At 42.1% G+C, this 72089-nt stretch overlaps 2 protein-coding genes and 1 pseudogene across 4 annotated transcripts; 1 reads left to right on the top strand and 2 right to left on the bottom strand.

Moving 5' to 3' along the window:
- Positions 1 to 5614: 5614 nt before the first annotated feature.
- LOC129852883 (selenoprotein M-like) lies at positions 5615 to 7765 on the bottom strand (annotated as a pseudogene).
- Positions 7766 to 23767: 16002 nt separating this feature from the next.
- Positions 23768 to 49365, bottom strand: scarf2 (scavenger receptor class F, member 2). Of its 3 annotated transcripts, none has more exons than XM_055920341.1 (11): positions 48523 to 49365; positions 45724 to 45782; positions 43863 to 43964; positions 43181 to 43700; positions 41787 to 42005; positions 41203 to 41331; positions 39022 to 39125; positions 37262 to 37376; positions 36638 to 36762; positions 31140 to 31298; positions 23768 to 27447 (listed from the first exon to the last, which is right to left on the bottom strand). In XM_055920341.1, the coding sequence occupies exons 1-11, from the start codon at positions 48630 to 48632 to the stop codon at positions 26165 to 26167; spliced, it is 2925 nt and encodes a 974-aa protein (XP_055776316.1). In that variant the 5' UTR covers positions 48633 to 49365; the 3' UTR covers positions 23768 to 26164. The 3 variants fall into 3 exon arrangements, with proteins under 3 accessions (XP_055776316.1, XP_055776314.1, XP_055776317.1); XM_055920339.1 differs by having other exon boundaries at positions 31140 to 31301; positions 48523 to 49364; XM_055920342.1 differs by having other exon boundaries at positions 31140 to 31301; positions 36638 to 36735; positions 48523 to 49364.
- Positions 49366 to 50316: 951 nt separating this feature from the next.
- prodhb (proline dehydrogenase (oxidase) 1b) lies at positions 50317 to 63571 on the top strand. The gene is made up of 14 exons (XM_055920338.1): positions 50317 to 50751; positions 51600 to 51808; positions 53426 to 53460; positions 53565 to 53714; positions 54033 to 54097; positions 54212 to 54328; positions 56968 to 57038; positions 57204 to 57285; positions 57772 to 57864; positions 58068 to 58214; positions 58483 to 58658; positions 59091 to 59189; positions 62300 to 62388; positions 62984 to 63571. The coding sequence occupies exons 1-14, from the start codon at positions 50443 to 50445 to the stop codon at positions 63184 to 63186; spliced, it is 1845 nt and encodes a 614-aa protein (XP_055776313.1). The 5' UTR covers positions 50317 to 50442; the 3' UTR covers positions 63187 to 63571.
- Positions 63572 to 72089: the final 8518 nt, after the last annotated feature.

The raw sequence follows: 72089 nt of genomic DNA, 5'->3' as shown, positions 1-72089 counted from the left end.
GAAAAGATCTCTCACCAGGATCTGAGCACCATGATCATTTACTATTGGGACTTTGCCCGCACTCTTCAAAGTATACTATCCCTCTTATGGTAATTTAGTGCACTTGTGGTTATAACTACCACTACCACTATCAATCATCATGTGGTTATAACTACCACTACCACTATCAATCATCATGTGGTTATAACTACCACTACCACGATCAATCATCATGTGGTTATAACTACCACTACCACCTATCAATCATCATGTGGTTATAACTACCACTACCAATCATCATGTGGTTATAACTACCACTATCAATCATCATGTGGTTATAACTACCACTACCAATCATCATGTGGTTATAACTACCACTATCAATCATCATGTGGTTATAACTACCACTACTATTATCAATCATCATGTGGTTATAACTACCACTACCACCTATCAATCATCATGTGGTTATAACTACCACTACCAACTATCAATCATCATGTGGTTATAACTACCACTACCACCTATCAATCATCATGTGGTTATAACTACCACTACCACTATCAATCATCATGTGGTTATAACTACCACTACCATTATCAATCATCATGTGGTTATAACTACCACTACCACTATCAATCATCATGTGGTTATAACTACCACTACCATTATCAATCATCATGTGGTTATAACTACCACTACCACTATCAATCATCATGTGGTTATAACTACCACTACCACTATCAATCATCATGTGGTTATAACTACCACTACCATTATCAATCATCATGTGGTTATAGCTACCACTACCACTATCAATCATCATGTGGTTATAACTACCACTACCATTATCAATCATCATGTGGTTATAACTACCACTACCACTATCAATCATCATGTGGTTATAACTACCACTACTACTATCAATCATCATGTGGTTATAACTACCACTACCATTATCAATCATCATGTGGTTATAACTACCACTACCACTATCAATCATCATGTGGTTATAACTACCACTACCATTATCAATCATCATGTGGTTACAACTACCACTACCACTATCAATCATCATGTGGTTATAACTATCACTACCACTATCAATCATCATGTGGTTATAACTACCACTACCATTATCAATCATCATGTGGTTATAGCTACCACTACCACTATCAATCATCATGTGGTTATAACTACCACTACCATTATCAATCATCATGTGGTTATAACTACCACTACCACTATCAATCATCATGTGGTTATAACTACCACTACCACTACCACTATCAATCATCATGTGGTTATAACTACCACTACCACTATCAATCCTCATGTGGTTATAACTACCACTACCACTATCAATCATCATGTGGTTATAACTACCACTACCATTCTCAATCATCAAAGTAACCGAACTGAAAGGCCGTTTTGAAACGCACATGATTTATGTAAATAAACAGCGCAATTATTAAACAGTGCATCAACTCATAATTTCATAACAAAATTACAATTTTATAACAGATCACAATATCCAGCAATTGTCAAAGACTCCAGCCAACCTAGTCATAGACTGTTCTCTCTGCTACTGCAAGTCTAGGTCCAAAAGGCTCCTTAACAGCTTCTAACCCCAAGCCATAAGACTGCTGAACAGTTAATCAAATGGCTACCTGGACTATTTCAGGCCTTTCTTGGAAAATGAGAATAAATAAAGGTTACATCAAATTATTATATATTTTTTTGCGTTGACCCCCCTTTTTTTAAGCTGCTGCTACTCACTGCTTATTATCAATGCATAGTCACTTTACTCCTACCATATGCATATTACCTCAATTACCCCGACTAAACTGTACCCCCGCACATTGACTCGGTACCGGTACCCCCTGTATATAGCCTCATTATTATTGTTATTACTTTTTTAAACTTTTGTTTATTTAGTAAATATTTTCTTAAGTGTTATTTTTCTTAAAACTGCATTGTTGGTTAAGGGCTTGTAAGTAAGCATTTTCAGGGTAAGGTTGTATTTGGCGCATGTGACAAATGCAATTTGGTTTGATTTGATTACATTTTGGGCACAATTTAACACTTTAGTAGCTTCCTCCTTTGGAAAAGTATTTCAAAGTTGTTTATTAATCACGTCTCTTTCACATGTGGTTGGATCAGAATCACCATTATAATCACTGGCCAGTACAGAGAATTAAGTAAAACCAAATCTCTGTCTCCGTCAATGGCTAATTTAGGAAAAGGCCAACTTTATCTAGCTCACGATAGATAACCTACACATATAGAGGGGCACTGTTTCGCTCGCTCGGATGCTTTCTCCGGGGGAGATACTTTTTAAAATATGGTGTATGTATATCAAATTAGTGGATTTGGCTATTTCAGCCACACCCGTTGCTGACAGGTTTATAAAATCGAGCACACAGCCATGCAATCTCCGTAGACAAACATTGGCAGTAGAATGGCCCTACTGAAAAGCTTAGTAACTTTCAACGTGGCACCATCATAGGATGCCACCTTTCCAACAAGTCACTTCATCAAATATCTGCCCTGCTAGAACTGCCAAGTCCAAACGTAAGTGCTGTTATTGAGAAGTGGAAACGTCTAGGTGCAACAATGGCCCCGAATTAATAGGCCCCACAAGCTCACAGAACGGGATCGCCGAGTGCTGAAAAAAAATTGTCTGTCCCCGGTTGCAACACTCACAACGGAGTTCCATACTGCCTCTGGAAGCAACATCAGCACAAGAACTGTTCGTCGGGAGCTTCATGTAATGGGTTTCCATGGCCTACAAGCCTAAGATCACCCTGTGCAATGCCAAGCGTCAGCTGGAGGGGTGTAAAGCTCACCGCCATTTGACTCTGAAGCAGTGGAAACGCATTCATCTGGCTGTCCGATGGACGAATCTGGGTTTGACAGATGCCAGAAGAACGCTACCTGCCCCCAAAGCATAGTGCCAACTGTAAAGTTTGGTGGATGAGGAATAATGATCCGGGGTTGTTTATCATGGTTCAGGCTAGGGCCCTTAGTTCCAATGAAGGGGAATCTTAATGGTACAGCATACAATGACATTCTAGATGATTCTGTGCTTCCAACTTTGAGGCAACTGTTTGGGGAAGAAATGTTTCTGTTTCAGCATGACAATGCCCCCGTGTACAAAGTGAGGTCCAAACAGAAATGGTTTGTCGAGATTGGTGTGGAAGAACTTGACTGGCCTGCACAGAGCCCTGACCTCGAACCCCATCGCACACCTTTGGGATGGGGTTTGCACAATTGCCCAACATCAGCGCCCTGACTTCACTAATGTTCTTGCGGCTGAATGGAAGCAAAGCCCCGCAGCAATGTTCCAACATCTAGTGGAAAGCCTTCCCGGAAGAGTGGAGGCTGTTATAGCAGCAAAGGGGGTATGAGATGTTCGCAAGCAGGTGTCCACATACTTTGGTCATGTAGTGTACATTCAGCCTCTTTCGAATTGAAGGACAATTATGAAATACAGAGAGACAAAAGATATATTATTTTAATGTTTTTTTTTTACTTCCTTAAAACATTCACTGAATGTTTCAATAAAACAACATCTTATTTTCAGGTTAACTCTTTTATCTCCAATCACAGATAGGACACATTGAATTTATTTTTTATTTTTATTGTGACACAGCATCAGTGAGATTTGAACCTATAATCTTCTGTTCTCTATTGATGGAATTTTTCCACTGTGCCACCTGGATGGTGCTAACATGTTTTTTTTACACATACAAAGCTGTTCATTTTAGTCTATTCAAACACACCCAATTTCAAAGAAAACAAGCACTCATTAAGATCAGATATGCCCAATTAGTGGCCGCGGCCAACACACCTGAACACACTTTACAAGATAGAGGATAGTTTTGTTGATTATGAGAACGGAATGGATTTGTTTTTAAATAAGATTCTTAGAATGTTCTTTGAACGTTATAAAAGTTTTCTTGTGTTTTTTTATGGAAAGTGTTCTTACGTTATCGGAATAATTTGAGAACATGACTTTAAATAGAACAACGAGAAAACCTGTAGGGGTCTCCCGAGTGGCGCAGCGGTCTAAGGCACTGCAGTGCTTGATGTGTCATGAGAAAGCGGTATAAGCACTGCAGTGCTTGACTATCAGGAGATAGTGGTATACATTTTCTTTTAAACCTGTAGGAAAGATTTTGCTGAAATTCCCACAGAAGAACATTGTTTCTTAGCGTTCTTGGAACAATTTGAGAACACGACTTTAAAAAGAACCATGAGGAAACCTGTAGGAAACGTATTGCTCAAGTACGGTAATTCCCACAGAAGAACGTTGTTTCTTAGCGTTCTAGATCCATGAGTAAACATTCCCAATGTCAAACCAGTTGGAGAATGTTCCTAGAACATTCCCAAAATAAAAATGAAATGTACCATGTTTGAACTGTCAGGAAACGTCCTGTTAAAGTAATAAAATACCAAGAAATATTTTTTGGGGGTGAAGTTCCTTAAATGTGCTGAGAATGTTCTAAAGCCAAGCAGCTATCTTGCACCATTCCCAGAAAGTTGTGGGAAGGTTGTATGCAAAACCACCATAGGACAACCACGCACTCACCAAGCTCTAAGAAACATATGGTTCTCAGAATATTAAGTGCTAGTTGTGAATCCCCTGTAATTAATATAAGGATTAAGGCAGGTTATCTTCTAAATCAACATCACACACATTTGCTACACTAACTAATATCAATCGTTACCTGTTGAAACTCTGCTCTATTACTTTAAAGAGATGTAGATATATCATGTTTTGATGGAAGATAGACAGTGTGGTAAGCATATCATTAGGAATTAGAATATTAGATGGGCTTGAACCTTGGTATAAAGGATGGTATAAAGGTCCGCCGTTTAGGTCAGGGAGTTGGTCAACCATGGTTTGCAAGTGCTGTGATAAGATATTGTGTAAAAGAATGAATTTGAAGAATTGGTATGTTTGTTAGCTAGTTTGCCTGCCAGTTTAAGAGGAATGATTCTATTCATTTTTCAAATGAACTGCCATTATTCCAATATTCCATTAAAACAATGCAGCAATAAACTGGCAGAAATCAGTTGGACTTGCAACAATTACTGATATTGTATCATATAATAGCACTCATAGCTTTCCAAGAAAACAACAATTGAGACATTTATGGTCTGCTTACATATATTTTAGAGGCTATTTAGACAGACAATTGGTCAACAACCCATATCAACTGTATATATAATTATGTGACTATTTAGGTTGACAATAATTCTACTACACAATTTCTGATACATCACCCGCCTTACTTTTATTTACCTGCATAAGTATAATCTGGATTCTGTCAATTCTGCCATTCACGCCAATTAGACTGGTTTGGATTTCTCCCTGGCCAATCTGGCTGCCATTTTCACCCCATTCTAACGTTGAGGGTTTATTACATAGTAATTTAATAGGATCTCTATAAAATGGTAGTAAGCCACAAAAAGTCAGTAAGAGAAACATTTTACGTAACTTGTGAAAACTTTTATTGACAAATTCATGATTCAATTAATGTTTAAATTACAGTGAGACGGTGTGGTACAGAGTCTGTATTCCTCAGACTGAGGCCTGGATTATGTTGTGGCCTTGGGGCCTCAATCGTCATGTGTGACAGGCTGCAACGACAGAGTATGGCCACAAGGTGTCCCTGTACTGAAACAGCCCTGGCACCTCCTCTCTCTTCTGAGATCTATTGTAGAAACCCAGCAACTCCAGCAGACTGCTGATCTCATCCACCTTAATGTTCTTTACTGGGACAACCTGATACAACACACACACAAAATGTTTACATTCAGTACAGGGCGGGGAAACCATAATGCAAGAACAGGTTCAGAAAATACACAGCATCACTGTCATGCCTCTTTCTCTTTAACTGTTTCAAATCATACCTATATGTTCCTATGTTCTATTGTGTAATGTCTTCTTGCAATAGTTATGTATTCCTCTTTAATCTTGTCATGCTTGAGTCAAGGTCAGAAAATACATGTTATTTACCCAACCATTTAGCTGATCATCTTTGTCTGACCTTTAGACGATATTGTAGCGATCTTAAAACAACACCCATCAAGAGGTTCTGACTTCGTAAGAGTTAAGGTGTTGGCTATACAGTAGCTGGACCTGGGTTTGAGGCCTTGTCAGCCCTACCCCCACATCCACTACACTGGTGTCAGAAGTGGGATGAGGCCTTTGGAGAGGCATTTACATGTAAGGTACTTGGTATAGAGAAGTGTGGGGACAAGCTCTCCCTAAGGAAGGAGCTAATGTAACGACCTTAACCCAACACCCAGCGACTTTGTTGAATGGTTTGGAGCTCTTGGCATAATGGTTAAAGTGTTGGCTTGACAGTCACTGGACCTATGTTCAAATCCCAGTCCGAGTTACCCTCTGAATTTGCTACAATATGTAGCATCTTCAATGGGAATCACATCTTACCTGAACAACCTCATCCTTATCATTGTAGAATATCAGAAGTGGATTCTTTCCTCCCCTGTAATCATATTCCAGATTGTGACTTCAACGGAAATGATGCTCAAGGAACATATATGTAGGGCTGGTTTCCTGAGCCCAGATTATTCCTAGTCCTGGACAAAAAAAATCTATTTCAGTGAAGATTCTCCATTAAGCATGATTTTTTGTTGTTGTCCAGGACTAGGTTCACTCTCTGCCTGTAGGATACGGGAACACCAACAAATTCAAGAACAATCTACTTCTGGATATATTTCAAGTGAGATCAAACATCATTCAACATACTTGAATACTGACACATGATGGATTTGAACTTAGTTGGACCCACTTGTGGTTTGAGGCCAATTCACGATGGCATAATACTGGGTTGTCGCTAACACACATGTTCTTGTTTATCTGGAAGGTCATGAGAAACTACAAAAGGCTTTGGGTGGGTCAAGTTTTGAAAAAAATGACATGAGGTACAATGTAACCATATGAGGTAATGCTAACATACTACAATGCACAATGTACAATGCAAACGATCTCCCAAAATATCATTAGAAAGAGACATAGCAACCATAATAAAATTATAATCTAGCCTCATAAATCTATTTAAGATCTACATAGAAACCAATAGAAGGATACTACAATACCTATCGCTCCATGAGAAACGTATCGAGCTCAGGCATCTTCTTGATGGCTCATCCAACCACACTTGGGCCCAATGGGAAAAATGAACAGACAATGAGTATTTTTCATTCACAACCACCATGTCTAATCTGTTTCTCAGTTAGATCAAAGATAGTGAAGCCTTCGTGCACCAACAATAAATATGTGTCTTCCTCCTAAGTAGAAAGTTTAACAAAGGTATGTTCAGACTACAGAAGTCAATTAATTTCACTAATTTAACCACCATATCATTCACATTTAACTCACCTTAAGTATACCCTTGGCTATTACAGGTATCTCTTCAACGGCTATATCTGTGACATCTGTGACACTGAACCAGGTGGCAGGGCCAAGGGGGAAGAGGGTCCATTAGGAAAATGAGTCATCTTTTTAGTTTGGGTTTTCTTTTGGTTTATTCTCAATGACAGACATTATGGGAAATGGACACCAGATGGGCATAATACTTGTTCCACTTGAAATGGCTTGAACAGAAATATAGATGTTAATGAACACTTTCTATCAGGATTGGTACCCCCGACTCCATAAAATATCCTCTGTCTCTGTAGCAACCCTCGAGGACACCTGCATCCTTATCACTTTTTCCCAGATCATGGTGCCAGTGAAAACGTACCTCATGGCACACTGCAGTGCATTTTCTTGAACTTGTTAAGCCTGTATGTATGACGGTAAAATACCTGCTAAACTGTGTGCTGCAGAGAATAGTGAAACATAGTAAAACACTTTAGAATCTGACACCATAGAACGTTTCTCTATTTCCCCACAGATGGAGCTACAGTAGAACAACAGTATGTCAGGTTGAAATAAATGGTTACATTGAATAAGCATGCCTTTAACCCTAGAAGTCCCCTTGAAATGAATGCAGTCAAATCCCATGACGCAACAATACAGTAGATTACAAAAAAAAGTATTCTGTTGTTCCATTCCATAGTAGAACCTTTGCTTGTCCTTTGTCAATGAAACAGAGGCATGACATGTACACTAGAGGGCAACAACAACTGACTTTTATTTCCGGGCAGATTGGCGGGTAAAATGTAGCCTACTTCCAAATTCTAGCCACAGACAATTATGTTTCCAAGAAAAATAAACCCTTCTAGATTGGAATGCTAAAGCAAAACCATCCCTCTCTATATTTCCCAGTCTAGAGCTTAGAACTTGATGTTCAACCCTTAACATTCAGCAGTTCGGTGTCTGCAAGCCATGATGTGTCAAATGGTAGAGCAGTCCTCATTTGAACAGAGTTTAACAGAGTTTCCCCCCCTTGGCTGTGACTGTAAATCCACAGCCCAAATTAAAAAGAACAGTCCCCCTCCGACACGGAAAATAGTTATAGTTTTACTTTAATTTATCTTTATTTGTGTTATAAACCCAGCCATGTTTCTCACAATGTAAGTTTGCTGGCCTAGATTGAGCAGCAGAACAATCCAAATACAATTACATTTTAAACAGCAGGAGAAGGAAAGAGAGCGAAAGGAGAAGATGGGGGTTGGGTATTCTTGGCATGCCTCTGTGAGAGTACTGTATATGTGTGGATGCATACCATATGTTTTCTCCCTGTATGTGTGTGTAGGCCTCCTTCTATGTTGGAGAGTATGTCAGAACGAGAGGTTACAACCATCCATCTGCTGATAATTTGAGGGACTAATGATGGTGTAGAGCTGTAGTGAGATAGGTCACATGGTGAACTGATTCCTGTGAAAAGACAGGAAGATAAATGCAGTGAAAATAGGAAGGAACTCAGTCATACCCAACAAAAAAAGCCACATTCATGAACACAAAGGCCACACTAACCTCCATGCACCTCATATCTTGTTCCCCGTTCCACAAACTTAAACTCCAATGTCAAGCCTACACAAATTCACACCCCATGCTGCTATATATTTAAAAAAAATCACTGTCTGTATTGTCAAATCATCTGAGTCTATTCTTACATCATCCATTGTACCTATCGTACATCAGACTAGGACAGCGTTTCCCAAACTCGGTCCTCGGGACCCCAAGGGGTGCACATTTTGGTTTTTGCCCTAACACTACACAGCTGATTCAAATGATCAAAGCTTGATGATTAGTTGATTATTTGAATCAGCTGTGTAGTGTTAGGGCACAAAACTAAACGTGCACCTCTTGGGGTTCCTGAGGACCAAGTTTGAGAAACCCTGGAGTAGGAGTTTCTACAGACCATGTGACCAGGTGAGGAAAAACTCTGGGCCCTAGTGAAAACCAACTCCTTGTAGGATCTGTATGACATCTGGTCTACATACAGTATAGCAACAGGCCTATTTCCACACAGAATAATATATGTTTTTTTCACCTTTATTTAACCAGGTAAGCCAGCTGAGAACAAGTTCTCATTTACAAATGCGACCTGGCCAAGATAAAGCAAAGCAGTGTGACACAAACAACAACACAGAGTTACACATGGAATCAACAAACGTACAGTCAATAACACAATAGAAAAGTCTATATACAGTGTGTGCAAATGAAGTAAGATTAGGGAGGTAAGGCAATAAATAGGCCGTAGTGGCGAAATAATTACAATTTAGTAAATACACACTGGAGTGATAGATCTGCAGAAGATGAATGTGCAAGTAGAGATACTGGGGTGCAAAAGAGCAAAAATTATATATAAATTAAATAAATAACAATAAGGGGGTGAGGTAGTTGGATGGGCTATTTACAGATGGGCAATGATCTATAAGCTGCTCTGATAGCTGATGCTTTAAGTTAGTGAGGGAGAAATGAGTCTCCAGCTTTGGTGATTTTTGCAATTTGTTCCAGTCATTGTCAGCAGAGAACTGGAAGGAAAGGCAGCCAATAGAGTAATTTGTTTTGGGGGTGACCAGTGAAATATACCTGCTGGAGCATGTGCTGCGGGTGGGTGCTACTATGGTGACCAGTGAGCTGATATAAGGCAGGGCTTTACTTAGCAAAGACTTATAGATGGCCTGGAGCCAGTGGGTTTGACGACAAATATGAAGCTAGGGCCAGCCAACGAGAGCATTTAGGTCGCAGTGGTGGGTAGTATATGGGGCTTTGTGACAAAATGGATGGCACTGTGATAGACTGCATCCAATTTGCTGAGTAGAGTGTTGGAGGTTATTTTGTAAATGACATCGGCAAAGTCAAGGATCGGTAGGATAGTCAGTTTTACGAGGGTATGTTTGGCAGCATGAGTGAAGGATGCTTTATTGCGAAATAGGAAGCTAATTCTAGATTTCATTTTGGATTTGGATGCTTAATATGAGTCTGGAAGGAGAGTTTACAGTCTAATCAGACACATAGGTATTTGTAGTTGTCCTCATATTCTCAGTCAGAACCGTCCAGAGTAGTGATGCTAGACGGGGGGCAGGTGCGGGCAGCGATCGGTTGAAGAGCATGCATTTAGTTTTACTTGCATTTAAGAGCAATTGGAGGCCACAGAAAGAGAGTTGTATGGCATAGAAGCTTGTCTGGAGGTTAGTTAGCACGGTGTCAAAAGAGGGGCCAGAAGTATACAGAATGGTGTCGTCTGCAGAGAGGTGGATCAGAGAATCCACCAGCCCCAAGAGCGACATCATTGATGTCTACAGAGAAAATAGTCGGCCCGAGAATTGAACCCTGTGGCACCCTCATAGAGCCATAGAGACAGCCAGAGGTCCGGACAACAGGCCCTATGATTTGACACACTGAACTCTATCTGAGAAGTAGTTGGTGAACCAGACGAGGCAGTCATTTGAGAAACCAAGGTTGTTGAGTCTGCCGATAAGAATGCGGTGACTGACAGAGTCGAAAGCCTTGGTCAGGTCGATGAATATGGCTGCACAGTATTGTCTTTTGTTGATGGCGGTTATGATATCGTTCAGGACCTTGTGCGTTGCTGAGGTGCACCCATGACCAGCTCAGAAACCAGATTGCATAGCGGAGAAGGTACGGTGGGATTCGAAATGGTCGGTGATCAATCAATCAAGTTTATTTTATATAGCCCTTCGTACATCAGCTAATATCTCGAAGTGCTGTACAGAAACCCAGTCTAAAACCCCAAACAGCAAGCAATGCAGGTGTAGAAGCACGGTGGCTGGGAAAAACTCCCTAAAAAGGCCAAAACCTAGGCAGAAACCTAGAGAGGAACCAGGCTATGAGGGGTGGCCAGTCCTCTTCTGGCTGTGCCGGGTGGAGATTATAACAGAACATGGCCAAGATGTTCAAAATGTTCATAAATGACCAGCATGGTCAAATAATAATCAGGAATAAATGTCAGTTGGCTTTTCATAGCCGATCATTAAGAGTTGAAAACAGCAGGTCTGGGACAGGTAGCACGTCAGGTGGACAAGTCGGGGTTCCATAACCGCAGGCAGAACAGTTGAAACTGGAACAAAAGCAAGGCCAGGTGGACTGGGGACAGCAAGGAGTCATCATGCCCGGTCGTCCTGACGCATGGTCCTAGGGCTCAGGTCCTCCGAGAGAGAGAAAGAAAGAGAGAAGGAGAGAATTAGAGAGAGCATACTTGAATTCACACAGGACACTGGATAGGACAGGAGAAGTACTCCAGATATAACCAACTGACCCTAGCCCCCCGACACATAAACTATTGCAGCATAAATACTGGAGGCTGAGACAGGAAGGGTCAGGAGACACTGTGGCCCCATCCGATGATACCCCCAGACAGGGCCAAACAGGAAGGATATAACCCCACCCACTTTGCCAAAGCACAGCCCCCGCACCACTAGAGGGATATCTTCAACCACCAACTTATATTCCTGAGACAAGGCCGAGTATAGCCCACAAAGAACTCCACCACAGCACAAACCAAGGGGGGGCGCCAACCCAGCCCCTGTAATAGGGTTAGAGTCAGAGAATCCCAGTGGAGAGAGGGGAACCGGCCAGGCAGAGACAGCAAGGGCGGTTCGTTGCTCCAGAGCCTTTCCGTTCACCTTCACACTCCTGGGCCAGATTACACTCAATCATATGACCTACTGAAGAGATAAGTCTTCAATAAAGACTTAAAGGTTGAGACAGAGTCTGCGTCTCTCACATGGGTAGGCAGACCATTCCATAAAAAATGGAGATCTATAGGAGAAAGCCCTGCCTCCAGCTGTTTGCTTAGAAATTCTAGGGACAGTTAGGAGGCCTGCGTCTTGTGACCGTAGCGTATGTGTAGGTATGTATGGCAGGACCAACTCGGAAAGATAGGTATGAGCAAGCCCATGTAACGCTTTATAGGTTAACAGTAAAACCTTGAAATCAGCCCTTGCCTTAACAGGAAGCCAGTGTAGGGAAGCTAGCACTGGAGTAATATGATCAAATTTCTTGGTTCTAGTCAGGATTCTAGCAGCCGTATTTAGCACTAACATAAGTTTATTTAGTGTTTTATCCGGGTAGCCGGAAAGCAGAGCATTGCAGTAGTCTAACCTAGAAGTAACAAATGCATGGATTAATTTTTCTGCATCATTTTTGGACAGAACATTTCTGATTTTTGCAATGTTACGTAGATGGAAAAAAGCTGTCCTTGAAACAGTCTTGATATGTTCGTCAAAAGAGAGATCAGGGTCAAAAGTAACGCCGAGGTCCTTCACAGTTTTATTTGAGACGACTTTACAACCATCAAGATGAATTGTAAGATTTAACAGAAGATCACTTTGTTTCTTGGGACCTAGAACAAGCATCTCTGTTTTGTCCGAGTTTAAAAGTAGAAAGTTTTCAGCCATCCACTTCCTTATGTCTGAAACACAGGCTTCTAGCGAGGACAATTTTGGGGCTTCACCATGTTTCATTGAAATGTACAGCTGTGTGTCATCCGCATAGCAGTGAAAGTTAACATTATGTTTTCGAATAACATCCCCAAGAGGTAAAATATATAGTGAAAACAATAGTGGTCCTAAAACGGAACCTTGAGGAACACCGAAATGCACAGTTGATTTGTCAGAGGACAAACCATTCACAGAGACAAACTGATATCTTTCCGACAGATAAGATCTAAACCAGGGTAGAACTTGTCCGTGTAGACCAATTTGGGTTTCCAGTCTCTCCAAAAGAATGTGGTGATCGATGGTATCAAAGGCAGCACTAAGGTCTAGTAGCACGAGGACAGATGCAGAGCCTCGGTCTGACGCCATTAAAAGGTCATTTACCACCTTCACAAGTGCAGTCTCAGTGCTATGATGGGGTCTAAAACCAGACTGAAGCATTTCGTATACATTGTTTGTCTTCAGGAAGGCAGTGAGCTGCTGCGCAACAGCTTTTTCTAAACTTTTTGAGAGGAATGGAAGATTCGATATAGGCCGATAGTTTTTTATATTTTCTGGGTCAAGGTTTGGCTTTTTCAAGAGAGGCTTTATTACTGCCACTTTTAGTGAGTTTGGTACACATCCGGTGGATAAAGAGCCGTTTATTATGTTCAACATAGGAGGGCCAAGCACATGAAGCAGCTCTTTCAGTAGTTTAGTTGGATTAGGATCCAGTATGCAGCTTGAAGGTTTAGAGGCCATGATTATTTTCATCATTGTGTCAAGAGATATAGTACTAAAACATTTATGTGTCTCTCCCGATCCCAGGCCCTGGCAGAGCTGTGCAGATCCAGAACAGCTAAGCCCTGGAGGAATACGCAGATTTAAAGAGGAGTCCGTAATTTGCTTTCTAATGATCATGATCTTTTCCTCAAAGAAATTCATGAATTTATTACTGCTGAAGTGAAAGCCATCCTCTCTAGGGGGATGCTGCTTTTTAGTTAGCTTTGCAACAGTATCAAAAATAAATTTGGGATTGTTCTTATTTCGTCTTTTGAGCTTCTAGTCATGAAATCTATGCAGCCTACTCAATCACTTTTTATAGCTACTGTTTACAGGCCTCCTGGGCCATATACAGCGTTCTTAACTGAGTTCCCTGAATTCCTATCGGACCTTGTAGTCATAGCAGATAATATTCAAATTTTTGGTGATTTTAATATTCATATGGAAAAATCCACAGACCCACTCCAAAAGGCTTTCGGAGCCATCATCGACTCAATGGGTTTTGTCCAACATGTCTCTGGACCTACTCACTGCCACAGTCATACTCTGGACCTAGTTTTGTCCCATGGAATAAATGTTGTAGATCTTAATGTTTTTCCTCATAATCCTGGACTATCGGACCACCATTTTATTACGTTTGCAATCGCAACAAATAATCTGCTCAGACCCCAACCAAGGAGCATCAAAAGTGGTGCTATAAATTCTTAGACAACACAAACATTTCTTGATGCCCTTCCAGACTCCCTCTGCCTACCCAAGGATGTCAGAGGACAAAAATCAGTTAACCACCTAACTGAGGAACTCAATTTAACCTTGCGCAATACCCTAGATGCAGTTGCACCCCTAAAAACGAAAAACATTTGTCATAAGAAACTAAAGTAGGATGATCGAGTAGCAGTGAGGGCTCTTCGATACTGCACGGTACTGTCGTTCCAAGCTAGTCGGAAGACTTCCAGTTTGGTGTGGCGCCATTTCCGTTCCAATTTTCTGGAAGCTTGCTTCAGAGCTCGGGTATTTTCTGTATACCAGGGAGCTAGTTTCTTATGACAAATGTTTTTCGTTTTTAGGGGTGCAACTGCATCTAGGGTATTGCGCAAGGTTAAATTGAGTTCCTCAGTTAGGTGGTTAACTGATTTTTGTCCTCTGACATCCTTGGGTAGGCAGAGGGAGTCTGGAAGGGCATCAAGAAATGTTTGTGTTGTCTAAGAATTTATAGCACCACTTTTGATGCTCCTTGGTTGGGGTCTGAGCAGATTATTTGTTGCGATTGCAAACGTAATAAAATGGTGGTCCGATAGTCCAGGATTATGAGGAAAAACATTAAGATCTACAACATTTATTCCATGGGACAAAACTAGGTCCAGAGTATGACTGTGGCAGTGAGTAGGTCCAGAGACATGTTGGACAAAACCCATTGAGTCGATGATGGCTCCGAAAGCCTTTTGGAGTGGGTCTGTGGATTTTTCCATATGAATATTAAAATCACCAAAAATTTGAATATTATCTGCTATGACTACAAGGTCCGATAGGAATTCAGGGAACTCAGTTAAGAACGCTGTATATGGCCCAGGAGGCCTGTAAACAGTAGCTATAAAAAGTGATTGAGTAGGCTGCATAGATTTCATGACTAGAAGCTCAAAAGACGAAAACGTAATTTTTTTTGTTGTAAATTTAAATTTGCTATCGTAAATGTTAGCAACACCTCCGCCTTTGCGGGATGCACGGGGGATATGGTCACTAGTGTAACCAGGAGGTGAGGCCTCATTTAACACAGTAAATTCATCAGGCTTAAGACATGTTTCAGTCAGGCCAATCACATCAAGATTATGATCAGTGATTAGTTCATTGACTATAACTGCCTTTGAAGTGAGGGATCTAACATTAAGTAACCCTATTTTGAGATGTGAGGTATCACGATTTCTTTCAATAATGGCAGGAATGGAGGAGGTCTTTATCCTAATGAGATTGCTAAGGCGAACACCGCCATGTTAGTTTTGCCCAACCTAAGTTGAGGCACAGACACAGTCTCAATGGGGATAGCTGAGCTGACTACACTGACTATGCTAGTGGCAGACTCCACTAAGCTGGCAGGTTGGCTAACAGCCTGCTGCCTGGCCTGCACCCTATTTCATTGTGGAGGTAGAGGAGTTAGAGCCCTGTCTATGTTGGTAGATAAGATGAGAGCACCCCTCCAGCTAGGATGGAGTCCGTCACTCCTCAGCAGGTCAGGCTTGGTCCTGTTTGTGGGTGAGTCCCAGAAAGAGGGCCAATTATCTACAAATTCTATCTTTTGGGTTTGGCAGAAAACAGTTTTCAACCAGCGATTGAGTTGTGAGACTCTGCTGTAGAGCTCATCACTCCCCCTAACTGGGAGGGGGCCAGAGACAATTACTCGATGCCGACACATCTTTCTAGCTGATTTACACGCTGAAGCTATGTTGCGCTTGGTGATCTGTTTGTTATCTTGGCTTTCAAAGACCTTAGAAAAGCAGGATAGGATAGATATAAGTCTGTAACAGTTTGGGTCTAGAGTGTCGCCCCCTTTGAAGAGGGGGATGACTGCGGCAGCTTTTCAATCTTTGGGGATATCAGACGATACGAAAGAGAGGTTGAACAGGCTAGTAAAAGGGGTTGCAACAATTACGGCGGATAATTTTAGAAAGAGAGGGTTCAGATTGTCTAGTCCAGCTAATTTGTAGAGGTCCAGATTTTGCAGCTCTTTCAGAACATCAGCTATCTGGATTTGGCTGAAGGAGAAATGGGGGAGGCTTAGGCAAGTTGCTGTGGGGGGTGCATAGCTGTTGACCGGGTAGGGGTAGCCAGGTGGAAAGCATGGCCAGCCGTAGAAAAATGCTTATTGAAATTCTCGATTATCGTAGATTTATCGGGGGTGACAGTATTTCCTAGCCTCAGTGCAGTGTGCAGCTGGGAGGAGGTGCTCTTATTCTCCATGGACTTTACAGTGTCCCAGAACTTTTTGGAGTTTGTGCTCCAGGATGCAAACTTCTGTTAGCCTTTGCTTTCCTAACTGCCTGTGTATATTGGTTCCTAACTTCCCTGAAAAGTTGCATATCGCGGGGGCTGTTCAATGCTAATGCAGTATGCCACAGGATGTTTTTGTGCTGGTCAAGGGCAGTCATGTCTGGAGTGAACCAACGGTTATATCTGTTCCTGGTTCAATTTTTTTTGAATGGTGCATGCTTATTTAAGATGGTGAGGAAAGCTCATTTTAAGAATAACCAGCCATCCTCTACTGACGGAATGAGGTCAATATCTTTCCAGGATAGCCGGGCCAGGTCGGATATAAAGACCTGCTCGCTGAAGTGTTTTAGGGAGCGGTTGACTGTGATGATGGGTTTGACCACGGACCCATTACGGACGCAGGCAATGAGGCAGTGATCGCTGAGATCCTGGTTGAAGACAGCAGAGGTGTATTTAGAGGGCAGGTTTCCACACAGAATCTGGAGCAAGTTCAAACATCCATCTAAAAAATATCTTCCCTCCTTCCTATCATGTCCATCGTGAGTGTACTAGACTCCCAGCACGCCGTCCCGAACATGCATAATGAGGGGAACCAATCGGAAGCCCCTCTCTCTTCCCCAACTGATCTGCAGGCCCCTGTCTGTGTGTCTATCCGTCCTGTCTCCTGTCTCTTAGTTTCCTCACACTCAGCAGTCGTCAGGGCTTGTTATAGAGACACACACTTCCTCTATCCTCTCTCTCCACTAATGTGGTGCTGCGGCGGGAAGCTTCACTAACAGTAACAGGGGTCTGGCTGTGTGTTTGATCCTGTCTGGGCCCTCAGGGCTGCAGAGGGAATTAAGGCCTTCCTCCCTGACTTTCTCTGTCTGCTGGAAACACTGCTGCCTGTAAAATAGGGTTGGTAACTGTAGGCATGGTAACAGGGTTGCACACTAGAGTTGCATATACAATCATTTGGGTCCCCAGAGTTATTCCTGGTCAAGTAACATGGTCAGGGCAAACTACTGGCCCTACTTATGCTCAGGTCGAAGAGCCAAAACAGCCTATGCCCTCTGCTGACACATAATACATGTACATCTAATACATTATGATAAGTTGCTGCTGTAATATGTCCATTTTGAGCATTTGGCAATGTGGCACGAACCAGAGGATGGACATCCTGCAGTAATGACAATATCCACGCTTGAAATCTTTTTTTCAATTCAGCCATGTGCTAGACTACATACAACCCCAGAGAATCTAGTCAGTAATCTCCACACCTAAATAAAAGCTTTATGACCCTCAACGGAGAAAACAGTTGTTTTTTTCTATTGTGGTGGTGTGAGGTGAGGGAGGGGGCTCAATGTTTACATATTTAGATTTGAGAATAACTAGCGAGTTAGGGAGGCGGCGTGAGTTGACATCATGCCGGATGTGGGAGTTTTGCAATGATCGATGTCCAGCCGCTGACCACATCAGAGAGGCTACGGGGCAAACAGACTACCACTGCTGCTCCCCTCTCTAATCTCAGCCTGCTAATGGAAAACACATGGCCACAGTGTGTGTGTGTGTGTGTGTGGCTAGGATGGGGTAATGGCTTCAGTGTGAGCCTGGGACACACACACACACACACACACACTCACACACAAAGCAGTGTGTGCCGAACTCCCTGTGTTCCATTTAGCGTTAGAGAGTCAGATGGCCATTATCAACCCCTGGAGTCTCAGGCAGAAAGCTGGGTGGGCAGAACGGAAAGCCGTATCATCTCAGCAAATTAAGCCAGGATAAAGAGGGTGTGAATAACCATGACTTGGCTGGAAAAAGGAGAGAGCAAGACAGCGATAAGGCAAGCTAGTTAAGCAAGGGGGAAAGTTAGGCAAGGGGGAAAGCCAGAGAGGGAAAGTCCATGGTGGCAACATACGTTTTAATAATTCTTGGCACAGAAAATAGTGAAAAGAATGCCTGCATCTCATACAATGTACTCAATGTGTGCAACCGCTTGAGGCTTGAGTGTATTTATCAGTATGCTTTTGATTACATTGAGTGTAGGACCATTGGTTCAGTGCATAAAAATATACGCTCTGTTGCTCTGAATCATTTCCCTCTCCAGCTTTTGGATAGAAGAGAGCTGAATCTTGTGACCATTTTCCATCCCAATCTCTGGAGCATAGTGAGGTTCTCTACTCCAGGTTGGAGAGGAAGTTAAAAAGCTCTGGGTCTGACTCTGGAATATGTGAAAACTGAAACCTGGAGACACACTGCCTCCTCTTTATAGATAGTGGATGGGGGTGTGGAAAGAGAGAGGGAAAGATGGAAAACAAAGAGGGCGAGAGGGAATGAGGGAGACAGTGAGAGACAGAGAGAAAAGGAAGAGAGAAAGAGAGAGGGGAAGGGAAGGAGAGAGAGAACATTTGACTGACCTGTTTTCTATTAGAACCAGAGCTCCTTAATACACTCTCAGCAGAATTATGCTGACAAAGGGGGGGGGGATAGTTTAGGCTATTTAAAGTCCCAGACAACTGTTTGCATACCCCTCTCTTTCCACCAGAAAACAATCTGGATGGAGAGGGATTGTAGATGGATTCATTATCTCCCAAATTATTCCCATTCACCAGTAATGCCATGTTTACGACAAGACAAGATGATACCTAATGAATCATACAACTATAATTACTAGCTAAGTGTCTGCATTACAGAAGAAGTGTGGTTGAATGCTAGTAAGGTCATTGTACGCAAGGAAATATAATTAGCATAATACAAAAAGACCCATAGAAATCTGTCAGTTTAAGCTAGAGATTTCTGTTTTATTTGCACTGGATGCATCTCAATTTACCGCATCCGCTTATGTAACCGCATCTGTGGGGAAAGGTGACAGAGCTAGAGCGATGTTTGTCAGATCATGAGACATCCCGAAAATCTGTAGCGTCCAAACGGTTTGGCCTACAAACTATTATGACCCCTCTATGGAAAAAGACTCACAAATACGATGGTGTTCACCGTTTTGCTCTACGACCCCCCACAAGTGTCTCAGGACTCGTCTGAAGTCGGTACAGCTGATCTGCCAACTTCTGTCTGTGGCGTCTGAAACAGTTTGGGCTACACACTAATACACACAAATGACCCCTCTGTGGTTTGCTCTAGGAGACCCACAGGCCTCACAAGACTCATCTGAAGGTCCACCGGTACCAGTTGAAAAAATGAATGGAAGCAAATATGGAGACTGTTTAGTAACAAAACTAAGGGGCTAAATACACGTAAAAAAATAAATAACAAATGTTTCCTGATCTTTCTTATATCTCTCAGATATAGGATAGACACTTCAGAACAAACTTTCTTTAGATTTAATGAGGGGACTATCTGTTGTCCCATGTAGTGAATCTGTTATTCTATGCATTTGTGTCACTGATCCCTCCGGAACTTTCATTACGCACACCTGTCCCCTAATTCCCACTGATTAGTACTTGATTAAGTGTGCCCTTTGGTTTCCTTTGGGCTGTCGATTATTGTTCCAATGTCCGTTGGTGCCTGGGAGTACCTGTGCTGTGTGTTTTGGGCTTTCGTCCCCTTGTGGATTGTGCAGATGATTACGGGTCTCGTCCCGTGTGTTAATCATTGTGCGTGTGTGTATTTATTCGAGGTACTTTTTAAAAAAACGTTTCAACCCTGTGTTTTGTGTATGTGTTTGTTTGGTCTTCGTCCCCGTGCCTTTACACGGCACGCCACAATTTGGGCTGAATAAAAACCTTATTACGCATTCCTGCGCCTGTCTCCCGAATCATTCATACCAACATGACAATTTTTATGGTCTAATAGCAGTAAGGCTAAATAAAATGTGTTATCAAATAATATATATATATATATATATATATATATTTTTTTTTTCTTGATACTTCAAGGGGTCTTAAAAGTCTAAATCAAATAGCAAAGTGGTCCTTGTCATGACCTTCTTAAAACAATTCCATATAGCTTAGTAGTACCCCATCCCCCCCCCCCCCCCCCCCCCCCCCTCCCCCGGCTTAGACAGGGCTTCGACTCTTATGGTTAATACTGTGCTGAGATAAATGTTTCATTGCAAATCACAACTTTGTTAGCCTGCCTTGTTGTTTTGGTAGAGCAACTCTTTTGATTTAGTTATAATTTGCACAAAAAAAATATTATACTGATGTTTCAATATCTGCAGACACTTCAAACCCACATGTTAAGCGTAATTACATTACATGACAAACGTATTTTAAATATGCTAGACCCCTTATTCGTTTACTTACCCATAATCCCTTTTTGTCTTTCTATGACAGATATATCATAATACTGACCTGAACTTTACTAAAGATAAGTGTTGCCGAATGTCTATTTGAGATGTCATGCAATGTGGTTGTCTTCAACCAACATAGTATGTCAGAATATCCAATTTGAGTGTGGTGCCATTGTGAGGGAGTTTTGAGTTTTGGGCTATATTATACTATTATAATGACAGTGTTAAATCACAGAGGGAGTAGATGTCACTGGAAATATATAAACACACATGGGATCCCAGCGTTATTTCCTTATGGTGAAACACTGACCTCAGCATGCTGTGGTTAGTGTGTGTGTGTGTGTGTGTGTGTGTGTGTGTGTGTGTGTGTGCGTGCGTGTGTGTGTGTGCGTGTGTGTGTGGTTTAGGGCGAGGGAAAACGCCAGCTCCATTTCCAGTAAAAGTCATTTCATAGTTACTGAAGCTCCACATGCTGAGCATTACATTAGATTACATTCAATGTGACAAAGCACTAAAATTAAACAAAGTCTTTTGCTGTAAGACAATATGTCAACATGAACATCAGACAGTAGATAAGATACTTTGAACGAAATGTGTATAGTTTTAAGTCAGGAATTACTATGAAAACTTATGTTGCCTTGAATGAACCTGTACTTCCCTCTCAATGCTGAAATATTTTGCTTAGTCCAATATATAATTTTACAAGTAGTGCACGTCATCCAGTGAGTCTCACTCTAATATCCACAACGTTTTGGAGAATATAAAAACATTTTCTCCATGCATTCTAGCCACAGAAACATTTATATTTTATATATATATATATATTTTTAGCCCATTTTCTTTTCTGCTTTGCATTGCAGAAAATATTTGTCTTTTTCCCTCACTCATACATTTCTTTCTTTCTATTTTTTTTTGCAGCTAGGGCTGAAATGGATGCCAGATGTGGACGCAGTCTGTTCCTGTTACCGTGGTAACGCAGGATTCTGAAAAGACCCTTCTAGGTTCTAGGGCTGTTAGCTTGGCTGACTCACTGTTGCTGTTTCTATAGACCTGGCACACTACACAGTCGTAATATGTGCCAAGATCCAAGTTCTGTTTAGACTGTCAGTCAACTTGTCATTGCACTTCCCACCCACTCTATTCCCCCCTAACAGTTTGACTGTCAAACCTGGAAGTTATCCTGTATGGTTTGTTTGTTTTTCTAGTACTGTCGTTTACAAATTGCATGAGAAGCTTTGAGCGTCTAAATAACGAGTAAACACATATTTTCATATTTCTCTAACCAATAGAGTTAGAGAAACTTTGGATGGAATCATAACCATCCAAAGCCACAACATTTGTATACAGTACAGGAATACTTCAGAGCTCAGGCCAAAGGCATTGTTTAAATTCAACTAAAGTTGATATTTGAATTGGCCAAATCACAAGAAAAGAGATATACACTATCTGCAAACTTTCTCTTTGAAAATACTCGTACAAAAGCGTTGTGTTTGAAGGTTAGATTGCGCCTGTCATTCTCAAAAGACTCCGATTAAACGCAGATATGCCTTCTCATTCATTCCGGTCTTATAGGGCATGTTGAGGGAGAGCAACTGTGTGACAGATATTGCAATGCTGGGCTGAGAACCTCCACCATCTGTAAGTTCCACGACGGTAAGTTCTACTCTGACAATAAGTTTGATAACAGTCTTACGTTCAATAAGTTATATTACATTCTAACAATCAGTAAGTTCTATACAATTCTACTCTGCCAGTTCTACAGCCAAACACTGAATACAGTAGTCGAGAGTTCTTTGGGATGTTGTGAATTAGTATTAGGACCTGCCCTAGCCTTTTGGGGGCCCCAGGCGAGATTTAATTGGGGGTCCCCCCACCTCACAGGCAAAACATTTTAGTGGCCCCCTCTTGATGGTGGAAACTGGGCTCTAAAGTCCGACCATTTTGGTTGCATATGCAAATAAATATTTTGCTGTTCGACCAGGAGTTTTAGGCGATGTCACTTATGCACAGGTTAGTATCACAAACTGAATTTGGAAGTTAGTGGAGGGAGGTCTATTTTAGAAAGGGCTTTACATTAAAAACACAACGTAGAAACGTCATGTGGCAATCAAGACACATTTAACTGCTTTCTCTGGGTTTGACTGGGATATGATTGGCTCAGACCTTCTCTTTGTGGTCACAGTGTGGTCTGAAGCTGCGGTCGACCTCAGTGTCACATCTTGACTGTGCCCTAGTTTGCAGTCTAGCTGTGCATAGGGGGCGCTTTGTTTAGTCTATGCTACACACACACACTCAAAGAAATACACACTCGCCGAAGGACACACATACACACGCATGCTCGCATACACATGCAGTTAAAAAAACATGGAAGTGGAGTACCATGTCAGCAGTGCAGGCCCAAGTCAATGACCCGGTCTTCTGGATTCAATTACCCAACCACATGATCCATCCATACACTCATTCACAGCCTTCTGCCTTGCTCCTGGCTATATACCCTTCTATCCCCCAAAAGAGTACAAATACGCAGCGCATGATGCATTAACTTTGGGGTCCTTAGCACAGAGTTCCCACTGTTTTCCCCCATGAAAGGAGCTCTTGTCTCCCTCAGGAGGAAGCCAGCAGTGGTTCCTCTGGCTCTTCTGCCTCTTTGATGATCAAGTGTGACCGTGAAAAAGTCTCTGTGTCCTCTTTGTCTCCAGGAGAGAGGCAGCCAGGAGTCACCGGAAACTGTAAAATATCAATTATTGCTAAGAGGATGGATGGTTTTAGGCTACAAATGGGGGAAGGGAGCTTTATGTCTGGTTCTGAAATCAATACTCTCGGGCCACTGTGTGATGTTTGTGTGATGGTAATGATAATATTTTAGCACGCAAAAGGTTGACCGAGGGATAGGTTCACAGATGAATGTGAGAGGTGAGAATGTCCATATAGCTACATGTAATCGCTTTTATTTCAAAGAAGTAAATAAAATAAAATAAAAAAATTCAATGACAATAAACAACTGAAAATCAGATCAGACTAACAAACAAAACAGAATGATGAGTTACAAATATACCATATCGCTGATAATGTTTCTGCAGCGTTTTGAGGCCCTGCTTACAAATATGTACTGTAGCCCGTGAAAGCAGGCAGAGGCCAGTCAGTCAGATATAAAAATATGTGTTATCTGCTTGCTTAAATTGGCACTTTATAATCACACAACTCATATGGTTTTAGTTACATGTACTTAATAACAGTGGTAACACAATAATGCACATCCTGTATAATCCTTTGAAGTTTTGATATTTGATATTTCCTATGGACAAAATGATAGCAATTGGGAAAGTCGATAAGATAAAGAGAGTAGGCTATAGATTCCTGTGTAGCTATTAATGCCAAAGTTCCACTCTGCTTCATGCAGTTAAGTGTTAAACAAACAATAACATCAACAGAAGAAAGGGAAATGACAAGCCAAAGGCAACTTTACAAAGTACATACTCATACTGTGGCTGCAGAGACCCTGACACAAACAATCAAATGTAACATGAAAGCCAGTTCATTGACACAAACAAAAATAAGTAGCAAAATAATTCATATAAGCGCAGCTTACAAACATATACAATTATACTGATACAAAAACACCTTCACGTGTAGAAAAAGAACGCTGGTAAAGAGTAGGCTGGCTGTACCATAACAAAATTAAAACATCAAAGGCACCAAAACAATCATAAGCACTATCAAATAGCTCTGAAAACTGTGGAATGTACAGTAAGTCTGAATCCACAGTCTGAACCACTGCCACTTTTGTACTACTTTATATTATGCAGATTGGTTAATTGTTTTTTAATGAAGTGTTGTATTTATATTCCATACTCTTTTCTACGAGCCTCCTCTTGTAATGTAGTAATCATCATATGTATAAAACCAGTAAAACTTAATGCAATATGAAATGTTGATTAAACAATACATCCCTGTCGGGGTAAGTGTTACCCTTGATTCAATAAGGCCTCTTTAACCAATTAGCTTTAATTAGCTAGCATTATTCAGCTAATTAGCCACACTGGAATTCAAGTTAAGAAAAACTAAACCTTATAATGTAACATGACTAGATTGTCTGTCAGGTAGGTGGATAATTAATATACTGGTAAAGAATGACTGAAGTATCAAAATGTAAGTATAATATTTAATCTGATGCGTTCCCCCGTGGATGTCGAATTCAAACATGACTTCAACCTTTATAAACAACATTATGATGAGAAATACCAGATAAGCCAATGCCTCTCACAGACTGTTTCTAGTGGCCAAAGACCTAGTGGCAATACATCTGTCTCTATGTGCTTCTTAGAAAACAATGGCTGCAGAAACAATGCACAGAAGCATTTGGTATAAGGAACATTGCCTACCCACATTTATTAGTGCGTAAGAATCAGGCTGAAAACTATTGAGTGGGAAATAATCTAAGACTAAGACATTTACACTAGCTGTTCAATAGGCCTGACGAAAGAACATAACAGCGTCTTAGCCTTTTTTAGCTGCTTTCATAGCATATCCGGGTAATATAGTGCGTGCCTTCAGAATACAGGGCTATTGCTCTGTTAGGAGGGGAATGACAACAAGTGGTTCCTTAAAAGTTTGCATTGATAACTAATTTCATTGTCAATAAACTGTGACTGACAAAACTGTGGAACAAACGTACTGTACTTCAGCTAAAACATTAGATTGCGGACAACATAGCAACAACAAAAAAAGATACAAATAACTCAACAATCTACTTTATGGAGTGTTCCTTATGGAAACTGGCTAATTTAAATCAAACAGACAAATACTATATTTGTATTCTCAGTACCTTGTTTCAACTTGAGACCTCACTTTGCATAGATTACATTTCTATTGTTGTATCACATACAATGTTGAGGAAAAACATTTTAATTTACAATTATTGTCGGAAATTCCTATATAAATATAGTGGTGGGCATTGGAGAGATATAGTATAGATGGAAGAAAATAGAAGATGATTGTTTGCCGCTGTCAGAACTCTCCCACTGCCACAGTTATGTCCGGCTTTGAAGTGGAAAACTGATACATTGCAGGTATATGAGTTCAATATAGTACAAACACACTCCGACACCAATGAGAAGAACCACAGTTTAAACAAAGTTCTACTTACTTTCCACTGGTCCTGGACGAACAACACACACACACATAATAAATTCCTTTGATGAAAAACCACCAAGTCCTTTTGCATGTCTCCTTTGGAAGAAAAGTAATTAATTCCCCATTGTCATGTGTGTGAGTAACAATAAAAAACCCTGGTCAATAGGTCTTGGAGTAAAAAATTGTCTATTTGATTATCTGCGGTGGCATAATTGCTGTCTTTGTTGGTGTCTTAGTTTCCAGAGCAGTATCCAATGTCCCTTCCTTGCCTCTCTTTCTGGGAGGCTTTTTGATGGGGGTCTTCTTTGGCGTGACGTCCACTGCTCCACCACCACCCTCTCCCACCCTGGAGCCGTTCAAGTCCTGCTTCTCCGGGCTCTTGGGGGCGACCTCGGGGGTGGCTGGGTCCGTTGTGGGGACCCCCACACCCACCATCTTCTGGAGGCTGGTGGTGGTGGGCAGCAGAGGCTTGTTGGAGCCCTGGTGGCCTGGGGTGGTCGGAGTGGTCCGCTTGGCCTTCTGCGGAGGAGTGGGCTTCTCCCGGTCTCCTCGGTCCCGGAAGGCTGGGGTGGGCAGGCCGTTGGTCTTTACCAGGCCGGTGCCCTCATTCCGGTTGATGCTCTGCGTCTTCTCCTTGAGCTGGGCCGCCAGGAGTGTGGCAGCCTCGGAGTTCATGTGTGGGTGGATCACTTTGGGGCTCTTGGGCGGCTCCTTGGGGTTCTCCACAGTGGCTGCCTTCTCGGCCGCCTTCTTGTCAGAGTTGGAGTTGTGGAAGTTACCGATCTTCTTGAGAGCGTTCTGCACCACTCCATTTATGTGCTCCATGTGGTTAATATCCTCCCTGGACCTTCCCAGCCGGTGAGCCTTGTGTTTGCTGGGGGAACCATTGACCTCCGTCCCCTTCCCCTCCTGGTTCCTCTTCTCCTTGGACGTCTCCTTCAGCCTCTGCCTCTCTTCGCTCTTGGCTGAGCTGTCGCTGGAGCTCCTGGTCGTCCTCTCCTTGGGCACTGTCAGCCCCTTACCACACTGGTTCAGCTGCTCCACCTGGGGTGTGGTACCCCCGGTGTTCCCATGGATCCACGACACCTTCGGTTTGGTGGAGGGGTCTGGCGGGCGTGGTTTAGTGGTGGTCTTCCATCCCGGGGATGGTGGCTTGCCATTACCTTTGACCTCTATTGTAACTGTGCTGCCACCCCCATCCTCTTCGTCCTTGGAGTTCTTGGAGAGGCGTGCAATGCGAGCATAGAGGGCCCCGATGGCCGACTCAGAGCCGCTGGTGGAGCCCTCGCTGTCAGAGGACTTGAGCAGGGTTGCTTCGCTCCCATCCCCAGCATGAGGCTTGTTGGTGGTGATGCTGGTAGCGCTGGTGTCTTTCAGAGAGGTGTACTCCCCTGCATCGTCCTCACTGGGCACAGCTGCTGCGGATGGCTTCTCAGCTGCTGGCTTCTCCTTACTCTCATTCAGTGACTCTATGGGACAGTAAGATATATAATTAATGAGAGTCAGGTTTATTTTGGATGGTAATGGTGTTCATACGTAGGTGGTCAGAATATGAAGTTTATTTCCAAAACACTATATCCACACATTTATTACTTTTCATTTTATTTTATCAGAAATTATCGCTTATGAGTACCTTCATGTGTGTGTAAAATATTACTGTTCTCAGATTTTGTATTCAAGACGAGTGGTGTAATGGAGGGTATACACAGGTATACGCCGTATACCCACTTGTTTTTCAGTGGGCATTGCCTATACTCACTTCTTAATTCCCACTGATAGGTATCAAAGTATTGTAGCGGAGGTATAAGCCGTATCAATTAATAGGGCTTATGGAACAGAATGGAATGTTTTGCTTCAAATGTTGATAAACTATTATTTGTTCACATTTTAGGCGCAGCAATGTACAGATGGCAGTAGACCAATGCGTGAATGTTCCCAAATGCAATTTGCGGGAAAACACCGTTCTGAAGTCCGCACTGCACATGCAAGCGGTTTCATGGCCAGAGATTGAAATACAGAGATGGAAATATCCGTTAAAAATAGGTGGAATTTAAAGATGCAACAACTATCATGGGTTGCTAATATGATTAGGATAATGCCTTTGGCTGAAAGAAAGTTGAAAGAAAACCAATAAAACAGGAGAATGCATATGAGTAAGTCTTTATAAAAAAAAATTGACTCCACATTTCTATGGTGGGATTTTGGCTTTAGGCTACTTTGAATCAAGGTAAGACATGCCTCATAATATGAAGTAAGACATGCAGGTTTCAAACAATTAAGGAACAGGAAAAATATAGTGATGCTAATGATAGGTCTGTCTTCTGGTAGATGGAAAGGCTTTCCTAAAAACCTTCTCTATTAAATGTTAACTAGCTACAAAGTAGCCCATGCCTTCCTGGCAGAATGATATCATGATGACTATTTGCATCAATCCAGTGGTCATTTCTTTTGCAAACTCCATATCATGTGCTACAGAAACACAGCTAATCAAACAATAGTGCTAGGTACCTGCATACTTGAATTAAAGGGTAGCTACCATCAAAAATCACAATTTATTAGATTTTTACCAGACCTCAAATGTGGTTACCTGATGTGCATTGTTATGGACTTTTTTGTTGTTTTTCCTGAAGAAGAAAAAAAAGTGCGACTTTGAGAACGAAAACCTGAAAAAATGGGGGGAAATCTGAAACCTGTGAATTTCTGACTCAGTCTATGTGTTTCAATAGTATTAGCCTACTGAACAGTACAGCTTGTGTTGGCCTGACTGTGAAAGATCATTATGGGATTTATAATTTAAGGTCATTCAGAGTGTATGTCACTGTTTCTAATATAATGTTTCGCACAGGGCGGCATTTGGAAAAACGTAGGCAAAATGATAGGAAACACACTTCTCCAGGCACCACTACACCACTGTTCAAGACGCTATATATATCCATTGTTTAGCAGGAATGGAATGTTCATATCCTGTATATTTGACTGAGATACATGGTTGTCTCACATAGCTATCTTTAGATGAATGCACTTACTGTAAGTTGCTCTAGACAAGAGCATCTACGAAATGACTAAAATGTCAAAAGTAAATGTTTTACATACAGATCTCATATGACTCTACTGAATACATTTGACTGTGTAAAACCTAGTAGTACTACTTATTTCTCTGAAAGTGAGGCGGAAACAGAGCATTTTGCAAAAAACATGATAATTTGTCTCTCTGAAATTAATCCATCAAGTAATATATTTTAAACAAATACACATCTGTTATTGCCATTATTAGATAGTGAAAAAACACTCTTTCATAATTTCTTTAAACATTAAAAGCTAATTTACCAACATCTCTGAAAATAGATATGCAGTGCCTTCGGAAAGTATTCAAACCCCTTGACTTTTTCAAAATTTTGTTAGGTTCCAGTGTTATTCTAAAATGTATTTAAAAAAAATCCCCTCATCAATCTACACACAATAACGCATAATGGCAAAGCAAAACAGGTTGTTAGAAGGTAGGTAAACTTTCGCCCCAGTCTGAGGTCCTGAGTGCTCTGGAGAAGGTTTTCATCAAGGATCTCTCTGTACTTTGCTCTGTTCATCTTTGCCTCGATCCTGATTAGTCTCCCAGTCCCTGCTGCTGAAAACATCCCCCCAGCATGATGCTGACACCACCATGCTTCACCATATGGTGAAGTGGGATGGGATGGTGCCAGGTTTCCTCCAGACGTGATGCTTGGCATTCAGGCCAAAGAGTTCAATCTTGGTTTCATCAGACCAGAGAATTTTGTTTCTCATGGTCTGAGAGTCTTTTACTGAGGAGTGGCAACCGTCTGGCCACTCTACCATAAAAACCTGATTGGTGGAGTGCTGCAGAGATGGTTGTCCTTCTGGAAGGTTGCCCCATCTCCACAGAGGAACTCTAGATGTCTGTAAGAGAGACCATTGGGTTCTTGGTCACCTCCCTGACCAAGGCCCTTCTCCCCCGAATGCTCAGTTTGTCCGGGCGGCTAGCTGTAGGAAGAGTCTTGGCGGTTCCAACCTTCTTCCATTTAAGAATGATGGAGGCCACTGTGTTCTTGGGACCTCATATAGACAGGTGTGTGCCTTTCCAAATCATGTACAGTCAATTGCATGTACCACAGGTGGACTCCAATCAAGTTGTAGAAATATCTCAAGGATGAGCTCAATTTCAAGTCTCATAGCAAAGGGTCTGAAAATATTTGCAAAAAAATCAAAAAAACTGTTTTTGCTTTGCCATTATGGTGTAATGTCTGTAGGTTTCTGTTGGTTTTTATTTATTTAATCCATTTTAGAACAAGGCTGAACAAGGCACAAAATGTGGAAAAAGTCAAGGGGTCTGAATACTTTCTTAAGGCACTGTACAGCAGTTTTTAATTAAACTCTTCATATAGAGTATTAGTGCATCATCGGGGAAAAAGGATGCTTATGTGAGGCATGTTCACATTATTTAGAATGAGTGTACATCATATTTATCTTCTTGAATAATATCAAGACATTTTGAGGCCTCCAAAAACAATCAACTCTAAACTAAATAATATATAAACTGATAGCCATGATGCTCTCCACCAAACTACATTGAGAGATTCATGAATTGGATGACTTTACCATTCTATTTCCTGTTCATTGCTTCACATCAACACAAGGGACAGGGCTCGATGGCACATGGTAAGGATAACTAACTATCATATCTCTCTAATTAGCTTTGCAGAAGTGCGTGACTCAGTGCTCAGTCATCCTAGTACGTACTCTTCCTTTACACTTTGTGCGAAAACAAATCCCACTCCAAGTGTGTGTGTGTGTGTGTGTGTGTGTTCAAACATCTGTGTGTGTACGTGTGTATGTGCATGCATCCATACGTGCGTGGATGTGTTTATTTGTGGAGTAGCTGTGGCTAATCACAGTGTTTATTGTTCTTTCCTGATGACTCACCTTCATAGGGCACACATTGTTTAGACAGGTCCGTTGTCGTTTGTGTCCGACTGTGTGTGTGTCTGTCTGTCTGTCTGTCTGTCTGTCTGTCTGTCTGTCTGTCTGTCTGTCTGTCTGTCTGTCTGTCTGTCTGTCTGTCTGTCTGTCTGTCTGTCTGTCTGTCTGTCTGTCTGTCTGTCTGTCTGTCTGTCTGTCTGTCTGTGTGTGTGTGTGTGTAATGACTCACCTTCATGGGGTACACAGTATACGGGGCCATCATCGCTGGGTTCCTCCTCGAAGGAATCAAAGGACTCCTGGGAGGACCAGGAGGAGGGGCAGGGCTGCTCAACTGCAGAGGGGGGCTCGATGAAGCTGCAGTTGAATGTGTTTTCTGGGTCATGGTGGGCTACTGGGGGACAGGGAGAGAAAACAAACACAGAGAAGCAGGGGTCAGAGAGAAGGAGATTGACAGGACTACCTTACAAGAACAACAGATCGAGAGAGATGTTGTGGAGTGTGTTGATGTTGTCAGGCACGGTACAGTCTGGCTTGAGTTATCTAGAATGTTTCAATAGTGTTTCATGTCATTTTTTTGTGACAATCTGCATGATTCTACATTCCTTGAACAAATGGCTATTTTACTGAGAAATAAGTTCGAGTTTTACTTTAGTTATCATACCAATAGACAGAAAATGCTCCATTTCCTGAATGTAGGTACTCTCTCTCTCTCTCTCTCCCTCCCTCCCTCCCTCCCTCCCTCCCTCCCTCCCTCCCTCCCTCCCTCCCTCTCTCCCTCCCTCCCTCCCTCTCTCCCTCCCTCCCTCCCTCTCTCTCTCCCTCCCTCCCTCCCTCCCTCCCTCCCTCCTCTTTAGATGTTGATGTATTCTGCTGACCCTTCAGTCTGGGTGACAGCTGTGTTCTTGTGGGATGTCTGCGGTTCCTCTTCTCCTTTCCCCAACTGGCTGAGGACTGACTGTGTGTGTGTGTGTGTGTGTGTGTGTGTGTGTGTGTGTGTGTGTGTGTGTGTGTGTGTGTGTGTGTGTGTGTGTGTGTGTGTGTGTGTGTGTGTTTGTGCGTGTGCGTGTGTGTGTTTGTGCGTGTGTGTGTGACTGGGCGTTAACTGGACACTAACCACATCAGATACGTCAATTTACACCCTCCCCCCTCTACTGGATGACACATGAGCCCATCCGTTTGTTCTCCACTAACGCTAAGCTAAAACTAAACCCTCTCTTGGCTGGAAGTTCCCCTCCAACTCTCTATGTATTTGACATTATTTATTTGACCATTTTAAACACAATTCAGCCACACAAGTAGATTTACTGCATTTAAAATCATTGAGGATAAATCAAAAAAGTTTTACAACGTATTTCCATTGTGGTCCTTATTGTGTTATGAGTTTATAGTATGAACGTTGTGGCATGGATGTCATCTCCCAAACTGTAAAACAACTGACCTCTGCTAACACCAACACAACCAGGTGTGGTACAGCTACAGCTAAATGAGTACCAGGAGATGTGTAAATGCAAGAGCAACATTACTTTACTATTCTCACAGCACTTGTTAACTAAGCGTTGGTTTTTTTGTGGGGGGGGGGGGGGGGGTTGTACTAAGCTAACATATGGAATTGTTTTAAGATGGTCATACCATGGATCATTTAGCTTTTAGATTTGACAATTTTAGGACCCCTGTAGGTATCAGATTTTCTTGGCAATACAGACAGTCCAAAAATGTAACATTAGGAAATGGATTTTGAAGTGTCTGTCCTATATTTAGGAGATATATGAAAGCTCAGGATTTTTATATATTTTTTTACACATATATATCCCCCCGATTAAAACAAAACAAATTGTTTTAACCGGTATGGGGTTACCTTCAGTCCTGTGAGTCCTGTGACACTTGTGGGGGTCATAGAACAAAAGGGAGAACATCATCGTGTTTGTGGGAATCTCATCTTTCCAGAGAGTGGTGATATTAGTCTGTACGGTTTGGATGCTACAGACAGAATTTGGCACATCGGCGGTACCAACTTCAGACAAGTCCTATGTGGATGTCATAGAGCAAAATGGACCCCACCATCTTGTTTGTGAGAGTCTCATCTTTTCCATTTTAGTTTGTAAGCTAAACCGTTTAGACACTAGATACTGTACGTTTTCGTGAGAAGACTGATCTTCGGGATGTCTCCAGGTTTGACAAACAGTGACATAGGTGGATAGCGGTTAACCTCAGAGGTTGAACAGATGGATTTTGATGGGAATCTTTTAATTTTGTTAATTAGATTGATGCAAGGGGACTATCTATTTTGGTGGGAATTTCCACTGAAAATGGTGGGTACTATGAGGATATCCTGCATACTGCAGAGTCAAGCAGAAAGTGACTATTTGTCTATTTCTCCATACTTCTGAAATTGTTCCAGGCATTATATCTGGTGACATCCCAACATTGTTCAGATATTGTTCAAATTCTACATAATACCGCCATGGTGATGGGATTAAATGGAGGAAATTGACTTGATGTAGATTAGTTGGATTGTAGCAATGGCAGCCGTTAGAAACAAACAATATAATATAAACAGTGCCCATCCAAATATTTATCCACGGACACAGAAAAGAAAGGCCATGAAAATTCTTTCATAGCAGCTTTTCTTCCAGCTGAAAATGATTTTGTTCAAATTCAATAAAGTAGATACATAAATAAATGGCAGACTTTCTGTTTGGACGGTATGCACTTCATGACTATTGTAACAGCCCTGCTATGCTAGAGTACAATGAACAGACGACTCCAATGCCATGGAGGTACACTAGCAAAATGTCCCAGTTGACTTAACCAATGTCTGTGCTAGACTATATTACTCAGGACTGATGCAGTGTCCAATAGGTATAGCATAGGGCCTACTGTAAGTAACCTCAACTGACCAACTAACCAACTGGCTCTTTATTCCATACATTCTCTTTCATGATACAGTGAACAACTGCTGTGCTTGAATGTTCACACCAGACTAAAAGTCTGGAGCCGGATGGATTCTTCAGGGAGAGACAGGGCAGCAGCGAAAGCCCAAAGCTCAGCCTACAGAGTCCATTGGACAACTGTGCATTTCTGATGAACCCCAGCTGTACAGGCCTATCATAGCTGCCTGTGAGGCCAGCTACACTGGAGCAGGTGGTCCCGCTCCACATCACTTTTCACAGGGAAGCATTCGGACATGCAACTGTATCCCAAATGGCACCCTATCCCCTATATTATAGTAGGATAGGGTGCCAGAGCCCAAAAGTAGTGCACTATACAGTCTAGTGAATAGGGTACCATTTGTGACACACACGCACACACACAGAGGACTACGGAATGGAAATGGGGGAAGGCAGCCAGCCGAGCGTGAGATAGCTAACTATAGTATAGGGCGTTGGATAAATATGCTTAGAATGGAATGACAAACTATAAGCAGTGTGGAGGTTTTAGAAGAGGAGGGGGGATGGGAGAACGTTTATGTATGAAGGAACGGAGGAGCTATATGAGCTATGCAAAAGACAGAGCAAATGTTTTCTTCCTCCCTCCTCCTCCTCTTCCTCCTGTTCCTATTCCTCCTCCCTCTGTTTCTCTTTACATTTGTCTTGGATTGGGTGAGAGTTTGGGTAAAGACACCTTAAATATTTTCTTCCTCCCTCCTCCCCCTCTTCATCTTCCTCTTCCTCCTATTCCTCCGCCCTCTGTTTCTCTTTACGTTTGTATTGGAATGGGTGAGTGTTTGTTAAAGACAGCATAAAGGTTTTCTTCCTCCCTCCTATTCCTCCCCTTTTTCATCTTTCCTTTTGTCTTGCCACATCTGTTGTAGTGTGTTGACCACAGTGTGGGTAAATCATAGGTCTGACACGGGCTGGGGTAAATTTGGCCACTTCCTGTTTCGAGTCCAGTGGGCCTCCTGTGGAATGTTGAAGGGACTGACGGCGCCCCAGGGAGGGGAGAGTTTCAAAACGCTGGCAGGCAGGCCACGCTTCTGTGGGCAGGCAATGAGGAAAGCAAAGCAGAGCGTCCTTGCTCTTAAGATGGAGGGAGAGAGCGAGAGAGAGAGAGAAGCTGACCAGTTTATCTCTCCTTATGAACAAGAGAGTCTATAACACTGGGAGAAGGACTCCAAAGTATATTCTTAAATTCAGTCAGTTGTCATTTTATAGCTGTGTGTTGTCATGTATTGTTGAATGTGAGGGAGGAAAACTTAGAGAGAATTGGTTTTGGTTTGAACCAAAAACTCTATTCTACTCTCTACAAATTCCCAAAGTGGTAGTTTGTTCTCCTTGATTTCCTTGATCGCAACCCAGACATGGCACGATATGCTTTGTGCACAAAATAATGAAAGGGCTTGTTTGTTTGAAAGGTCATACGCATAGACTTTTAACAAAATGCCATTTCTGTTGCCTCTGGCGGATTGTTTATAAGTTACAGTAAACTTTGAGGGTGTTTGTGCAAAATGATCTTAATGTCCCATGACACTGGATGACAAAGACAATACTGTTCCAGTGTGTGTTTCTACGCAGGCACAATGAAGACAGCTGCGAGCTGAAATAATCAGCTAAAGAAGTGGAGAAGAACATGCTAATCGTTGTGAAAGAGGAGAGAAACAAGGTCACCGCTTTTTAACTCCTTCCCCATCACTGATCTTAATTGGTAAAGGTAACTACAATATATCCCACAAATAGGGCATTTCTTAATTCCAAAATCTAGTCAGAGCACTGTCAGAGCTATTCCATCCATGCATTCAGAACCAGTCTAGATAACCATGATTCAATTTAACTCCTACATAGCAGAGCCAAAGCAGAACGGCACAGAATGTGGCCGTGTTTGAAATTTCTAGAGATTCCAGAAGGCATCTGGGTAGACAAAGGAGAGTTCTTCAGTATGTAGGTTATGTTTAATGTCCTTTAAGCTGACTTGAGTTGGGTCCCGACAGACAATCGTATCCCAGACCACGAGACCTTCCTCCACTTCCTTCTCTCCCTCCACACAGACAGACAGGAGCTACTCTTCCTCCTCTCCCATCCACATTGACACAAACAGAGCAGCCTTTGATAAAGTATCACTCAACACCACTCAGACCTCCCGAGCACCACACCACTACACTGACCCATTCTCTCTTAATAGCACTGCCTTCAGCCCAGCAGAGTAGGAACTCAACTCACTTTCTTAGGAAGGAGGGCAGGAGGGAAATGAGTAAAGAAAAGAGAGAAAAAAGAAAAGGGCCTGTTTAGGGTTGTAATAATATGAACACATGGTATTTAAGGGTGCCAAGAATAATAAGCCCTGCAACCAGTGCATTCCTCTCAGATGAAACCCCATACCCATTTGGCAGCCGCAGTACACTTTTCAACCCTATTCATTGTCTGAAAACCACTCCACAGAGAGTCACAGAGAGAAGTATCACAGAGCAAAGGTAGAATGAAAACGCTCTCTCCCTCTTGCCGAGGAGTTAAAGAGGCTTGCAATGATTATGACACAGAAACTATGGGATCATCCAGAGACACATGGAGCATTTACACAAACAAACAAGAGCGTATCCTATTGAAGAAAGTGGCTGTAGCTGCATCCCGAAGGACACCTTCTATTCCCTACATAGTGAACTACTTTTAACTAGGGCCCATAGGGCTCTGGTCAAAAGTAGTGCATTATTTAGGGAATAGGATGCCATTTGGGATGCAGGCTCTGTCTTGGCAGGGTTGAGGCGGTAGACTATGGGGAGGAGGGATTGGGGCTTACCGACTACTTTGGGCAGCTTCTGTCGTCTCAGTGGGATCTGGGGGAGTTTGGTGCTGATTCGGCTGAATCTTCCACACAGGATCCGCTTGGCTTTTTTGCTGTTGGTAGAGTTGTCTTGGTCAGGACTGAGGGAAAGAGGGAGGGGTGACGCCATGGAAAACATACTAAATTACGAAACACCACAGACTGATTCAAATGTGGGTAATGTTCATCTGTATTGACACGCTTGCAGTACAAGCAACATTTCATGGACCACATGAAGAAAGAGACCACACACAATATCATACTGACCCATTTTTGATTTGGCTACAGACAATATGCTATGCAGGGCCTACCGTTCTTCCTTACCATGTGAACTAACCAGGAAAGACTTTAGGCCCTTATTGTAACTTATAACAAGGACCCAGAGTCTTTCCTGATCAGTCTTTCCTCCAGGCTCTAACTGTACCATATGTACTTTAATACTATATATTGTCAATGTCAAAAGAAAGCAACGATATAAGATAAAAAATGATTTCAAAGGATAGAGCCATCTGCATGAGCTACTAGCAAGGAAGGCAAATGGCCCACTCTTCCCTTCCAACCCATCCCTCACCCTACACCAGGCCCGTGTCTGTCACTCACTTGTGGTCATCTTTATTTCGGCAGAGGCAGCAGCAGCAAAGCAGCGAGAGGAGGACAATGAGCAGAAAAGAGACCAGGGTTCCTGCCGCGATCACGCCCATCCGCTGGTTGGGCTCTGAAACAGCAGACAGACACAAGCAGGGATTTTTGGGTGTGCCACACTGGTGCAGACTGCCAGTGCCAACCAGAGCCATTTGTATAATATATCTGGTGCCAACTAACGTTACTCTCTGTCAGAACTCCCCGAACTCCCAGAATCAGAACTCTGGAGCTGAAATTCAATCTGTCCTGCACTGTGTTGACCCTCCACACTGTGGAAATACTGTAGGCCTATCGTTAAAGAGGGCATTGAAGAGATAGAGATATCCAAATTATCGACAATGTGGAACAGACAAATTGACTTCCATCTATTAAATCGCCACCCGTATTATCTATCTCCTGTTGTGGATTCTACTTCTGAAATATCTGTCAAACCCCATCTTTTCACTTTTCTCTCACTCCTCTACTACACTCCCTATACCGCCATAATTCATTGATGATTTATTAGCACCCCTCCCTTTCTAAGCTGGATACACTTAAACAGAACAGCAGTCCATCTGTTGCATAAGCATCTCTCAGGGTGTGACCAAAATGGCACACTATTCCCTACATAGAACACTATACTGTTAACCAGAGCCTTATGGGCCCTAATCAAAAGCAGTGCACTGCATACGGAATAGGATGCCATTTAAGACGCACCCTTAATTTGCACAGTATACATGCACTGTGCAGCCAGATGACGCCATCAGTGAGATGACCTATAAGTTAGCAGATAGATAAATACTGCTGGCCCCTGGCCCTCTACGCCCCTCTTCTGTCATAGAGGCTGTGGATGAATGGAAGTGTGGCCTGGGTGTGGCGTGTAAGGGCCTCTGTGTTCACAGCTGGAAAAAGGAAGGGACTAGCCTGGCAGAGCCCAAAGGCCTGACCTGGTGACATCATCACTGCTTCCCAACATGTCCATTCGGTAACCCTGTTTCCTCAAGCTGCTCTCCTCCCTCCCTCCCTCCATCCCTTCTCTTTTCTTCCTCCAGCTCTCTCTTCCTCTTCCTCTTTTCTCTCTCTCCAGCGGGACAGGAACAGGGCCAACAAACACAGAAGTAAAAAAAGGACACCAGGCAGTCTGGAAACACCGTTAGGCTCAACTACTACATTGACCTGAATCGACATGTGTGCTAGTGCTCATTGTCTCCCCCATAGGGCTCTGGTCAAAAGTAGTACATTATATAGGGAATAGGGTGCCATTTAGGACGAACTTGTCTCCGTCACCGCTATCAACTGGCTATTGGGACCTTCATGTGCAGTGCACACATTTGATATGTTCCCTATGGTTTCATGCAGGGGTGTGTTTTCTTTATGTTGTGCCTTTCTTTAAAAAATATCTAAAAACGTATTTATCACTAGAAGCACCAGGGTTTGACGCCGCAAGTACTCTGCTAAGAATGCCTTTTTACATCTACATTTTAGGTCTTGCAGCGAGGCTGGATTCAAAAACAGTGACCTAACATTCACCCAGATCTGTAGAAGTGAATGAGGTAATAAAGAGAGTGGTTCCTTTACGTAGGTTGCAGAGTGTATATGTGTGTCTCTGTCTCTCTCTCTGTGTGTGTATGTGTGTGTGTGTGTGTGTGTGTGTGTGTGTGTGTGTGTGTGTGTGTGTGTGTGTGTGTGTGTGTGTGTGTGTGTGTGACTAAGGAAAGAGAGTGGGTTGGTTTCCTTACGTAGGTTGCAGGCCCCAGACATTGGGTTGCAGTTCTTGTCGTGACAGGAGCAGGTCTGGGCACAGTTCACTCCATACTGACCCATCTGACACGTCATATTGCAGCTAGAAGAAAGAGGAGACACTAACAACTTAGTTACTGTGTCTATGCGAGACACATACAATTAAATAGACAGTGGCACAGGGATTCAAAGACAGTAAAAGAAAAATGATAATGACAATATGATACTGACTACTTCCCTGTACTGACTGAATAAGCAATGAGTACAGCCAGGAGTTTTTCCTTAACATGTGAACTGAGCAGGGTTGTAGAGATATGCTAGAGGTCTAGGGGTCTAAAGTGTTTCCTGATCTAGTCAAGTAGACAGGAAACTCTAGCGTGAAGCACGGATGAGTGGAAAAAACAGTAGAGAGAAAACATGTCATGTTGGACACTCTCTCTGGCAGTGAAGCATGAGAGGAGGAAGGGGAGGACCATCCCCCTAGGTGAATTTGATAAAAATAAGAACATTTAAAAAGTTATTATTTTTAGATAAAACTATAAGAAATATATTCACGTCACCAAATAATTTATTAAAGCACATTGTTTTGCAATGAAGGTCTACAGTAGCCTTAGCAACATCCTGTAGGGTGGCACAATGGTGTCGCCGGAGGACAGCAAGTTTCCATCCTCCTCTGGGTACATTGACTTCAATACAAAACATGGTAGGCTTGTGGTTCTCACCCCCTTCCATAGACTTACACAGTAATTCTGACAACTTCCGGAGGATGTCCTCCAATCTATCAGAGCTCTTGCAGCATGAATTGACATGCTGTCCACCCATTCATAGGATCAGAGAATGAATCTAATACTGAAAGCATAAGCTACAGCTAGCTAGCACTGCAGTGCATAAAATGTGGTGATTAGTTGACTAGTAGTTACTCTCAAAGACAGTAAAAAAAACGTTTTTTACAAATTAATTTATTCATAAATGAATGAGAAGCAAGAGAGAAAGAGAGAGGGAGTGAAGGAGCTAGCTATATTTAGTATTTATTTCACTCTCACTTACTTAGCTAGTAAAATACAGCTTGCTAGTTTAGCCTACTCAAACACCAGGCTCAAAAAGAGAGGGAATCTATGTTACCTATCTGGTTATGGCTATGCAACACTGGAACTCTTCCAAGTCAAGGTAAACTTTTGGTTTTATTAATTTATTGCCACCGGGTCCCGCCGGTGTAACTGGTAAACTGCTTGCTAACTGTACACTGTACTGCATGATTCTAGCGGGTTTACTAATGCATTATTTGTGCACTGAAGTTTGTGGACTTCAGTGCACAACACATTAGCTTTCCAAGCCAAACCTTCATATCATAACCGCTAACAGCTACACACAGCCTACATCGTTGTCATCAGCCTACATCGTTGACTTGGCGGTAGCTAATAATGGTGACAGAGATGTAGACTGTGTGTAGCGGTTAGCGGTTATGATATGAAGGTTTGGCTTGGAAAGTTTTTTTGCCTAGTCACAGACTGCTAATGTGTTGTGCACTGAAATCCACAAGCGAAGGGAAAAGGTGGAGTGGAGGAGAGGGTGTAAATGCGAGAAGGAATAATTCAAAGCTCAAATCGATCATCCTGTTTTATGTGGCTGCTATGAAAGTGAACTGTGTTTGCGTGTGATCAGGGGTGTATTCATTTCACCAATTCTGTTGAAAAAGTTTTCTTAAATGAAACCAACAGAATTAAACGGGAATAAACATACCGGAATTTGTCCAATATAAATTATTGTTTGCAAGTGTTTGGCTAATGATTACACCCTTGATCAGCTAGATGCAGGCAAGACTGTGCTAGGCGGTATTGAATGTGTCAATGTACGTCACCTTATTTACTCAAATTTCTCTCGACCTTTGCACCTACATTGTAAACTTTCATTCATAGGCTAGGTTGTAGCAACCTCATGATGGGTATAGGGAAAATGTTAATATCATGTAGTAGCCTAAACCTGTCAATGTTACAATGAGCTGAGTGAATGGAGTATGAATGATAGTCATCCAATATGCTGCAATAGAAATAAGGCCATGTTCATTAAAAACAATTGTCCTCCATCATCTTAAATGGCACTGACCGCCACTGCTCTCTGGGAAATGTAGCCATGAAGGGAAGCGTAAACATTAAGATGTTTTGGTGAAAGGTCCGACTCACTAGGTCCCATAAAATCCCGGCTCACACAGGCACTCTCCGGTAGCAATGTGACAAACGCCGTTAAAACAGTGGCTGCAGTCATTCTCACAGTTGTCCCCATAAGTCCCGTTGGGACAGCGCACCTCACACCTGCCGACCAGGGATACAAAACAGGAAGGAATGTTGTTTATTATGATCATTGTCACATCAGCTGTGAGTCATGTCTCAGCACCATTAGCACAACACGAAAGCCTGTGCCAGTACAAGTTCAGGTATTTGAAATAGTAATTATAATGCAGTGTCTATGTAAATTACATTTTGACATGCTGAAAAGTAGACAACAATTGACATTGTGTACCAAGTGTGTATTGGCATAACTGTAAGTCTGTGTTTGAAGTTATGTTTTCAAGTGTTGTACTAGAGCAGGGCTGTTCAATGTCGGTCCTGGAGGGGCCAAAACCCTCCTAGTTTTCATCCTCACCTTCAAATCTGGGACTGATTCATACCTGGGACACCAGGTGAGCGCAACAAACTACCAGGTAGAAGCAAAAAAAAAGTGTTTATGTGTGTGTATGTGTGTTTGTGTTTCCATTCCATTCTCTCACCTGTCCCCGATCCAGCCGGGGTTGCAGTGGGAGCACTTTCCGTCGATGCGGTTGCAGAAGTGGCCATCTTTACACGGGGGACACACATCCAGGCAGTTCTCTCCGAAGAAGCCTGGCAGGCACATCTGATCACACTTGGTCCCGTTCCAGCCCCTCTCACAGGTCACACACCTCCCCTCTGTTATTTTACAGGGCTGCTGGCCTTTACAGTGGCCACACCTGGAGTCAGGACATGAAGGGAGAGAGGGCATCAGGATGGTGGTTGAGACATTGGCCTACAAAACGACACCATATTAACATAATATTTCCTATGGTGCACTACTTTTGGCCTGGCCTATTGACAGCAAGACTCTTTGTTAACATTTTTATAGCGAATCTTTGTGTTGGTATCTACACAGTTTAGCGGGCCCTGTATATACATTTCCAGGAGCCTGTAGAAATTTTACACCTCCATACCGCCTTTCTTATAACATCTATGACATAGAGGTCAAAGAAGTGTGGGAAAGCGGCTATGTAGCAGCTCATGTATAACATTAGTTCTGTAGACTTTGAGCAAGGTAAATCACTTAACCTGAATGGCTTCAGCATATTGGATGGTTATTATGAGATACTGTGTATACCAATTCCACAGTATCGCTCCAATACACTTTTACCGATCATGTTTAAAGTAACTGTCCAGTGAAAATCTCCCTTTTAAAAATGTATATTCTGTTAATTCATACCCAAATAATGCTGTTGACTCTTCCTGGGCTCCCGAAGGGCTCAGCGGTCTAAGGCACTGCATCTCGGTATTAGAGGTGTCACTACAGACACTCTGGTTAAAACCCAGGCTGTATCACAACTGGCTGTTATTGGGAGTCCCATAGGGTGGTGCACAATTGGCCCAGCATTGCCGGTGTAGGCTGTCATTGTAAACAAGAATTTGTTCTTAACTGACTTCCCTAGATAAATAAAGGTTAAAATCCTATACTCGCATGAATAATTTTTATGACCGGTATACGCCCACACCATTCTGTTGTTGGGGTACGACCACACCATTCCAACACAGAAAACCAGATTTTTAAAATAGTTAATTAACATTTCACTCATGTTGTAATTATTTATAGGTCATATTTGATAGAAATTTGTAAACAATGGACAATTATTTTAATATATGTTATGGGTTATCAGCTGGAGCGTATGTCAAATCATATTTCCAATCGAAACTCCAAAACCACAATATAATGCGTATCAGGAAAAAAACAGTAACATTAAGATCCCTGGGGAAAAATTAGGAGAAAGCCCTGTTTATAAGAATCCACAGCTTTTCAGTTTCCCATCTGCTACACTATCATGAAAAATTTCTTATCTGTGGTTATAATGACACAGAGTAATGTTCTCCAGTGGTTCCTCACCTGTTCCTGCAGTTCTGTCCGTAGAACCCTGCGGGACACGGTTCCCTGCAGAACTTCCCCCGGTACCCCGGTGTGCAGGTACATGAGCCATCCGCCTGGTTGCACTTCCCATGGATACACTGACAATACCTGTCGCACCGGGGGCCCCATAGTCTCTCCCGGCACTGGCAACGACCCGTGAACTGCTCGCATGGAGAGTTATTACAATTACACTGGATGGCACAATTCCTCCCTGACCAGCCTGGACTACAGTTACACCTTCCTGTGTTCTGGTCACACACAGAGTTGAGACTGCAGTAGCAGTTGTTTGCACACTGAGGGCCCCAGAAGCCATATTGGCAAGTGCATGTGCCTGTGTCCTGGTCACACTTGCCCTTCTGGCAGAGGCAGGGCTTCTCGCAGTTGGGCCCCCAGCGGTTAGGGTTGCACGTGCACTTGCCCGTCACGTCATCACACTGGCCGTTGGGAAAGCATTGGCACTTGCCCTTGCAGTCTGGGCCCCAGAACTGGGTGGGGCACTCTGAAAAAGGAGGGATGAAGTAATATCAGGATATTATGGTGAGAACATCATAAATAAGCATTACACAAACATTTATTTGATGCCTTAAATCTAGGTGAATATGTCCTTTCTGATGTTTTAGGACAGGATGTGTGAGATGTGTCCGAAAAACAAGGTGCTTACTTGTATCACAACTGGCTCCGAAGTATCCATGGCGACAGCGGCATTCATTGGGCCTAACGCATACCTCATTTTCCTTACAGGTGAAGTTGCCTTCACAGAGAGCTAGGGGGAGGATGTACTGAATCACTACATGTCCACATATTAAACATTGAGGGCTGGTTTCACCAGGACTAAACTAGTCCAGGACTAAACTTAATCTCTGTCCAGGAAACAGGCCCTAAGTGATATAAACATCAGAAATGTACATACACCTTAGCCAAATACATTTCAACTCAGTTTTTCACAATTCCTGACATTTAATCCTGCAAAAATTCCCTGTCTTAGGTCAGTTAGGACCACCACTTTATTTTAAGAATGTGAAATGTCAGAATAATAGTAGAGAATGATTTTTTCAGCTTTTATTTATTTCATCACATTCCCAGTGGGTTATGAGTTCACATACACTCAATTAGTATTCGGTAACATTGCCTTCAAATTGTTTAACTTGTGTCAAACGTTTCGGTTGTAGCCTTCCACAAGCTTCCACAATAAGTTGGGTTAATTTTGGCACATTCCTCATGACAGAGGTCGTGTAACTGAGTCAAGTTTGTCGGCCTCCTTGCTTGCACACGCTTTTTCAGTTCTGCCCATACATTTTCAATAGGATTGAGGTCAGGGCTTTGTGATGGCCACTCTAATACATTGACGTTGTTGTCCTTAAAGTATGCTTGGGGTCATTGTCCATTTGGAAGACACTTTTTCGACCAAGCTTTAACTTCCTGACTGATGTCTTGAGATGTTGCTTCAATGTATCCACATCATTTTCCTCCCTCATGATGCCATCTATTTTGTGAAGCGCACCAGTCCCTCCTGCAACAAAGCACCCCCACAACATGACGCTGCCACTCCTGTGCTTCACGGTTGGGATGGTGTTCTTCGGCTTGCAAGCATCCCCCTTTTCCTCCAAACATAACGATGGTCATTATGGCTAAATAGTTCTATTTTTGTTTCATCAGACCAGAGGACATTTCTCCAAAAAGTACGATCTTTGTCCCCATGTGCAGTTGCAAACCGTAGTCTGGCTTTTTTATGGTGGTTTTGGAGCAGTGGCTTCTTCCTTCCTGAGCGGCCTTTCAGGTTATGTCGATATAGAACTTGTTTTACTGTGGATATATATACTTTTGTAACTTTCCTCAAGCATCTTCACAAGATTGATTTGCACTTTTTGCACCCAAGTACGTTCATCTCTAGGAGACAGAATGCGTCTCCATCCTGAGTGGTATGACGGCTGCGTGCTCCCATGGTGTTTATAATTGCGTATGATTGTTTGTACAGATGAACGTGGTACCTTCAGCAGTTTGGAAATTGTTCCCAAGGATGAACCAGACTTGTGGAGGTCTACAATTTTTTTTCTGAGGTCTTGGCTGATTTCTTTTGATTTTCCCATGATGTCAAGCAAAGAGGCACTGAGTTTGAAGGTAGGCCTTGAAATACATCCACAGGTACACCTCCAATTGACTCAAATTATGTCAATTGGCCTATCAGAAGCTTCTAAAGCCATGACATTATTTTCAGGAATTTTCCAAGCTGTTTAAGGGCTCAGTCAACTTAGTGTATGTAAACTTCTGACCCACTAGATTTGTGATACAGTGAATTATAAGTGAAATAATCTGTCTGTAAACAGTTTTTGGAAAAATGACTTGTGTCATGCACACAGTAGATGTCCTAACCGACTTGCCAAAACTATAGTTTGTTAACAAGAAATTTGTGGAGTGGTTGAAGAACGAGTTTTAATGACTCCAACCTAAGTGTATGTAAACTTCCGACTTCAACTGTACATATGAAAATACTGTGCTATGATGTTGATATGCTGTATACATACGTGTCAAACATTCCTCTCCTATCTGCCCCCACCCGCTGCAGCACACAAAGCCTGGTGACCTGACAGAGGAGAAGAAATACGAGCGTGTCAGAGAGGAAGAAAATAAGCAAGGAAACTTAAACAGACACTGGAATATAACAACATGCCACCACCCTGCACAACCACTACTATCCTTTCATCTCCTCAGTCCTCACACTTGTCCTTCATGTGGCAAACGCTGAAAACTCTAAACGTCTGCGCAGCATTTGTTCTGACTTTCTCCATATGCTTTCCATGTGCAAAGAAATGGGTAAATATGAATAACACACTTCTCACATAAACATCCTTCTCTCCAAAGCCCCTTCAACTCGACCTCTCCTGCCCGGCCTGTCAGCAGTCAACAGTCAGAAGAATAGTAGCCTCTGAAGTGCTAACCCATGGAGACTATAGAAGAGCAACTCTAGCAATAGCTAGCTAGCTAGCTACAACCACAGTTCAAAAACAATGTTTTCTTTCAAATACTTGAATGTGTGAATGAACCTACCAGGCATACCTGAAGGGTGATGTTTTGCACTTTTGGGACTATCCCATTTGTTCCAGTGTGTCAGTCAGTCTCAATCAAGCACAGCTTTGGTATCAGAAAGAACACAAATACTGTTTAAAGATGACCCCACGTCTAGCCAGGAAGGAGTGGGGAGTGAGTTTAGAGAGGCAGTCTTTGGCGGTCTAGTTTGAAGCAAAGCTAGATCCCCTCCACTCTGCTCTCTTCTCCTCTCCGCACTGCTCTGTCAGGAAAGGACAGATGCTTCTCTTCTTCCTCCCACACCACTGACCTCCCAGAGGCCCCCGCCACACTTTTACTTCCTCTAAAGTGTTGGGGGCGGAATTCTGCCTTCAGTCAGGGCTTGTGCGCACGCACGCACACGTGCACACAGACACACACATGCGCTGTTTTTCCCCTCTAAAACCTGGCATTTGTGAAAAACACTATCTCAGTCCCTCTGTTTTGTCTCAGACCTGGGTCTGTCACACAGAGGGAGAGTCTAAGGGATACTGGTCTTATTTAGGCCTACTATTCTGGATTGGGTCTAAAGACGCAAGAATGAGCTAATACATAGATAAAAAACTGTGTTGGTTTATTTATACCTCACAAGAAGCTGTTTGTAAGGTATTAATCAAATCTCTTTTCAGTGAAGCATTTCCAATGTGGTCAGTGGTGTCTGCGATTTTAGATGACCCCATCTGACCTTTGACATCCAGCTCATTCCATCACAGCTCTGGAAAAGAACACATGATGTGCATTGCGTAACAAATGCGCCATTCTGAGATAAAGCAGGACACATTTGTCTTTCGTTACTCAAATTAGCCTCAACTTTATCGGCCACAGTATTGTTACATTTGGCACTTCGATCAGTGTTCTAGTAGTGAACACTTCATTCAACAACATATTACTTGTTTCTCAACACTGACAAAATCAGATAGCAACTTTTCTCAATTTGTGTGTTTTTTTTTTTCTCCTTCTCACTTTCCCATGGTACTTTATGATGCATTGAATACTGACAAACAATGATGTGTGAACCAACGCTGTTAATGTTGTCAATTTGCCCCACTACAGTCAGCGAGCTGATTTAGTAACACGAGGACACAGATAGGAAGTGCTAAGCAGCAATGATAAATGAACAACTACTTCCCTCAATTCTTCCTGTGAGCAGTGAACCCAGTAAAGAGATTAAACAAAATGCACAATTGAAAGAAAATTATAGGGGTGTTGCACTGCAAAAAAATAAATCATGCAAGCCAGTAAAGTAAAAACACTAAGAATAGGATTGTGGTAGAGACTTTAAATTGAGAGTGGGGCCAACAGTGAACGTGTGTGATTTCATTGAAGATAAAAGGTTGACTACTAGCACTAACACTCCTCGGGGATGCTAAATGTTAAAGTAATGGCCTTCAAACCAACTATAGACATTTGGGCAACAACTTTGACAACAAAGGAGCATGTTTTGCCCATGAGACACTGTAAATGCTCACCATTGTCTATTGAGTCACATTTGATCACATTCTAACACGAAAGGTAAGGATAGGCACAGGCAGGGCCCAGGGGTCTACTTGTCATGTCCTTTAAATGTGTATAATGCCAGACCACAGAAGGGCTTTGACCTCTATTATGGAATGCCAAAATGTCAACAGATTCCACACACTCTGGTCCTACACCGACCCTCCTTTGACATGTGGTTTTCAGTCTGCATAGTAAAGGTGCTTACTGGTGAATAAGAAATGTAGGCTTAAGCTAACTTGATGCACCCCCTGTCTATAAGTTCAGTCTACAACTTACCGTTGTTTCTGGTAGCTGCAGCCATACAATTTTGTGTGGTTATTTTCAGCCATATAGCCGATGCCACGACTTCAGGCCAGTGACACTAAATATATAAGGCCTGGAAGCGCCCCCTATGTGAAATTATAGAACATTACCCACGATTCCAGATGTAGGTAGCATCTGGATGGCTGCTCCTCAGATGGACTCCTCCTTGTGTAAGGAGAGTGCATATGAAAAGAAATATGACCAACTAGCCTACACAATATCGAAAATGAACTATTTTAGGTTGTGGAGGGCAAGAGAAACCAGTAATCCCGAGTCTAAAACAAACTTTTGCAATGTGAGTAGTCAATACTCAAAGCACAATAGTTCAGAATTTGACCTGAATAATCAAGAAGTAGCCTAGTAGTTGCATCGCATGGAGAGCGATAGAGGCAGGCAACTCCTTTTTTTTTTATCGACAGAAGTCCATTATTCGGCGTCCGCAGTGCAGCTATACTTACCCTGGTAATTTGCATACATTTCTGCCTTTGGGATTGAGTTCTTGGCTAAAACTCAAAGAAAAAATTGAACAAACCACCACAACAACTTCAATAATGATCTTCAATTCCATTTTACAAGACACAGCATCCTTCTAGACGCCTCTTTCTCTCCGCATTCCTCCTCTCCAGAAAAAGACAATTGCTCCTATTCTTCGGCTCTCCAGGGTTGCGTTTATAATCCACGGAGGTAAAAAAAAAAATATGTTTTGTTATTGTGGGAACTTCAGAAGCTTTATCCAAGTATTCGAGATATGATCCAGGTTCCAGTTGAGGAGAAAAGGCTTACCACTGCGCCATCTACGCCATCGACGTACCCAAGAGTTGAAAGAATGTGTAGCGACACCAAACCACACAGAGCACAGTTCCAAAGAAGTTATAAAACCCAAACTTGAACACGCAATTCGATCTCCTCGAACGATTACTTTCCTTCATTGCTGATTTGTAATATTAAACCATTCATTATCCCATACATTTTCAGAAGAATAAGGAAGAAGGAAAGAGGCATCCGGAAAGTAGCGGAATCCAACGGGCATCCTCCTCCGATAATAAAAGCACCCGCTTATTGCCACCAACCATAACTTGACCACAAATAGTATGTTTTATGCCCAGTGCTATGGAATAGGTAAAAACAAAATCTTTCGACTGGTCGAGGCAAAGGTTCCCTTTTTTTAATTTTTTTTTATCAAAGATGAATAAGTGTTATTGTCTTCTCTTTCTATTGCGCTGTCATGAGTGGCGGGGGGGCAGGCACTTTCTGATTTGTTACTCTACTCTTGCCTGCAGTTAGTTACACAGAGTTAAGTGAGCATACTTTTCGTGCGCCACAGTGGATTTCTTTTCAGAGAAAAGAGGCGATAAGCAACACGCAAAAGTGGGTGTGCCACATGGGGACAATATGATATAGGCCTAGGTCTCGTTCTTCATTGCCAACCTTTCGTCAAAATATTAAATATAATACATAGGCCTACTACTACTACTGCTACTACTACTACTACTAATAATAGGGTGAGTATTGGTAAAGTGGGACACTTTCTGAAACACCCCCAAAATGATGCAATTCTAAATAGGTTAAGAAATCTATTACCCTATAAAAAATAAAAAATATTAAACACAGAATGGATGATTGTCCTAAGACCAATGTTTTTGCTGTCGACACTGGCAAATTGGGACACCTTGATTGGCAGAGCAAGACACTTAATTATTTAATATATAAAAAAAGAGAAATTAGAGAGTAATAAAAATAACAATTTTATAAGAATAAGAGTAATTATATCAAGTATCAAATGTATTTATTGACATTTTTTGTAATATGAACGTTAGTCCCAATCAATTGCCCCAATTTTATGCCAACTTCATTGTATGGGAATTTGACAGAAAGACAGAAAGACGACTTAGGCTGTACTTTTGCACGGCAATGGCTCCCCCGTCTGTTTCATTAAATGAACTGGCAAAATAACCACAGAGAGGACTATGGGTTATTAGTATATGGCCATAGTTTTTCAATACAATAGTAGTACTATTTTTTCCTGATATTGAAGGTGCAACATTAGGCCTACACAAAAAATCCCTATTCCACAAGATTTCATGACAGCGGACAGATTGATGGTCTTGCGCGCCCAAGTCCACTTTAAAGTCTTAGCCAATGAGGTCTCAATAAAGACGTGTCGAAATGTACCTATTACGTCAAAATCAATATGCATGCGTCAGGGTTTTTCCACCAACCGGTACTTCAGAATTAAACTACTGTAAATATGCATGAACGGAGTAGATACGAATACGCGTGGCAGATAAATGCGAAACACATTTTAAACAGCCCACAATCGATGCTGCGCTCACCTGCTTAGTTAGTTCCGCTGAGACCAACGCAGCACCTCAAAACTCATGTCTTATGTCAAAACTGTACCTGCCCTTACTCGGGCAGGCGTGGATATAAACGTCAGAAGACTGAATACCCTTTCTTACCGAAGAGCACAGTCCACTGTCGCCTCAACTCAGGCAGACCAGGATGTCACCAACAGAGAGTCCTACTCTTCAAGGAAAAGCAGAAATGCTTCCTCCTCTCCAAAGATCTCTATCGACTTTGAGCTGACCCAGGAAGCATACAAGAGTAAAGATAATTTAGAACTGCTCAGAAGTTTGGTGGTTTTCAAACTGTGCTCTTATGACCTGTTGGTTGATAAGAATAAGGAGGTATGGTACAATAGCTGTGTGCTGAATCTGCATTACGTTTTGCATTTGTTTTGTTGTTGAGAAGCTCAAGTTGGTGAGACACATGAACTCTATTAGAGAAACATTACCGCATGTGATCTCTGTCTCTCTACACCCTGCTGTGGTGGTTTCACTTGCTGATCTGTCTGTCCTTTAGAAGGATGCTGACTCCTAATAGAAGACAACACAGAAGACCCAAATGATTTTCTAAATGCACGAGAATCTGCATTTTATAGGATATATAAGAAACAGAATATAATGGAATTATTTTTCCAGTGAGAGAACTCTTATTTGAGGTGGTATAAGAAAACATAAACATAGTTGTATAACATTCAGTTAACCTAAAGGGTGTGCATACAGGTGCAGGCAGCAAGGAATCTATTACCTCTCTTCCAGTAAATCTGTCGTCTACCTAGCATGCTGTGTGCCTATCACTAGGTAACGTTACCACCAAGCGGTCTATTTAGAGTGTGGAATTACTCCCTCTTATAGAACATAACTGTGCCTGACTTGCCCGGCCCTCCTCCCACTGTTTGTTGTCACCTTGAGGTCCTCACCTCAGGGAAATTTCCAAAAACTGAAAAAGACGGTGTTCATGGCAAATGCTATAACAATGTTATGTAGCATTCATAAAGGCTTTATTACCATTATTACCACACAATTATTGTCTTGATTCAATCCGTAGCACTGACGATCCACAGTAATGGCGTGAATGAAATTGAAAGGAAATGTTTACTTGTTTGTGGGGACTGCATTCACTGTAAACGCTTTAATTTTAATCGCGCTATACCTTGAATCGAGTTCTAAATGCATTTCCCTTTTTTTCTTAGCTGATGGACATCAGTAAGTTCCTACTGGGGAAGAAGGCATTTGAGCAGTTTATGAAGATGACATTCTATGGTCAGTTTGTGGCGGGAGAGGACCACAAGTCCATCAAGTCTCTGATTCAAAAGAACAGGGCCTTCGGAGTGGGCTCTGTCCTGGACTACAGTGTAGAGGAGGACCTCACACAGGAGGATGCAGTGACTAAAGAGATGAAGTAAGTAAATTGCTTATTACCCTAAAAATGCTGTTCCTAACCTATATAAAATGCTGTTCCTAACCTATATAAAATGCTGTTCCTAACCTATATAAAATGCTGTTCCACAACTTAATCAGAAGGAATATGAGTGGTTGTTTGATGAATGCATTTCCTGTCATCAGTTAGGTTTCGATGAGGATTAGGGAACATAGAAAGTACTGCAGTTCTGTGTTATTCACTTCTGAAAGCACACAGCATTGTTTTTAGCAAACAAAGTTCTATTTTTCACACACACAGATTTAGTTCCCCAAACTAATGTAATTTCCTTATTTTGTATAAAATCAAAGGCATCCAAATCTAACCAGAGTGAATGACCACAAGTATGATTTTCCACTCGTTTGAAGCCAGGGACATGCTATAATTTGATATCCCTCTTAGGATGTAAACACTTGTCTGTCCAGACCCCATTGGTCGGTTTGGTCAAGGCCCTCCTCGGTGGATTGGCTGGCCTCTCGGAACTCACTCTTCAGGAATTCTGTCACATGAGTTGATCCCAGCTCTGATATAAGCCTGTATGACAGGCCAGGAAAAACTTACACAACCGTTCTCTCTGAGGAGAGCTGTAGTTTTGATGTGTGAGATAATGGCACTATGTACTCACACTGTGAGTTAGTTATGCTAAGGACATTTGTTCTTCTTCTTAGCTTAGTTTCCTGGCCCCTCTTTGAAGGACAACTTTAACTTTGAGGTTATATACCTACAAATAAATAAATAAGAAATTTGGTCGGCATTTAGTCCAGTGAGAGAGATTCTCTCTCTCTCTCTCTCTCTCTCTCTCTCTCTCTCTCATATCAAAAGACATGGTCATCAAAGTCTCAGTCAGGCCTCTGTTGGTTAAAAAAAACAGACCTGCAAGGCATACGCTAGGGAAAGGTAGCTAGTCTACTTTGATGCAAGACGACTGCTATAGTAACGTCCGTGCTTGACATGCACTCCTATGACCCTCCAAAGAGAATCGCACTGATCAGCTAGAGTAGGACACCAACAACAGGAACGCTTGGCCTTCCAGGAGAATAAAATAGAAAAGTATGGAGGTTTCACAAGCTCATAGATGTACACACAAATATGCAAACCAACAACCAAACCATCATTCAGACATTTACAGTTCCATCCCAAGCATGTAAAACGTCTGGCACTTACATGCCATCATACCATTCAACCTCCTTCTGTTTAAACGCACTGACAGTGACGTCCAAAAGCCCACCAAACCTAGCACCAATAACCACCAAAATATCCAATGTAGTATCCTGTGACGTCAGCCCTTGTGTCCTGTGATCTGTGACGGTGTAGTGTGTCAGAGTGCCCTTTCAGGAAGGTCAAAACTTTGGCAGGGAGACAGCTCAGCTTCAGTCAATCTGGGGCCACCTGTGGGTAGATGTGTGCTATACACACTGGCTTGTGCCTCAAAGGCAATATGGTTCATAGAATGGTGTTTATTTCTAGAAGTGGAACGGGGCTTGATGTGTGCTCACCAAGGAATTGAATGTGTGTGTGTGTGTGTGTGGAGAGAGATCTCTTGTAATACTTTGTGTCCATAACAAATTAATCAATTCTCCTCTCTTTTCTCATTGTCAGCTCATGCGTGTCTGCTACAGAGAAAGAAGGCATGAGTAAGTCTGTCCTTGCGTTTTTTTTGCTCTCATTTGAGCCCAAACTATATGATGCAACTGGTTGCAATAGGGAGGGATGCTGATGTGTTTGCTTCCCCCTGCAGGCATGGACCACAGAGAAAAGCAGTACAAGGCTCACCAACAGTTTGGGGACCGCCGAGGGGGAGTGACCGGCGCCAGGACATACTTCTACTCTGATGAGGCCAAATGTGACCAACACATGGAGACCTTCCTAAAGTGTATCAAAGCATCTGGTACACCTGTGGATATAAACAATACGAAAAGGCTGGGTGGTTGGGATGGAGTTTTTTATTCAGTGACTAATAGTAATAATAGTAATTACCATGTACCAATTTGTAGTTTCTTGGCATCATAACACTCACTAATGGACACTCATGAACGCAAGACCGTAATTGTACTCAGCAAAATATCCCTCTATGTAACCTTACTGTTTAGACAACATTATGCAAAATGCATCAGCTTCCTATTCCCATGAATTTATATATTGCTGTTTTTGATTGATATTAGTGTGGCTTACACTGAGCATGTGTGACCTATCAACCTTCATCCAGGTGGGAGCTCAGTGGATGGCTTCTCTGCCATCAAGATGACTGCACTGGGACGACCTCAGTTCCTGGTAGTTAAGGGGGAACTCACCTCATTTAATATCAATGTGTAGCACACACTTAGCTGATAGTTGACTCTCTGGTAAAGTGCTATAATGCTTGTATTTTGCTCTCTACCTCTATAGCTCCAGTTCTCGGAGGTGCTGGTGAAATGGAGGCGTTTCTTCAGCTTCCTGGCGGCACAGCAGGGGAGAGATGGCATGGAGGCTCTGGAGCAGAGGCTAGAGCTGCAGCCACTACAGGTATATAGAACACACAGGGTTGGGGAGTAACGGTTCTGTTACCAGAGTAACGGGAGTAACGGTTCTGTTACCAGAGTAACGGGAGTAACGGTTCTGTTACCAGCAAAAATATTGTAATCCGATTACAGATACTTTTGAAAAACTAGATGATTACTTATAGGATTACTTTTCAATTCAGAAAGAGAGTTTTCTCAACGACTGCAACGAGTGCGCTGAGAGTCGGGAAGCAAGTGTTTTAATAAATAAACAAAAAAATAAACACGAAACGCACACAACGCACCGACATGAAACCGTTAATAACACCTGAGGAAAGAACCAAGTGGAGTGACAGATATAGGGAAGATAATCAAGGAGGTGATAGAGTCCAGGTGAGTGTCATGAGGCGCTGGTGCTCTCGACGATGGTGACGATGTGCGGGATAATCAGCAGCCTGATGACCTAGAGGCCGGAGAGGGAGTATACGTGACAATGACATTCAAGTCAGAATTCAAAAAAGGCGCAAGTTTAAATTTGTTCGGCGTGAGCGAGTCTGACTACAAGTCAGAGGCCACTATGTATAACGACACAAGGCGAGGCCCAGATGCAGACACAGGCGGCGGATGGTTTGAGCTCTGATATTTATTATAGTCCAAGGGATAGACAAAAGGCAGGTCAGGGACAGGAAAGAGTTTATACCCAGGGCAGAGTCCAAAACGGTACAGGGCAGCAGGCAGGCTCGAGGTCAGGGGCAGGCAGAGTGGTTAGGCAGGCGGGCTCAGAGTCAGGACAGGCAAGGGTCAAAACCAGGAGGACGAGAAAAAGAGAGACTGGGGAAAAACAGGAGCTGAGAGAAAAACGCTGGTTGACTTGGCAAACAAGATGAACTGGTGTAGACAGACAGAAAACACAGGTAAAAATACCCAAGGGATAATGGGGAAGATGGGCGACAACTGGAAGGGGGTGTAGACAAGCACAAGAACAGGTGAAACAGATCAGGGTGTGACACTATGATGACACACCAAACGTGTTTTATGGATCGCAGGAAAATAGGAATAGGTTTTGTAGGCTACAGTCCAAGCTATGTCTTCCAATGGTGCGACTGCTGTCGGCATCAAACGATTATCCAACTTAAATAAACGCTTGGAGTTAAGGACAACAGCAGTGGTGGATATCACTTATTATTTATATCTACATAGCACATTGATGTGAATCACACTCCTGCTCTCTCATTTAGCTTTTTGTATTTGTATTTATTACAGATCCCCATTAGCTGCTGCCAAGGCAGCATCTACTCTTCCTGGGGTCTAGCAAACTTAAGGCAATTGTATATAATTTAAAACATGCCATTATATTTCACAACAGATTTCACAACACATTAAATGTGTGCCCTCAGGCCACTACTCTACTATCACATATCTAAAACACAAAATCCGTGTGTATAGTGTGTATGGTACCATGTGTGTGTGTGTGTATGTGTGTGTCTGTGCGCCTTACAGATTGTGGTTGTTGGGGATTGCAGCTTACCAATGTATATGTGTATTTTAACCCTATAATGGTAGAATTTAAGAAGTTTAAGCTGCTTATCAATCATTGTTTTTGTGACCAGTGGACAGTCAGTGAGTCAGCTCTTGAAACAGCTTTAGTGCGGTTCCCAGCCTATTGAATAAAAGTTTGAGCGAGTTTCTCCTTTCTAAACTCCCTGTGGTATTGTGTTCAATACTGTCAAAAACGAGTTTAATTTAAGTGGGGCTTTTATTGCTCAATCTAATTCATGCTGATAAAAAAAACAGACACATGCCCAAACTTGCACACTTTTGATAGAATTATCCCAAACAGCTGCAAATTATCAGCATATCAAAGTGTCACCGACAGAAATTTAAGCAATTGGCCTATAGCAAATGCAGCATATGGTATTCATTTGTCACATGCAAATTGTACTTTTCAGTAGTGCTCAAAGCATGCCATTACATGAGAGCAACATTTCTTTTTCAACTTGAAGCAATGACCCCAATCAGTCCTCCATGACAACAAAACATAAACAACAGAGTAGGTTATTAAGTCCTTAGTGTTTGGGTTAAGTTCAGGTAAAAAATGTTGGCTAATCTATATTTCTAAGTCTTGAAGATCAAGGAGTATTAATTAATTGGAACGACAGGACATCTGACAGACTTTGTTTTATAATGCAAATATATGACCTACTTGTATTATTATCTGTAGTAGAAAGCAATGGGTTAGAAGAAGCCTACATAACCAACCCATAAAGTAAAATGTAACATCCATATATAGCCAGCGATGCAACGTCTCAAATGTATTTACCCTGCAAAGAAACGTCATTCAATTGGTCATATTAATTTTGGTCTTCTTCTAATGCCTCTTAAGCGGAAAGCAAGCTAAAAGTAACTGAACGTAAACAGATTATGTTACTGAGTTTGGGTAATCCAAAAGTTACGATTCTGATTACAATTTTTGGAAGGTAACTAGTAACCGTGACGGATTATATTTAGAAAGTAACCTACCCAACCCTGAGAACACAGTTGCTGTTCTTTAGGGTTTATAATGACTTGTGTTTAGGTGATGACCCCTTGTTTGACCTATTTGATCCATTGAGATAACAATGTCGTACTATCTATACGGTCAAAAATGCCTATTTGTCCATACAGGAGTTTATGACCACGCTGGGGGCCACAGGTGACTTCCATGGCTGGTTCACTGGAGAGAAACAAGGATCAGGGTAAAGATAATACAGTTTCTCGAACTAGTGGTATTATGTCATAAAGCAGTAGAATAATGCCCTTGCATACTTTGTTGAAAAAGCCCCTTACAACAACTATATTTGACTAAAATATTATATATTACTATATTTGACTAAAAGCGGTCTCTCTCTGTGGCCCTCCAGCACCATTGACAGGCTGGACTGGAACAGCCTGATCGACGACAGAATAAAGATATCAGATCTGCTGGTTGTCCCAAATTTAGAGGTAAGCAAGGCACGGCAATGGCAATGAAAGTACTCTAGAAGATCAGCACCATTTGGATTTGTTTCAAACTCAAGTGGTTCTGTAAACTCCTCCAAACCCTGTCAATTGTTTGAGCAAATACGTTGATAAGATTGACCATTCAGTTTAGAGTTGATCCCAGAATGGTGAATGAATGTTTGAAAGGAGTTACACCTATTATGACTCACTGGGCCTGAAATGGTTTGAATTGGCACACCATTCCCAATGTAAGCATTAACACATGACAGCTGTGCAATTCAAAGGAATAACCACACACCTCAGCGGTGTGAGAAGGCTTGAGGCCGTGTGTTAATACTTACTTATCTTAGCTTAGACAAAGCCAGTCTGTTGAAGGTAAAGGCCCTCAGGTCTCTGTGTGTGTGAGCTATCTCCAGTGTTAGCTCAGACAGTGTGATTCAGTGAGCCTCAGGTAAGGTATTTTAGGCTCTCCTTTCTTTGTTTGTCCAGACTGGTCAGCTGGAGCCCCTGCTCAATAAGTTCACAGAGGAGGAGGAGAAACAGATGAAGAGGATGCTCCAGAGGCTGGACGTACTTGCCAATGTAAACACAGGGAGGTCAAAATGCTATATGAAACCATGCCATGTTTATGTTATCTTCAGCAATGTTATGCTATGTCACGTTACATCACGCCAGGTCACCTCACAATTAGCTACCAGTTCAGTTTCCTTGGTGTATTGAGAAAAGCTCTGAGCTCATGTGCGGATTGAACTGGAACTCACCTGTTCTGGCTGTCTGTGTTGCAGCATGCAGAGGAGCACAGTGTTCGTCTGATGGTGGATGCAGAGCAGACCTACTTCCAGCCCGCCATCAGCAAACTGACTGTGGAGATGCAGAGGACCTACAATAGAAGGAAACCTGTCATCTTCAACACCTACCAGTGCTACCTCAAGGTTAGAGACCCGTTACGTTGCCATCCTTCCAAGTCTTGTTTGTCACATGACAAGGAAGTTGAAGCCTGGGAGCTGAGGCTACTAGAGACCCTGTCACTGAGTTTCTATGCTCATACTGTATATGTAGTCATGTCTTACCAGCAGCTCTCTGAAACACATAATTTGAAGGTTTGCTTATAAACAGCTTATACGCCATTATTATACAGATGACCGGTGTCCCTAATATCCCTCCTTTACTTCCTTCCTCTCGCTTTCTCTTCCATTGTAGGAGGCCTATGATATTGTGACAATGGATGTTGAGTTGTCGAGGCGTGAGGGATGGTTTTTTGGGGCCAAGCTGGTGCGTGGGGCTTATATGTACCAGGAGAGGAGCAGAGCGGAGGAGATCGGATACGAGGACCCCATCAACCCTGACTATGAGACCACTAACATGATGTACCACAAGTAAGGGATGGATGTGCTTATTTAGTTACTCACTGTGCTTAAATACATACGGTACTTAAAACATTCTTCAATTCGTATTGAATAGCAATTGTTTTTAAGAACCTGTTAAAATGATTAATGACCTATAAACTAAACTCTCTGACTTGACTAAAAGTAGAGTACTATGGGTAATTTTTATATCACAGCTGTGTAACATCGTTTCACACAGAGAGCATTTTGGTTTTATTTTAGTCATTCAGCAGACACTCTTATCCAGAGCGACTTACAGGAGCATCTAGGGTTAAGTGCCTTGCTCAGGGGCACATCGACCAATTTTTCACCTAGTCGGCTCAGTGATTCAAACTACAACCTTTAAGTTACTGGCCCAACGCTCTTAACCGCTAGGCTTCCTGTAGTTTACTTAACATTTCTGTCATGTCTGTACTTTGTAAGGTGTCTAGACTACGTCCTCGATGAGATTGGACTGAACAGAAATGCCAATGTCATGGTTGCTTCTCACAATGAGGACACAGTGAAGCACACCCTCAGGAGGCAAGTCTCATTACTGCACTGCATGGCCTTAGCTTGACACAGACACACTGAGGATGGCTCTCTGTCTAGTTTTCCTGCTCAAACTCTAACACACGTAGTTATTGCATTTCTATAGAGTTTTTCTCATATTTAAAGCATATACTATGTACATTCGTGGCCAAAAGTTTTGAGAATGACACGAATATTACATTTCACAAAGTCTGCTGCCTCAGTTGATAGAAATTTGCATATACTCCAGAATGTTATGAAGAGTGATAAGATGAATTGCAATTAATTGCAAAGTCCCTCTTTGCCAGGCAAATGAACTGAATCTCCCAAAAACATTTCCACTGCATTTCAGCCCTGCCACAAAAGGACCAGCTGACATCATGTCAGTGATTCTCTCATTATCACAGGTGTGAGTGTTGACGAGGACAAGGCTGGAGATCACTCTGTCATGCTGATTGAGTTCGAATAACAGACTTGAAGCTTCAAAAGGAGGGTCGTGCTTGGAATCATTGTTCTTCCTCTGTCAATCATGGTTACCTTCAAGGAAACACGTGCCGTCATCATTGCTTTGCACACAAAGGGCTTCACAGGCAAGGATATTGCTGCTAGTAAGATTGCACCTAAATCAATCATTTATCGGATCATCAAGAACTTCAAGGAGAGCGGTTCCTATTGTTGTGAAGAAGGCTTCAAGGCGCCCAAGAAAGTCCAGCAAGCGCCAGGACCGTCTCCTAAAGTTGATTCAGCTGCGGGATCGGGGCACCACCAGTACAGAGCTTGCTCAGAAATGGCAGCAGGCAGGTGTGAGTGCATCTGCACGCACAGTGAGGCAAAGCCTTTGAGGATGACCTGGTGTCAAGAAGGGCAGCAAAGAAGCCACTTCTCTCCAGGAAAAACATCAGGGACAGACTGATATTCTGCAAAAGGTACAAGGATTGGACTGCTGAGGACTGGGGTAAAGTCATTTTCTCTGATGAATCCTCTTTCCAATTGTTTGGGGCATCCGGAAAAAAGCTTGTCTGGAGAAGACAAGGTGAGCGCTACCATCAGTCCTGTGTCATGCCGACAGTAAAGCATCCAGAGACCATTCATGCTTGGGGTTGCTTCTCAGCCAAGGGAGTGGGCTCACTCACAATTTTGCCTAAGAATACAGCCATGAATAAAGAATGGTACTAACACATCCTCCAAGAGCAACTTCTCCCAGCCATCCAGGAACAGTTTGGTGACGAACAATGCCTTTTTCAAGCATGATGGAGCACCTTGCCATAAGGCAAAAGTGATAACTAAGTGGCTTGGGGAACAAAACATCGATATTTTGGGTCCATGGCCAGGAAACTCCCCAGACCTTAATCCCATTGAGAACTTGTGGTCAATCCTCAAGAGGCGGGTGGACAAACAAAACCCCACAAATTCTGACAAACTCCAATCATTGATTATGCAAGAATGGGCTGCCATCAGTCAGGATGTGGCCCAGAAGTTAATTGACAGCATGCCAGGGCGGATTGCAGAGGTCTTGAAAAATAAGGGGCAACACTGCAAATATTGACTCTTTGCATCAACTTCATGTAATTGTCAATAAAAGCCTTTGACACTTATGAAATGTTTGTAAATTATACTTCAGTATTCCATAGTAACATCTGACAAAAATATCTAAAGACACTGAAGCAGCAAACTTTGTGGAAATTAATATTTATGTCATTCTCAAAACTTTTTGCCACGACTGTACAGTTGAAGTCAGAAGTTTACATACCTTAGCCAAATACATTTTAACTCAGTTTTTCACAATTCTTGACATTTAATCCTAGTAAAAATCCCTGTTTTAGGTCAGTTAGGATCACCACCTTATTTTAAGAATGTGAAATGTCAGAATAATAGTTGAGAGAATGATTTATTTCAGCTTTTATTTATTTCATTACATACCCAGTGGGTCAGAAGTTTACATACACTCAATTAGTATTTGGTAGCATTGCCTTTAAATTGTTTAACTTGGGTCGAACATTTTGGGTAGCCTTTGGCTTGCAAGCCCACCCTTTTCCTCCAAACTTAGCGATGGTCATTATGGCCAAACAGTTACATTTTTCTTTCATCAGACCAGAGGACATTTCTCCAAAAAGTACAATCTTTGTACCCATATGTAGTTGCAAACCGTAGTCTGGCTTTTTATGGTGGATTTGGAGCATAGGCTTCTTCCTTGCTGAGCGGCCTTTCAGGCTATGTCGATATAGGACTTGTTTTACTGTGGATATATTTACTTTTGTACCTGTTTCCTCCAGCATCTTCACAAGGTTCTTTGCTGTTGTTCTGGGATTGATTCGCACCAAAGTACGCTCATCTCTAGGAGACAGAACACATCTCCTTCCTGAGTGATATGACAGCTGCGTAGTCCCATGGTGTTTATACTTGCGTACTATTGTTTGTACAGATGAACTTGGTACCTTCAGGCGTTTGGAAATTGTTCCCAAGGATGAACCAGACTTGTGGAGGTCTACAATTTCTTTTCTGAGGTCTTGGCTGATTTCTTTTGATTTTCCCATGATGGCAAGCAAAGAGACATTGGGTTTGTAGGTAGGCCTTCCACAAATACATCCACAGGTACACCTCCAATTGACTCAAATTATGTCAATTAGCCTATCAGAAGCTTCTAAAGCCATGACATAATTTTATGGAATTTTCCAAGCAGTTTTAAAGCACAGTCAACTTAGTGTATGTAAACTTCTGACCCACTGGAATTGGGATACAGTGAATTTCAAGTGAAATAATCTGTCTGTAAACAATTGTTGGAAAAATTACTTGTGTTATGCACAAAGTAGATGTCCTAACCGACTTGCCAAAACCATAGTTTGTTAACAAGAAATTTGTGGAGTGGTTGAAAAACGAGTTTTAATGACTCCAACCTAAGTGTATGTAAACTTCCGATTTCAACTGTGTGTGGAAAGCTAACGTGTCCCTTTCACCATTAGTGCTAGCTAGAGCTGTTTGCACATACAGTAACAAAATGTGTCCAAAGGAAGTCTCTATGCCCGGGTAAACCATCTCTTAGTTTCATAGACTGTGTCTACTTCACTGTCATATACCATACAAATATAACTATTATATTAATCCTTTTCCTCTTGTTGACACAGGATGAATGAGTTGGGCCTGACTCCCACGGAGAACAAGGTGTATTTTGGACAGCTGCTGGGCATGTGTGACCAAATCAGCTTCCCATTGGGTGAGACTGACTGACTGATTGGTTAATTGATTGATTGGTTAGCTTCCCAGTAGTCCAAGTCTGCACTTCCCATGCCTACAGGACAGATCTTTGGGATGCAGGGACAGACAGAGCTCTCGGACCTCACAGAGCACTGCTGATTTGATGGCCTGTTGGCCCTGTTTAGATTCCATAGGATTAGTATTGGTATTTCCCAATAGCAGTCAGTTATTTGTGCTGACACATGGAACCTCATGACCCTGCAATGTGCACATATGGAGTTCTGGGACTTGCACTGACACATTATTGACAAATTGGCCATGACTGTTGTTGGCTCACAGCACTAGTTTGTCAATCAAAGACATTGTATTGAACTAAATCAGGGATGATCAACTGAGGTGCTGGGGAGCCACAGGATGTGAAGGCTTTTGCTCCATCCTAGTGAAGATACTACTGGTTCAACTTTGTGTGGTCTTAAATTTAAGTGCATGATTAGTTGAATAAATTCCCAACTCACTAATTCCATTACACTAGCCAAGTATAATATTTTTGGGGTTTGTACTGAAAAGCTGCCCCAATAAATGTCATTATCTTCCCCTCTGTCTCTCTCCCCCAGGCCAGGCAGGTTTCCCTGTCTATAAATATGTTCCATACGGGCCGGTGAATGAGGTGATACCGTACCTATCCCGTCGTGCCCAGGAGAACAGGGGCTTCATGAAGGGTTCCCAGAGGGAGAGGGAGCTGCTGTGGAAGGAGCTAAAACGCAGGCTGACCTCAGGACAGGTCTTCTACAGACCTCAGCCTGAACCGGGACTATGAAATCACAGCTAGCTAACTGTCTGTCCATGCTGCTTAATCTCTTCCTAGTGCGCTCTCTTTCTGTCTCCTCCCTCTCTTTGTCATGGTCTCTGTCTTATTCTTATCGATTACCCCTCTCTCTGTTAATCTCTCCCCCTTCCCCCTAGCCATCTTTCTCCCTCTCTCTCTCCCCCACTTCCCTTTCTTCCTCTCTCTGTAAGCATTCCTCTTGGTGTCCTCAGCATCCTCAGAGCGCTGCATACATCATATGGGCATCTTTACTACTCTAACAGGACTCCCTAAAATGTCAGGCTGGCCCGGTCTGCCCGTCACTCGCTGCTTTTTATAGCTCTATTTATCCCGGAGAGGGACAACAGTAATAAAAACACAGCAGGCTTGATTTAAATGGAAGTAAAAGATCCATCAATATCCCTTTTACTTTATAATGCTTCTTGAGAATACAAAAACCTCTGAGGAGTATTTCTGTAGATTTCCTACATAATGTTTTAAAGATAGTGTCATATAGTGTTCTTTGGAAATGTATACTGTACATAAATCTAGGGTGAGAATGTATACTTGTCTACACACACTGGTGCCTCTGTAGTACTGTATTAAATATTGCTCTCATAGACAGAGCTAGTTTAGTTTGAATCAATAAGAGGTTCTTGGAACTAAATTGTGTAAAGGGTCTGGAGGGTTGGTTCTCCGGAAGCCTAGTTTCTTTTGTGTTCATATCCAGGGATGCAATTACAGTATTGTATACGATTCTGGACATCAAATAACTGATACTGAGTGTGCTATTTATTTGTCCATTTGGCATGTAAATTAATTACATTTTAAATATGTTGGATTTTACACTCCAACCTTGTCTCTTGTAAATATACTTAAGCTATCTGTGAAAAGTCGTTAATTTTGTCAAAATGTGTTTCACGAAGTGAGTTTATAATCAAAATGGCTGACAAGAAGAATGTATGGAAAAATGCACAAGGCCTCAACAAGTCTTGTACAAGAAATCAGTGTCACGATCGTGTGGAGGATTGATGGACCAAAACGCAGCTTTAGGAAAATAAGCCATCTTCTTTTATTTTAAAAGATGACGAAAAATAAACACGAAACACTTAATACAAACTATACAAAACAACAAACGATCGTGAAGCTAATAAACGTCGTGCACACACACACAGGCTACAAACGTTCTGACATAGACAATTACCCACAACCAATGAGAGCCTATGGCTACCCTAAATAAGGCTCCCAATCAGAGACAACCGAAATCAGCTGTCTCTAATTGGGAACTCATTCAGGTAACCATAGACTCTCCTAGACAACTAAACATACATAGACAACACTAGACACATGTACTCCACACAAACCCATATACTATACCCAACAACCCCTTTATCATAAAAAACACCCAAAACCAACAAAACACAAACATTCCCCATGTCACACCCTGACCTAACTAAAATAATAAAGAAAACAAAGAATACTAAGGCCAGGGCGTGACAATCAGAAAGTTATCGTTCTCTTTTGATAGCCCAGCTTTTGAGTTAGACTCCCAGTATGGGTCATTTTGTATGAATGGACTCTCAACACATAACTCTCAACACATAAACAAGTCTTGTTAAAGAAGGAAAATGGGGAAATCACAAAGTTATTGTCCTCTTTTGGTAGCCCAGCTTTTAAGTTAGACTCCCAGTATGGGTAATTTTGTGTGATAATTGTAGGCTAATGCCTGTTTCATTACTGAGAGTCTATTAATATCTCAGTCAGAAACTAATCACGCTTCCCAATAATTATCACCCTGTGACTCTGCAGATGTTCATTAAATTGCCTGTGATATTGTTCTCTCACACTGAATAGGGGAGGGAGAGGATGTGCGATTCATTGTAGGCAAATTGGTCAGACAAACTATTTTCTCTCATTCAATGTTCTGACTGCAAAGCGTGGAGCGCAGGCCATGTAGCCTGAAGCACGCGCTCCTATTACGCACAACAAAAATGACAGGAACAGGACACACGGAACTCTGGGAAATATGAACAAAGACAATCATACATTTAATGAAATAAACAATTGCTACCTCATGAGTCTTGCAAATGTTCATGTGCACTCTAAACATTGTGCACAGTGTTGCTATAAAATGAAAAATGTATTGAAGGCAGATGTATTGTAAACATTACACAAGTTGGAAATCGCAAACTCAACAATGAGTGGTTTGGAAGGAATCAGTTGCCAACTGCAAGTGTTGCAAAGCAATCAATCACTAGCTTGCTATTCAGTGTAGTGGGTGGTCCAAGTCTGGGTTTAACGGTCCCTTTACCAAGATTAAAATAATAAACATACAACACCACGGGCCAGAACAGTTTCAATACATTGGCCATGCTGTCAATCCAGCATGATTTCTGCCACGTTCAAAACAACTATAAAGTCGGAAATCTCTGACTTCAGTGAGTTCAAGACAACTGGGGGAAAAAAACTAGCTCCAACTGGGAAAATAATCTTTGAACGGTCATCCAACAGGTCTGACCTGTAGATCATTGACGTCATGATTTGACCTTGACCCCCCCCCCCCCGAGTTCCCAGTTGTCTTGAAAGCACGATAAATCCAGAGAATGCTGATTTGTTTTGTAATCAAAGTCCGCCAAACTGCTCGCCCGACCTGTGTTGATTGAGAGTTTGATGGTCCAATTAGAGTTCCGAGTGTACGTTTCACTAGCCAATCTGTTGCATTTTCTTTGCAAGGGCGATGATGCGGCTACATGTAGATTAATCCATGTAGACTGTGCCACAAAATGAGTGACATAACCAGGTCAGATCATTTTAAGTCAGTCTCAAGTCAAAGTCCAGAGTCATGAGGCTCCAAGTCAAAGCTATTTTATACCAAGTCTCAAGTCAAATGTGTTTGTATGGGCTAACAGCAATAAAGCAAAAAAATATGTTTTGTACTTCAATGGGTCTTAAAAATCTAAAGCAAATAACAAAAGGATCCTTGGCTTGACCCTCTTAAAACAATTCCATATCAAATTTGGTCGCAAACACATATTTAGCACAAGTTATTGGAGCTGTAGGGAAATGCTTGTGTTCCTAGCTTTAACAGTGCAGTAATATCTAACAATACACACAAATCTAAAAGTACAATAATGGAATTAATAAATACAGAATATAATATTAGGATGAGCAATGTCAGAGTCCAGTGTGTTTGTGTGTATATATATAACATTGAGTATATCTGTAGAATACGTAGGATAGCATAATATATACAGTACCAATCAAGTTTGGACACACCTACTCATTCAATGGTTTCTCTTCATTTGTACATCTTTCTACATTGTAGAATAATAGTGAAGACATCAAAACTATGAAAACATGTCGTAACCCCCCAAAAAGTGTTAAATAAATCAAAATATATTTAACATTTTAGATTCTTCAAAGTAGCAACCCTTTGCCTTGACAGCTTTGCAAGCTCTTGGCATTATATCAACCAGCTTCTTGAAGTAGTCACCTGGAATGCATTTCAATTCAAAGTTAATTTGTGGAATTTCTTTCCTTCTTAATGTGTTTGAGCCAATCAGTTGTGTTGTGACAAGGTAGGGGTGCTATACAGAAGATAGCCCTATTTGGTAAAAGACCAAGTCCATATTATGGCAAGAACAGCTCCAACAAGCAAAGACAAACAGTCCATCATTACTTAAAGACATGAAGGTCAGTCAATACGGAACATTAAGAACTTTGAAAGGTTAAGTGCAGTTGCAAAAACCATCAAGCATTATGATGAAACTGGCTGTCATGAGGACTGCCACAGGTGGACCCAGACTTACCACTGCTGCAGAGGATAAATTCATTGGCGTTAACCACATCTCAGAGTGCAGTCCAAATAAGTGCTTAACAGAGTTCAAGTAACAGACACATCTCAACATCAACTGTTCAGAGGAGACTGCGTGGAGGCCTTCATGATCGAAATGCTACAAAGAAACCACTGCTAAAGGTCACCAATAATAAGAAGAGACTTGCTAGTCCAAGAAACACGACCGGTGGAAATCTGTCCCATGGTTTGATCAGTCCAAATTTGAGATTTTATATGTGAGACGTATTGTAGGTGAACGGATGATCTTCGCATGTGTAGTTCCCACCGTAAAGCATGGAGGAGAAGGTGTGATGGTGCTTTGCTGGTGAAACTGTCAGTGATTCATTTATAATTCAAGGCACACTTAACCAGCATGGCTACCACAGCATTCTACAGTGCTATTTTACCAAGAAGGAGAGTGATGGAGTGCTGTATGACCTGGCCTACACAAGCATCCGACCTCAACCCAATTGAGATGGTTTGGGATGAGTTGCAGATGAGTTGCAGCATTCCAGGTGAAACTGGTTGAGAGAATACAAAGAGTGTGCAAAGCTGTCATCAAGGCAAAGGGTGGCTGTTTGCTTAAAACTTTTTTGGTTACAACATGATTCCATGTGTTATTTCATAGATTTGAGGTCTTCACTATTATTCTACAACATAGAAAATACTAAAAATAAAGAAAACCCCTTGAATGAGTAGGTATCCAAACTTTTGACTGGTACTGTGTGCGCACACACACACACACACACACACACACACACACACACACACACACACACACACACACACACACACACACACACACACACACACACACACACACACACACACAAATAGTTGAATAGGATGGCCTTGACTAGAATGCAGTATACACATATGAAGTGGGTTAAGCAGTATGTAGTAGAACCCCGCCCGGCTTAGACAGGGCTTAGACTCATGGGTTAAAACCATGCTATGTAAAACCACACAAAACGTACTAACAAAACAAAAGGGGCACAGCAAGTGGTGCAGCCCAGGAGGCAGGCATTTATTTACTCCCGTTATCAATTAAAGCTCAAAATTCATTTTCCATGTGCATTCACCAAACGTAGCCATATGCTCTCAGCACACCCGGCTCCACCAGGCCTCCAGACTGCATTCACTTCTTGTGGGCAGCCACATAGAACACAACACATGAGGACTGAAATACACAATATACAAGTCACATGATTAGGTCAATTGTCCAATGAAAATGCTTGCTGAATTAACAGGGGGGATTAGTCACATTTGTGGAGTGTGATAATCCCGTAACACATTGTAGTCAACAGTGATCAACAGTATCAGAGTGTGTGTGCTTCATCAGTGTCACTTTACTCACTGAATGGCTCTGGGTAATCTGTAATGCTCCATTGATCTGAACACTCTTCAGAGAGCGAGAGAGAAGAGAAGAGAGAGACAGAGTAAGAGAGAATGAGGAAGAAAAAGATAGGGGAATAGAGAGATGAGAGGGGGAGAGAGAGAGACTCAACCCGGACCAGCCTGATTACACACAGCTCCCCTTGGTTGGCGGCTCTGATGTCAACCAATGAGTAAACAAATGAGATGTAAACGCAACAGATGGGACTGGCGCTAACTAATCTCATTGGTCTGTTGAGAGAGAGGCATTCAAAGGGAGAGAGAGAGAGAAAATTTGGCATCTTATCGCTGCTGTTGTTCTCTCATCCATACCATTTTACTATGAACGATGAGTTATTTCGTTTGTCATAGGATACAGATCTCCTGGGTCTGTGTGCATGTGTATGTTTTAGATATCAGCATGTCAGATATCAGTAGCTGGGGCAGACAGGAGGGTCTAAAAGTGTAAGGAACACTTCATTCACATCACACGTCTCAGGAAGAATTAATTGGTTTTTCTTCCACCACAGCTTGTTGTCGGACTGGCTGTTTCTCTAATTTAGTTTCCGTTCAGTTTCCAAGGAGGTGAGAGACAAAGCTGTCCTGATAGAAATTACTAATCCAATGGTTGTGTCTCAAATGGCACCCTATTCCCTATATAGTGTGCTAAATGACTTAAATGTAAAATGTAATATAGTGCTTTGGTCAAAAGTAATACACTTTATAGGGAAAAGGGTGCCATTAGGACTCAAACCATGGCCATGAAAGCCAAGCTCTCTCTCTTCCTCTCCTGAAAGTCACTAAAACAGAAGAAGAATTAATCTTGACTGGATTTCTTTCAATCTGCCCCTTTTTTCCTCCTTCACCACCACCACTAGCTTTTGTTCTAGCCAATGAATGGTGCCCATGTATTATGCAACTAGTTCTCACAGTCTCATGTCAGAATTAGACGTCCATCCATGCTTCTTAACAATGCCTACACTGTATTTCTGATCAACTTGATGTTATTTTAATGGACAAGAAATGTGTTTTTCTTTCAAAACAAGGACATTTCTAAGTGACCCCAAACTTTTGAACTGTAGTATACATTTGAGATGAGTAATGCAAGATATGTAAACATTATTAAAGTGGCATTATTCAAGTGACTAGTCTGTATGTAGGCAGTAGCCTCTGTGTTAGTGATGGCTGTTTAACTTCTTATGGCTGCAATCCGCTAACAGGATCGATATGACAACAGCCAGTGAAAGTGCAGGGCGCTAAATTCAAACAACAGAAATCTCATAATTAAAATTCCTCAAACATACATGTGTCTTATATAATTTTAAAGGTAATCTTGTTGTTAATCGCACCAAAGTGTCCGATTTCAAAGAGGATTTTCAGCGAAAGCACCACAAACGATTATGTTAGGTCACTGCCAAATCACAGACAAACACAGTCATTTTTCCAGCCAAAGATGGGAGTCACGAAATGCACAAATAGAGATAAAATTAATCACTAACCTTTGATGATCTTCATCAGAGGACACTCATAGGACTTCATGTTACACAATACATGTATGTTTTGTTTGAACAAGTTCATATTTATATAAAAAAATCTGAGTTTACATTGGCGTGTTACGTTCACTAGTTCCAAAAACACCCAGTGATTTTTCATAGCCACATCGATTCAACAGAAAAACTCATCATAAATGTAGATGATAATACAAGTCATACACATGGAATTATAGATATACCTCTCCTTAATGCAACCGCTGTGTCAGATTTCAAATAAACTTTACGGAAAAAGCAAACCATGCAATAATCTGAGACGGCGCTCAGAACTATAGTCAAATTAGCCGCCATGTTGGAGTCAACAGAAACCAGAAATTACATGATAAATATTCCCTTACCTTTGATGATCTTCATCAGAATGCACTCCCAGGAATCCCAGGTCCACAATAAATGCTTGATTTGTTCGATAATGTTCGTTATTTATGTCCAATTAGCTACTTTGGTTAGCGCGTTTGGTAAACAATTCCAAAGTCACGAAGCGCGTTCACTAAAACGTGATGAAATGTCCAAAAGTTCCGTAACAGTCAGTAGAAACATGTCAAACGCTATAATGAATCAATCTTTAGAATGTTGTTAACATAAATCTTGAATAACGTTCCAACCGGAGAATTACATTGACTTCAGATGAGCGATGGAACGGAGCTGACTCTCATGTGAACGTGCATGGTCAAAGAATGGTCACCTCATGGCAGTGGTGACTAATTCTTCCCTCATTCGGCCCCACTTCACAGTAGAGTCATCAGACAAATTTCTACAGACTGTTGACATCTAGTGGAAGCCGTAGGAAGTGCAAACCCATTCACATCTCGCTGTAATTTCAATGGGATCTTGGTTGAAAATCCACCAGCCCCAGAATTTCCACATCCTGTTTGGATTTTTTCTCCGTTTTTTGCCTGTCATATGAGTTCTGTTATACTCACAGACATAATTCAAACAGTTTTAGAAATATCAGAGTGTTTTCTATCCAATACTAATAATAATGTGCATATTTTAGCAACTATGACTGAGGAGAAGGCCGTTTACTATGGGTACCTCTGTGCACCTTTCATCCAAGCTACTCAATACTGCCCCTGCAACCATAAGAAGTTAACAGTCTGATGGCCTTGAGATAGAAGCTATTATTCAGTCTTTCGGTCGCAGCTTTGATGCACCTGTACTGACCTCACTTTCTGGAAGGTAGCGGGTTGAACAGGCAGTGGCTTGGGTGGTTGTTGTCCTTGATGATCTTTTTGGCCTTTCTGTGACATTGGGAGCTGTAGGTGTCCTGGTGGGCAGGTAGTTTGCCCCAAGGATTGCGTTGTGCAGAACCGCACCACCTCTCGAGAGAGCGTTGTGGTTGTGGGTGGTGCAGTTGCCGTACCAGGCAGTGATACAGCACGACAGGATGCTCTCAATTGTGCATCTGTAAAAGTTTGTGAGGGTTTAAGGTGACAAGCCAAATTTCTTCAGCCTCCTGAGGTTGAAGATGCACTGTTGCGCTTTCTTCACGACACTGTCTGTGTCGGTGGACCATTTCAGTTTGTCGGTGATATGTACACTGAGGAACCCAAAACTTTCCACCTGGCTTCCCGAGTGGGGCAATGCTCTAATGCACTGCATTGCAGTGTTAGCTGTGCCACTAGAGATCCTGGTTCAAGTCCAGGCTCTGTTGGAGCCAGCCCAGTTGGCCCAGCATCATCTGTGTTAGGGGAGGGTTTGGCTGGCAGGGATGTACTTGTCCCATCACGCTCTAGCGACTCCTGTCGCGGGCTGGGTGCAATGCATGCTGTCGCGGTCGCCAGGTGTACGGTGTTTCCTCTGACACATTGCACATTGGTATGACTGGCTTCTGGGTTAAGTGGGCATTCTGTCAAGAAGCAGTGTGGATCGGCTAGGTTGTGTTTCGGAGGACGCATTGCTCTCAACCTTCGCCTCTCCCGAGTCTGTGTGGGAGTTGCAGTGATAGGACAAGACTTTAACTATCAATTTGGATTCCATGAAATTGGGGGAGAGAAAGGGGTATATATACAGTGGGGAGAACAAGTATTTGATACACTGCCGATTTTGCAGGTTTTCCTACTTACAAAGCATGCAGAGGTCTGTAATTTTTATCATAGGTACACTTCAACTGTGAGAGACGGTTGGCTTTGTCTAAAACAAAAATTGAGAAAATCACA

The sequence above is a fragment of the Salvelinus fontinalis genome, chromosome 4, assembly GCF_029448725.1.
Source record: "Salvelinus fontinalis isolate EN_2023a chromosome 4, ASM2944872v1, whole genome shotgun sequence".
Lineage (NCBI taxonomy): Eukaryota > Metazoa > Chordata > Actinopteri > Salmoniformes > Salmonidae > Salvelinus > Salvelinus fontinalis.
This window is presented reverse-complemented; position numbering and strand designations above follow the sequence as displayed.

What these genes read in the sequence shown, in the direction of transcription:
- scarf2 (XM_055920339.1), bottom strand. Translation starts at nt 48,632, where the DNA reads ATGGAATTGAAGATCATTATTGAAGTTGTTGTGGTGGTTTGTTCAATT. An exon ending in GGACAGAACTGCAGGAACAG is followed by an intron (nt 42,006 to 43,180) that starts GTGAGGAACCAC and finishes TCCTGACTCCAG; the next exon opens with GTGTGGCCACTGTAAAGGCC. An exon ending in GTCTGGGGCCTGCAACCTAC is followed by an intron (nt 37,377 to 39,021) that starts GTAAGGAAACCA and finishes CTGCTGTTTCAG; the next exon opens with AGCCCAACCAGCGGATGGGC.
- prodhb (XM_055920338.1), top strand. Translation starts at nt 50,443, where the DNA reads ATGTCTTATGTCAAAACTGTACCTGCCCTTACTCGGGCAGGCGTGGAT. An exon ending in TGGTTGATAAGAATAAGGAG is followed by an intron (nt 50,752 to 51,599) that starts GTATGGTACAAT and finishes TTTTTTTCTTAG; the next exon opens with CTGATGGACATCAGTAAGTT. An exon ending in CCTACCAGTGCTACCTCAAG is followed by an intron (nt 58,215 to 58,482) that starts GTTAGAGACCCG and finishes CTTCCATTGTAG; the next exon opens with GAGGCCTATGATATTGTGAC.